The sequence below is a fragment of the Akebia trifoliata genome, chromosome 11 (genome assembly GCF_017979445.1).
Source record: "Akebia trifoliata isolate Shusen 1 chromosome 11, ASM1797944v1, whole genome shotgun sequence".
Taxonomy (NCBI): Eukaryota; Viridiplantae; Streptophyta; class Magnoliopsida; order Ranunculales; family Lardizabalaceae; genus Akebia; species Akebia trifoliata.
The window spans coordinates 35108023-35180111 of record NC_141385.1 but is presented as its reverse complement, the minus strand read 5'-3'; the positions used below and the strand labels follow the sequence as shown (position 1 = coordinate 35180111).

The window sequence follows — 72089 nt, the reverse complement described above, 5'->3', positions numbered from 1 at the left end:
GAAACCCGGGAAAACTTTCACCGAGTTCATTGCTCGATGGAGAGCTAAAACCGCTCAATTGTGGAACCGACCTCAAGAAAAGGAACAAGTCAAGATTATCTTTAGGAATCTCACTCCAAATTATGCCAAGTACTTAATGCCTTAGTACCTTCCCACTTTTCAATCCCTCATTGAGACTGGAAATCAAGTTGATGATGCCTACTCTTCGAGACTTTTTGGTAACCCGTCTGAGTCAAAACCCAAACATTTTAAACCTAATGTCAATTCCTTACAAGTGGCCAACACCTCCTTCGCACTATCTCCTCAAGATACTCAGCCTTCACAAGCTAAGCTTAGGAGACAATTTGCCAATCTTGGAATGTCCCTTAGTGTTGTTTATCAAAAATTGATGAAAAGGGGATTGTTGACACCTTTACAACCTAAGCCTTTACTTAATCCTCTTCCTCCAAATATGGATAATGGAAAATTCTATGAATTCCATTAGATGCCTGGTCATATTCTTGACAGGTGTATTACTCTCCGACATGCTATCCAAGACCTTATTGAGCAAGGAAAAGTTACCATACCCATTCCTACTACTCCCAATGTCAAGACTAATCCTTTGCCTACTTTTCAAAATCAACCCACTCCTACTCTGAACCTAATATCCATATCCAAATCCCAATCAGTTGATCCAGTTTCCTTCATTTACCCAATTGGTCTTAACAGTACATTCGCTCTATGCCAGAATGAGCTCAACTACCTTAAGGCAGTGACAGAACTAAAGAACAGAGAAATTATTGAAGCAACGGGTTATCCCGCATATGACAGGCTTTAATCGAAATATGAAGAGATAGTAAAAGCAGGCAAGTTAAAGTCATCCATCGGAGATAATCGAAGTGGCATAGACCCTAGAATTGTGTCCCTCCATTTAGAATGATGTCGTCTTTTTAAGTCTTCTTATTTTTTTTATAACTTCAGTTACATCAGTCTTTAAGTTCAGTTAGTCATCTTTATTTTTGGGCTTTAGTAAGGTTGTCAGTTTATGTTCTTTTTTATTCTAATAAATAAAGAAGCTTTTGATTATCATGTGTGCAATAATGATGTGAAAATAAAATCTAACATGAGAAATGACTTAAAGCTCACTAACCAAATTAGATAAATATTGGAATTAAAGAGTACACTCAAGAAGTGCAAATTGGTGATACGTTATCCTCAGGAGAACATGAAAGAATAATAAACTTACTTGAGAAATTCAACAATGTTCTTGCATGGTCTCATAAAGATATATGGATGGATCACACAAAAACATAGATTAAGACATAAAGTCAAGAGTGATTTCAAAGTCAAAGATTATCGGTAAAAAATGATATAGTTGAAATCATCGACAAAGACGCTAAGACCTACAAGTGGATCTACCATGTTTTTCACTCAAAAGAGGAGAGTTTTCATTTATAAAAGAATCAAAGATTTTCTCGAAGTTTTAGAAGAGTTGAATAGTCAAAAAACTTGATCATACTCGATTTCACAAAAGAAAACTGAAGAATATTCATTCTAAAAAAAAAAAAAACCTTACTCGACAGAGCAATCCAGATACCGAGTTCCTGGAACTTGGACCAAGTCAAGTAGCGATACACCAAAGGAGGCTTTCTTTGGTCGAACCATTTTCCTGTCTTACCAAGAAAAAATAACCTTCTTTAGCTCCTTGCAGCCTTTAAAAAAATCAATAGCCTCTTCTTTCTAAATCATACCAACCAACCTTGGGAGGGAAGTCTAGTATGAACTACGTTTTGACCTGATCCTAAAAGATAAAAGAAATATTTGGGCTACGTAGGCAACCTGAGAAGTTACTTCAAGCTCGGTCACGTAAAAAAATGTATTCTCTTAAGAAAAATATCATCCAAAAGGAAAATCCCATATGGAAAGGTTCAAAAGAAAAAAAATGCAAAACTAGGAACATTAGAAAAAGAAAAGAAAAACCCGTTAGGTTGAAAACCTGGAAAGGCAATCTAAGCAAAAATTAGGGCATTATCAAATGGGAGGAAAGGTCCCATCAAGAAGAAAAATTTAGAAGGAAGCTTATGCAGAAACTAGGAAATGCAGAACCATTCAAGCCACAACATTCGTCGAAAAAATCAGAAGTCATCTTGAACATTGTAAGATTTTCAAGAGCATGTTTACTTGTTCAAGTATTCGCTAGTGGAAGATATAGAATCATCAACCACTTTGAAGAGAAAGGTCTTCTATTATAATATTTATCAAGATTTTTTAAGTCCAACTCAAGTATTTTTAAAAAAAAATTCGAAAGAAAATGATCAATCCCTTATTGCATATATGATAATCTTAAGAATCTTAAATTTAAGGGAATATTAGGTCTTCTATCTATCATACATTAGAGTTCATATTCTTCAAGAGTAATCCACTCCATCAGTCTCATAGTCAAGTTCCAGTTAAAGCCAACCTTGAAACTAGGGTCATTTTTTTAAGAATAACTGTGATTCCAAAGTTTTTATTCTTGATCACATGATAAAAAAAAATCTTATTAAAGCTTAAAAGTCCGGCGAAGCCCAATGATAATTATGAATCCAAATGCATGATAAGCCAATAAAAACCCAATCTTTCAAACTTTGAACTCGACAATACTGAGTCTTTAACTAATTCGAGTTCGAGAAACGAGACTCCAATTTTTTTTTGAATCATAGAATGAATTAATAGGATTGTTTAAGTTCCTATAAATTTAAGCCCGAGAAACGTGACTTAATAAGTTCAAGTCTGAGAAACTAGACTCCAACTTTTTTTTGAATCATAGAATGAATTAATAGGATTGTGTAAGTTCCTATAAATCTAAGCCCGAGAAACTTGGCTTAGTAAGTTCGAGTCCGAGAAATGAAACTCCAACTTTTTTTAAATCATAGAATGAATTAATAGGATTGTTTAAGTTCCTATAAATCTGAGCCCGAGAAACGTGGCTTAGTGAGTTCGAGTCCGAGAAACGAGACTTCAACTTTTTTTTTGAATCATAGACTGAATTAATAGGATTATTTAAGTTCCTATATATCTAAGTCCGAGAAACGTGGCTTAGTAAGTTCGAGTCTAAGAAATGAGACTCGAATTTTTTTTGAATCATAGAATAAATTAATAGGATTGTTTAAGTTCCTATAAATCTAAGCCCGAGAAACGTGGCTTAGTAAGTTCGAGTCCGAGAAACGAGACTCCAACTTTTTTTTGAATCATAGAATGAATTAACATGATTGTTTAAGTTTCTGTAAACCTTAGCCCGAGAAGCGTGGCTCTAATAAGTTCGAGTCCGAGAAACAAGACTCCAACTTTTTTGAATTATAGAATGAATTAATAGGATTGTTTAAATTCCTTAGCCTAAGAAGTGTGGCTACAATAGGCTCGGGTCCGATAAACGAGACTCAAACTTTTTCGAACTCTAAAAAAGAATTTCAAATAGGATTTAACGAAGTTCCTACAATGTTATGAATCCAATTACCTTATTGTTCAACCTTGCCATAATTGCTTTCGTTGCATAAACACATTTCAATTTTGAATCATTATTGTCAGTGAGAGAAGATCTCTAGGATCTAACACATTTTATTCAGTAAGCATCATACCATTGCACACACGTGCACTTTTGCATTAGTCAAGGAGAATTTTCTAAAATTCGAGGATCTGACATCGTCAGTGAGAGTTTAAGCTTGAGGACCTGACAACTTTTAGTTCGAAGAGAGTTTTACGCTCAAGGATCCAAACGTCCCGACGAATTATTAAATCAGGCTGTAAAATGAACTATCACTAGTTTTGGCATTTGGATATCGTACTATGTACCAAAATAGATTTGCTATCTAGTTTGCTTCAACCCTCTGCTAAAGAGGGGCATCTGTAGACACCTTATTTTTGTACTCGCCTGATTAATCAACTCGTCAACCCGATTGCAACGGTTCCCAATGATGGATGATTATTCCAATATTTTATTTTGTTACTAGATATGTTTCAGAAATTCAGATGAGGTATCTCAAACTAACAAAACCTTAGAAATCATGCTACGCTAGGAAAATATAACTCCAAAAATATAGAAATTATCATCTTACAGATAAAAAGAAGCTTCACGGTAAAAATCACTAAAAAATGATCTAATTATCAAAATACCCCTAACATCAAAACATCCCTAGAGCTTACGTTTAGGAAAATCCTTTCAAATACATAAAACAATAAATCGAAACCAAATAAATTATTTCATCAATTTTCACAAAATTTGATAAAATTACGAACATGCCCCTCATAAGGTTCACGACCATTTCGTACAAAAAAAATTTCATAAATGACACAAACCAATATTCCCATTGAATTCCTTATGAAAAATCAATTTCAAAATATCTTAGAACGTCAAAAATCGACTTAAAACGCAAAATGTCATCTCCAAGGGCAAAATGATAATTTTACAATTTTAATAATTAAATTTTTTAAAATTAATAATTAAAACATTAATTAATGTAAAGTGAAATCCTAAGTAAATCTTAAAGTCAATCAAGTAAGACTAAAGTCAAGATCTTAAATTTAATCAAGTAAGACTAAAGTCATGATATTAAAGTCAATCAAGTAAGACTAAATTCAATCAAGTAAGACTAAAGTTAAAAAATTAAAGTCAATCAAGTAAGACTAAAGTCAAAATCTTAAACTCAATCAAATATGACTAAAGTCAAGATATTAATGTTAATCAAGTAAGATTAAAGTCAAGATCTTAAAGTCAATCAAGTAAGATTAAAGTCAAAATCTTAAAGTCAATAAAGTGAGACTAAAAGTCAAAACCTTAAAAAAATCCTAATTAAATAATAACTCTATTTAAAACAATCCTAATTAAATAATAATTCTATTTAAAACAATTGTAATTAAAATATAACTCTACGTAAAATAATTATAATTAAAATATAACTCTACCTAAAACAATTATAACTAAACACTAATTCTATCTAAACAAACACTTCAAAAAATCTATAAATAGGTGTCCTTACAACCTATTTTCGTATGAAAAAATAAATCATAAGAAAAACTGATCAAAAAGCTTCCCTAACCTCTCATAAACCCTAATTTTGAAGTCCTAACTCCTTACATAACATCCATACCTCAACTTTAGCTCAAAAAACACGTAAAAACCCTTCAAAAATACCTAGAAATCCATAAACAAAATTAGAAAAATTCAGAAGGAGGTACTTCACCTTGGAGGTCTGAAGTGAATCCAATGACAGAACGAAGCGAGGAGCACTGTACAATGAGCTGTTCTATCAGATCTGAGGGAACAAAATCGTTGCATTCGAAAAAGGTGACTATTTTTATTATTTATTATTAGTTAGGTCTTTTTAGCAATGTAGTTTATTTGAGAATTAGTAGAGACCGATGTTTGTCGGGTGGGATTGGTGCCTAACACCTTCCAACCCCGTAACGTGATCCCCGGACCAGTATTTTTCTTTCGTAGATTAGTATTATTTGTCTTTTAGAGTCAGTGTTCGGTTCCTAGACTGTAATAACTAGGTGGCAACTCACAAACCTCAAGAATCAAAAGCGGATCCGCGCACCCTACGGATTGATGGCGCTTTCAGTCTTGACTAGTTATGTGTTCACATTTACATGATGACTAATTGCTTTATCCACAGTTGAGGTGGAGTATATGGCAGTGATAGAGACTAAGAAAGGAAGTTATATCATTAAGGAGGTTTATTGAAGAACATGATTTTAAGCAAGTGAATACTTTGTTACATTGTGATAGCCAAAGTAAAATTCACATGGTTAAGAATTGGGTTTATAAATGCTATAACCAAATACATTGATGTTTAGTTTCATAAGATCAGTGAATGAGTATCTTTCAAAGAGATAAACTTTCAAAGATTCATACCAAGCAGAATGAAGTTGACATGTTAACTAAGTCGGTTCTTATAAAAAAGTTCAAGCATTACTTGGACTTAATCCATCCCACTTCTCATTGATTTTCTTCATGGTAAAACCTATTTGTAAAAGGGGATGAAAAGAGGTATCCATCGGATATACCTCATGGTGGCATGTACATATTTCTTTATGGTAGTTTGAGGAAATACAACCCAAGGTAGAGATTGTTGTGAGATGTCTAGTATTTTTATTTGGTTTGGATTTCAAGAGGCAATGAAATATCAAAGGGGACCTTTCTCGATGTTACTTTATTTTATGTTCGAGTAGGGTTTATTTATTTATTTTTGCTCTGTGAGGTTTTTTGCGACTGTGGACAAAGTGTTTGTAATCTTTATCATTGATAGTGGATTTGTCTCCCTATCCTCCATGGACGTAGACAATTTATCAAACCACGTAAATCTTGTGCGTTAGTTTCATTTATTTTTATCTTTACTCTTGTAATACTTCTGCACAACACATCATCATTGTGAGTGCATGATTTTTGATTTTCAAGATCACTTCTACGATGGTTAGGAGTAACCACCATTCATTTTTGTAAAATGGTGTGAATGGTTACCTGATGTATATTTTTAGAAAAAGTGTCATATTTGGTGTTTAGTGATTCTTGTATGGATAAGATATTGATCGACTTAAGATCGAGGTAAGTGATCCGATTAGAGAGAGGGGAAGGTGTTAGGCACCCCTTTCTCTCCATCAAATGATGGTAACCTCAAAGTGACTTGATCATTTTCGGATAAAACGAAATAAGATAAAAGTGTCGCATGTTTGACGACTTGCACCCTAAGAAGGAATTTACTTTCGACTTGGATTATAGGATCATCTCATTGAAGAAGATGATATCTATAAATATTTAGCCTTGAGAACAACATATGTTTTTGAAAAGTGTTGGCTAATGGTTATGGGTCTATTCTTATGGGTTGAGAATGACCCAAATACCAACTGCCTCAAAATGATTTGAAGGATTTAAAATAGTTTTGTTTTAAAAGTGATTACAACCCCTATACTTTCAATCGAATTGAAGTTCGATCTGCCGGAGATAGGGGAGGGGGAGCATCACATCGTAAAGTCTTTCAAAAAAAAAATTAAATAAGTGAGGGAAAAAAATAGAATAGGGATATGGAGAGGGGATAGAGAAAAAGAGGGGGGTATGTTGTCCTTTGACCCACCTTGAAGCCTTAACTTGTTTTTTTTTACCTTCCTTGTTCTTCTTCTTCTATGCCTTCTTGAGCCCTTAGTAGAATTAGAAGAATATTATTTTAAGATTAATATGAGAATATGAGAATGGAGTAGAAGAGAGTTAAGGGACTATTTCTTATTCTTAGACTTGGTATCATTTTTTGGAGATAAGAGAGGGTATTTATAGGTTTTGAAGGTTACTTTTGAGGGTAAAATTGGATGAAAAGAAAAAATAGTAGAGAATGGAGTTGGGATAAAGGTGTTTGTGGAATGGAGGTAAATGTATAGCTTTTTTGATTCAAATGAGTTGGATCTATCTCAACCCATTTGGGTTGAGTGTTTGATGGGGTGTTTGGTTGAAAGAATGAGATTGAGTGTTAATTGGGATGAGAAGGTGTGGTGTTTTATTAAAAGAATGGGTTGTGTAAGAGGTTAGTTGGTTAGATTTTGAGAGGATGAAGGAGATTGTAACAAGTGTAAAAAAGGTATGGAGATGGAGTGTTTGTGTGAGTTGATTGGAGGGAAGGGGTGTAAAGATGACTTGTGAAAATGGGTTGAGGGTGAATGATGAGGGGTGATGTGGGTTGGTGGTTGTGTTAAAGAAAGGTGATGAGTTAGATTTATGACATGGAGTGTGAGGGGTGTGGATTGTGATGTGGGTTGATAGTTGTGTTAGAGAAAAGTGGGGGGTTAGGTTGGGTAGAATGATTTTTGGGAAGTGAGTTGTGGTAATGACAAGTGTCCACTTGATGATCAAAGGTTGATTGGTTGATTTGGATAATGGGTTATGGATTAGGGATATGGATATGTATGTAGGCTTGAATAGAGGTAGGCTTTGACATGTTGGGATTTAGGATTTGAAAAGGTTTATGTTGTTGGATTTTGTTCATTTTAAGGTGGGGTTTAATGGGTTGAAAGGTAAGTGAATTTTAGGATTTGGGTTGTATGGGTTTAGGGTTAAACTAGGTTAGGTGAAGTGAAAATGATTTTTTAGGGAATTGAGGGTTTGTAGGCCTTAAACGGGTTTGGAGTATTTTTTATTTCAAGAGTGGAGTAGTGAAAGATAGGGAAGGTGGGGGTACGTCAAGTCTTGTTATGGGTCCTTTAGACCTTTAGGGGTCTAGGGATCCTTCAAATTGATTAAAATGCCATGTTTCGATGAATCAGGTTTTTTAGGCCTATTGGTGAATTATATTAGGGAAATCTAATTTTTTGAGTCCTTTCAAGTGGGGGGGAGGGGGCGTTCAAATTGGAATGTCTACAATTATCATCATCATCATCTTATTAAAGAGGTTGAAGATGGGTGATTTTGGTAATATCTGAGTTATGGGAATTGGGTTTTAATCTCTTTTACTCTATCTTTCTCTTCCATTATTCTCAACCTCATCGCATCTAAAATCATCCTCAATCCTCTCTTGCTCCCTTGAACTCTAAACTCTCTTTTTCTCTTTCTCTCTCTCAATCCCGCTCACCATCACAACTTTATCCCATTGTTGAAGAACATAAAAAGAAGGAGCGAAAGAGCTTCAATTTGTCTTAGTGAAATGAGGAACTTGGTTTGGTTGTCCAAGTTATACTTCATAAGTTTTTACCATCATCAAATGCTCTGTTTCTTTCTCTTCAAATAATATTATTGGCACTGCTCTAGAATGGTTTAACTCGACTCACTCCCTATTTTAGTTTTATTCAATCTGATTATCTCTATCTCTTTATCTTTTTGGTTATAAATCTATAGATTGGGGAAAACTATGGAAGTTAGCGGATGCAAGTCTCGTGCTTGAAGATATGGTTTTGTGTCGAGAACCAAGTTGTTTGGTGCTTTAGGAACTCAAGTTGGTGAAGTTGTTATCAACACATCTTTGATTAGTTCAGAGAATTTCACTTTTGTTGGCTCATATTTTTTCTATAACATATTGTGCTTTAGATAGCATTAATAGGAAAGGCAAAATCAAATTCTAGTTCTACCAATCACTTAGATTAAAAAAATCGAAACCAAGAGCTAGTGTGAGATTCTGGAGTATTTTGCACATTTTCTTGGCTACTCGAAAATTTCTCTAAGATTTTTGATAATTTTAGTATTTTTTTAATTATATTTTTAGATTTTTTGATTGACAACATGGTTAGGATTCTCCTCTCCCTTTATTTCTTCTCAGTGTAGATTAGTTCAAAAATTTATCTCCCACTCATATAATCCCCTTTTTAACATGAAAAATGATTTTTCGATTCGACTTTTATAATAGCTGGTTGATCATCCATCCATAGTGTTTGGAAAATTTTCAATTAAAATGTTTTCTGATGTGGTAGTAAAATCAAGGGATCACAAGGGACAATGTGACAGACAATCAAACTATTTCGGTTTGTAATTTCTCAACAAAGAGTGCCACATATGAACCAAGCTGGTACATTAGTTTAGGTAGTAAAGTTTGTAGGAGAGAAGTTGAATCCTGTCGGTATGCTTTATAAAAGTTATTGTTGTTGGAGTAGTTTAATTACTTGTCTTGGCATATGATTGGCCTTTGTTTCAATTGGACATGAAGAATATCTTTTTGAGAGAACTTAAAAAAAAATTACTTGAAGCAACACAATTAATTTATAGTGCTAAGAGAAAATTGGCTTAGTTTGATAGAATTGGATTCATGGGTTTTGTTCAAAATAGATGTAATCTCATTATATGTGCGCACGATATAAACTTAGCATTGAATGTAACAATGCAGCTGAAGCACTAATCAAACAAAGGACTTGTAAGTATCTAAGATGTGTAAATCCTTGAGGGGTTCTTTTCCATGTGTACCACCAAACACAAACAAATTGTACCCAAACATAATAGAAAAAAATTAGCACATGTATAGGTGGTCTTATAGATTGTTGAGTTTCAACACTAAAATATATATCTACTTGTATGAATTAACTAGGAAGGAGTTTTTAAAGTCTTAATTGTGAATAACTTTTTTCAAATTTAACAACCATTCATTCTCGTTTGGAATAATAATTTAAAGTCCAATTGATAATAAGAAAACTATTGTTTACTCTTTTCAACTGATCACACACTCTTAGATGCACTATTTAGATATATCAAGTCATTTAAGTTATTAACTAACACAAACTGTAAAACAAAATGCTTAGTAAATAATAACAAAGCAGTAAAAGAAAATCCGATTGTTAGAAGCTTCATCCTGGCTGAAATCATGGTGCTAGAGGGTTGTCGTCCACTTGATGTTCAACTGATAGTGAGATTGGAGTCCATAGTTAATTCACCACCTTCTATCTACACAAAAAATAGTATGTTTTAAATGAATAAGACAAAGGATACAAAGGAAAATTTACATTAAAATGAAGTATAAGACATACTTGAATCTCGGTGGTGGTTGTTCTTGTTGTATAACTGCATTAGTGAACTGACGTTGAATTTGACCCTCACAGGCAGTTGGTAGAACAAGACAACCACCTTACATATAAAACCATCTGAGTAAGCTATACACTAAATATGTATGTTAATAGATCTATACTATCAAACAATTACAAATAAGTGTTAGCAGATCATGGAGCACTGTAAGTCTCTTATTAGAAATCCTCTTTGTAGAAAATGATCAAATAAATAGGGGACACTACCTTACATATGTCATAAATTCACAACCTTGAAGTTCCATGTCTTTGTTACTTAATATTCAACCATCAAGAGATTTCAATTGCAACTAGTCTCAGCTTAGGGTTGGTTTTTGTGCTACAACATCAATTTATTCCTTTGTTTTGATACTAGTGAGAAGGTTCCAAACTGTCATAATTTTTTATCTTACCAACTTAACAAAGAACAGTTTTATTGGTGATGTGCACATGAAGCTTTATTAGAATCCTACCATAATCCAATGATATTTGAGCACTAAATGTTTAATCAATTAAAAAAATTTAGAAATATTGATGGAGCCTTCAATAACAATTCTCATCTATAGTAGGAAATAAAATCAATAGGCTTCTTATTATACTCAATGAAGGTCATCAAAGCATATAACTTTGATATTGATTTTCATAATGAAAATTAAAAGATAATATATTGGGTATTTTGAAGAACTCCCTAACTTTTGATTCCCTGGATTGTGCCTCTAGTTATGTCCCTATAGTTATACAATAACTTATTTATAAATACATGTCCTTGATTAACCACAAAAAAAAGAAAAGAAAGATTGATCAAATCTGAGTTGCGAATTACTTAGTTGAAAATTTAGATATGCAACCTACTTTACATAGAAGATTAATTATGAAGCATTAACGAATTCAAATAGAATATTTTGAAGTAACATGGTTAGAACTTTTATAAATTTTTAACAATGAAAATGAGACTATGGTCAAGAATGAAACTTACCTTTTATAGGTTCCCAAGAGGCTTGCTCAAGCTTCTTGAAGTGTCCAAATTGGGATCGGACCTGTAACTTTATGGTATGAGATGGAATCAATTGAGTTATTGTTAGTCTCAAGCATTGAGAAGTTAAACAAAAGGGAAATAAGAGAGTTTACTTTGAAACAAACTTACAGAGAAAAATATGTATGTATTTATAGCCAGTACAATAGAGTATGCTAGATAACTATCAATTTAAATATTGGACTTTCAGTGGTCTAGAATGTTACACAAAATTTAAGTTATTTTTCTAATTATTTAGGAAAATAAGATAGAAGATAAGATTCAAATAAACTATAACTATGGAAAATAAGAAAAAAGAATAACTTACACAAGTATTAACAACAAAGATAATAGATCAAATAAGGCACGTGTCAATTTGCATACCAAGATTTTCTTGATTTTGAATTTAATACCAAATTTCTCAAAAATTCGGTGGTCTTGAATGTAATGCCAAATCACTCAAAAAATTAATTAAATTTAGGAAAATCAGAAATAAGATTAGATTCAATTTATCTACAACCATATGAAAATTTTGAAAAAAAATTAATTAAACATGTATTATTAGGATTATAGGTTCAAATCTTGAAATACATGATTCTTCTTAATATTTTCTGGCCAACCTAGCACCGCCTGTCACGCCATGAAATGCAAATATGAATCCTAAGGATTCATCAGCCAGAATCTCGAGGTGTGAGATAAACACACACACAACCTGGTAGAACAATCATAGACAATAATACTTATGAAATGAAAATATACGTAGTAGAAATGAATATCTGATAAACTAACAGAAATCAGAGTAAGACAAAAATTAATCATCATCAATCAACTATATAAATTTCATAATCCATAAACAAACCATGTGATAACAATCTCCCAAATACAACTTCTCAAAATACATCAAGTCCTACAGTATGAATTGGAACACAACCACTAAACTACTAAGGTAATCCTCAAGCTGATGGAGGTTGTAAATCCTTCATATACTCTTTAAAGGGGACCTCCTCAAGCGACTCCTCACATGTGGCCTCCTTAACAAGTGAATAATCTAAAATATAAGATAGGGTGAGTAACTGGAGAATGTTACTCAGTAGAATGAAAGTCATTCTAACAACGAGTCATACATGCACGAGTAATCAACTAAACAATTAAATAATGTTGGTTTTCATAATGTAACATACGATAAATGTCTAAGCATAATCAAGAAATAATTGATATAAACTTCAATCAATCATTTTTGTCATTAAAAATAATTCATACTACTTTTAAATTGTAAATCATCTATTAACATCACAAAAGAAAGGAAAGGTACATAATACAAATATGGCAATGTTGTTGATAAGAGAGTAGATGAACACGTTGATATTATCGTGTCGCCTATGACAATTTGATATGCCAAACTTCAAATCCGATATGGAATCCCATCATTATAATATGATTGTGTGGCCAGTCTAGCATGCTACGATTTGGGTGACCATTTATCTGATTGAGATTGGTCGTTGACCAAGAACCTAATATCGAGTTTAACTAACGGTGAGGTCAACTATTTGACGACTACAAACTAAAAGTGATAACTAACTAGCTTAGGAGACCCCTTGCATTGAAGCCTATTAAGAGGCAATGCATGTGAACCCCGACTACCTCTATACTATATAGAGATCGCTTTTACACACAAAATTCCTCAAGAAAGAAGTAGGAGAAATTCTCGGATCTCAAAATCTATAATATGTTCTAATTTATCCTATACTATCGGAGAACATATAACATCTAGTGTTATCCTAGATTGACTATACTTTCGGATATATAGCAACACGTCACTCTTTATAGGTTTTCTATAACATTGTTTTGGTAAACAAAAATAATTTTATTTTGTATACAATATATCATTCTTTCAATTGAAAATACAATTAAGATTTAGTAGTATTCTCCATTGACATTTATCTGTTACTCCACCCATCCATCTATCATATCTCACGTGATCATGGGAACATAAGATATACATCCATCTATTTATCTATTATGTCTTACGTGGCATGGCTACTTCATAAGACTGGAGGGACTATCCCATCAATAAGTCGAGAATATATGTTCTCTCTGTCAATTTATAAATCATCGATCAATCTCTATCATCTTAAGTATTTATCAAAGTACTTTATCTTTTAAACTCATTTGAGATTTATAGAGCATCAATCAATTCCATTCGATAGTTTTGGTTGAGAAGAAAACTCGAAAAAATACAATAAAGCCATAAGTCGTAAAAGTTGGGAAAACTGTGAACATTTAACTAAGTGTTGAAAAAAGTGATTTTTCAAAAAATTTTAAATTGAAAATGATTTTATGTATATGGAAGCCCTCGATAACATAAAAAATTCTATGTAATTTTTATATCGTCATTAAAAGGAATGATAAAGATATAAAATTTTGAAAATCGGGTAAAAATTACCATAATTTATATTTTATTATTGAAACAAAAAATCAAATTTTGATGTGTTAAGATTTGGATTTTAAAACCATTCCCAAAGTTTTCAAAGGGGGGGGGGGGAGGGTAAAATCATAATTTCATTAAAGAAATTAATGTAAATAGAAAATAAAAAATTAAAGAGGATATTTACTTAAATATTTTTAATAAAAATAAGGTTGAAAAACCAGTTGCTCAAATAGTGTTGATGGTGGCAAAAAGTTATTTTTGGCTGTGCTATCGGTAGAATGGCAGTTGGTAGGAGTTGGTGTCACTGACGGTATGTTTGGCAGTGCCACCGTTAGACACGAATCAAAAATTGATTTTTTTCAAAATGTATCCGATTTAAACTTAAATTTGATCTCAATTTTCACAATATACAATCTAAACTATAGATTTACAAGAAATCCTAACAAATTGATATAATCAAATCATGAATTTGAAAAATACATCATATGAAATGGATAACAATTATGATTCAATTTTTTGAAAATGCAAGAAATTAATGAAATAATCAATAATTAGAAAAACAACAATAATATAAAAAATCAAATGAATTTTTCAATACATAACTAACGGTGCGATCAAATTTATCTAATTATGTCTCTAAGTTTATTTTTTACCTATTGGGTAAAAGTTGACATAGAACTCGAGGATTCGATAATTTTTTCGTTTGACTCCTGATTAAAATGTGTTTATAGACTAAAGTGTATTTTTTTGATCCTTTGAAATCTATTGGTAAAGTGAGTACTGCTGATCGATGTAATGTAAGTTTTAAAATGTTTAATTACTAAGCCCTGGCTATATGTACCATTTAATCGTAGTTTTTTCTGTAAAACTTTACATATTTTAATATGATTCAGTATGTTTATTCGTTCATGTTAGGAGAGGTTATTGGTAGAAATTATTTACTTTCCTACTGGGTAACCATTGTTACTCACCCTTTCCTTCTTCATTTTTTTAGTTTTCGATTCGGTGCTTGGCGAAGCAGAGGTAAGACACGAGTGAGGACTATCTGATAGGTCAGATAGACGATCAGAGTCCATTACTTGGTGAGTATTGGGCCTATACCCCTCTAGTGGTGTTAGTTTGTCTAGGTTGTATTATGGATTTTGTACTGAGAGTTAAGAATTTTGTTAGAGTGAGAAATTTCTATATAATCCTGTATATAAATTTCTTCTTCCGCGCTCTAATCTATCGTACGTTATTAAATGTATATAGGCTTCCGATAGTATTATATTTTGTTTGTATATATGCAGAATTGTATGTAATTTTTCAGGTGCAGGTTGAACGCCTTGAAATACTAACATAAACAGAGGAGATCATGTCGAAATTTCAATGTGCCACCTAGTGCCTCGAGATTTGACATGGGATTTTGTATTAGCGTTTGGCGAGGCGCCACATTCCCATATAAATTAAAATGTATGTAAATTTTCTTGACTTGTGGGGTAAGCAAGGGGATCGAACCCAAGAGAAAGGGGTAGAATTAATCTAAGATAATGAAATCGAATTTAACCAAAACTATTAAAACTATTTTTTATATTTTTGAAGTTATTAAAAGAAAATAAAAGTTGTTGGAAAGTTAAATTAATAGAAATTAAATTAAATTAAAAAAAAAATTATGAAGGGAAATACTATTCAAAATGGACCCACCTAAGCAAATTATTATGCCAAAATCTAATTTCTAACCTCTTTGATAAGTCAATCATAATGACTTGGTGTTAGCTCCATAGTTTGAAAGATTTAATAAGATAAAATTAGATTTAAAAAACATAAAAATAGAATTCTTTTACTTTCTAATATATGAATCTCTTACTGATAAATATCTAGATTAAGCAAGCTACATTTTGGTCTAATCTAAAAATGAAGCATCTAAGTTAAGCATAAAAGGTGTAAAAATTTATCTCTAACTTTAATCCATAAGAATAGACAAAATTTGAAGAGAACTAATAACCATTAAAGGAAATTAAGTGGTAAAGAAACTAAATATAGTAAAGTAATCTTACTCTAAGCTGCTCCACTCACCATTGGAGAAAGATTAGCCTAAGGTCATTATAAGTTATAAAGAAAGACAGATGAAGAAAAACAAGTCTTCTTTCATTAGACAAAGGTAATTACAATCTCTTCTCACTCTTTCACTTACAAGAATTACAGACATTAATGGAAAACCTAAGCTAAAAATTGAAAATACAAAAGAAAAAAATCAAGGGCCTTAGGTTAATAGAAGAGAGGTAATAAGCCAAAAGGGACCCTTTCTCAATTGGAAAAGGGACTATTTATAAAAATTTTAGGTTCTAAAGAGATCCATTCTTAGTCGTCTTTACTATTGGGTATAATATCATATGCATTACATACTCGAGCAATTTTAGGGCGTTCCAATGGAGGTCTACCGCATCGCAGTTGGCTTGAAAGCATTGGTCTCAAAATTTTGCTAAGATGCTTGTTTGGTCCTTTAGAGGGAAATACAATATCTAATTTCTGATTTCGAGACTCAATTTGATTGTTTGATTTTCGATCTATACCGTGAACACATGTAATTAGGTTTTTCTAACAAATGCAATTATTTATATACAATTAAGTTTAATTAGCATACAAGAACCATGTAAGGTGATATTTCAAGGTTTAACATGATTATTAACTTAATATGGAGAAATAAGGATAAAAACCAAGATAAATGTCTAGGAAAAGTGCGAATAAATAAATATTTTGAGACACTAATCAAGAATAGCTCGTGAGATCTGGAAATTTCTTATCCTTCCTAAGAAATATTTTTATGTATAGGTGGTCTTTGTATAATGTAGAGATAGACTGAGATTCACATGTATTGCCTCTTGATAAGTTTAGCTGTGGGTAGTTCACTTCTAGGCTAGTTGGTAATCACTTTTAGTCTGTAGTTGTCAAACTAATAACCTACGTAATTAGTCTAAGTATTTGGATCTTGGTTACCGGTCGATTTTAAACTAGATAAATAATCACCCAAGAGTGCTCAGAGTGATCGACCACAAAATCAAATGCTAATCATGGAATTTTATATCGTGAGGAGTTTAGAATATTGATAGTCCATGCCGAGGCTGTAGTATCGACATATTCCTCAACTCTTTTATCTATTACATCGTCGTATTCTTATTATATATTTTTCTTTTGTGATGATAGATAAACGTTTTACTTAAAAGGTATGATAGATTATCTTTATTATAAATTGATAAATTGATGACTATTATAATTGTTTACTTTTTTGTTTAGACATTATCCGAATGTTATGTTATTTTAAAACTGAAATTATTTCAACTGTTTAGTTTGATTATACATGCATCTATGACTAGTTCTTAGAATGGTGTTTATTTTACTAAGTAACTCCCCTGTTACTCACCTTACCATTCATCCTTTTAGAATTTTCAATTGTTGAAGAGCTTGTTTACGAATAGTCATATGAGAAGGTCCTTGAGGAGTAACTTGTTGATTTTTTGCCGTTGTCGTTGGTCTAAGGATTGTCATAGGAAGTTAGTGGTTGTTATAATTATATATGAAAGATATGTATTAGTTTGGGGATTTTGTAATTTAATATATTTATGAGAATGAGGATTTTGAATCATGACGATTTTTTATGATAGTTTCTATTTACTAAGATTTTTGGATGTTAGTCATTTTTTCATTGTGTTATATTTGTTTAAACAAGAATTTATTATCTTTTGTTATGCATAGAATGAGTAATTTGTTTATCATTCTTAGAGATTCTAATAGAAGAATCCTCGGGATTTGTGTTGGGATTTTGAGGCATGACAACATTCAATTATTTTTTCTAAGCAGAGATGGTATGAATGAATAATAAGCTACAACAGGGATTGCCCCTATTTTAAAAGGCAAATTACATACCATATCACATACAAAAGGCTTTATATAAGTACATTTCATACTTGGACATATCACATGCAGAAGACTGTGTTATGGTAATTTGGATATTACATGTATAAAGTCTTTTGGAATTAGTAAATAATAGATGTTTACCATAAGCATTATCAACTTTTGCAATTCTTATACAATTGCATTCATTCTAGACAACATCAGATCATTTGCTCTAGAAACTAAAGCTTCACATCTACAATTCAATAGAGTTAATGAAATGTGGAAGCTATTTTTATCGCATGTCCACAATGAATTTGTTGAACTCACAAGGAATTTTTTTCTATTAATTAGAGAACCATAATGTTTGTAATAAGTTTAGTCAAAAGGAAGAAAATAGTAACCATTACTATCTCATTAGCTTCTCTCAAACTCTCAAAGAAGAAAATTTGTGACCAACAAAAAGGGTCATAACCAATAAACCATAGGAAACTATTGTTTGCTCCTCTCAAGCGACCCAACGGTCAGAAGCTTTATCATTGCTAGCATCACGGTGCTGGAGGGTTGTCGTCCACCTGATATTCAGCGATGCTAAAATCAGGGTCCACCACCTTGCTCCTACACACCAAAATATGAAGTTTTAAATGAGTAAGACCAATTCGTGACAATAGAAATACAATGGCGATTGTGAAAATTGTTGTTTTCACGGTCCACCAATTGAGCATAGATATTTTTAAACCTTTTAACGAGGTATGCTTTCATTTTGTAGGACATTTTTATAAAGTTTGACATATGTTTAACTTGATGTCATTTTGATTGTAATTATTGTTGGCCATCGTCATTCTTACAAACTTATATAGTATTTTGAAGTGAGTATCATTTTCTTATTTAAATGTTTGGTAACTTTGATTTAGTAGATTTCTATTGAGTTAAACATGCCCAATAATTAATTTAATAATTAAACTTGAACTAGAATGAATATAAACATAGTTTTCCAGTTGTCAAATATTCCCCTTAAAACAAGAAGCATTTTAGTCTTCTATTTACTAGCTAATACTTGGATATATAAATCTTGTAATTTTAGGGGTACGTCACTACATACTTTATAATTTCTTCTTATAACTTAAATCATTTCTTATTTAGTTAAAAAGAAGAGTAATGTACATAAATAAAAATAATCCATCTACATGTGCTATTTCTATTGATATTGATTTTACTAGATTAGATCATACCCAAAATGTGAACCAACCTTTCTATCAACTATTGATGATAAGTACAATTAATTGAAAAGGATAATTATCAGGTTACCATCTCTGGGCAAGACATGTGTTTGTACAACTTAAGTAATTTGTGGATTGATGTATTTTCAAGGAAGTAAAAAAATAAAATAATTGGGGTATGACAGGCAAACTGATCATTTAGTTCAGAAATATAATATTTGCACACTAGATTGTCTATGAATAACAATAATGCTCAAAAAAAAAAAAAAAAAAAAACAAAACAAAGAGATGAGATTGTTATAACATAGAGAGTGACGAGATGCAATCTTGTTATACAAAATCCAAACTTAATCCAAAATATGTAAATTTTATGAATGAATCCTATAATATAATTCAAAGACATTTCAGTACATGATTAGTTGCAGTTATAGATTTGCATGTTTAATCAATTCCAAAATGTAGAAATATTGATGGAGCATTCAGTAACAATTCTCATAAGACAATATGGCCAATTGTGTTCCTATTCTACTCAGTGAAGATCATCCAAGGCATATAACTCTCATATTGATATCCCTAGGAAAATTAAAAGAAATTATATTAGGGATTTGAAAGAATTCCCTAACTTTAGATTCCCTAGATTGTACTTATGGCTTTGCCCCTATAGTTATACACTAATTTATTTATAAATACCTATTCTTTCTTAATCACAAAAAAAGAAAAACAAGTTTAAGCTGATAACAGTTGCGAATTATTTAGCTGAGAATTTAGATATATAACCTACTTTATGTAGAAGATTAAGCATGAAACCTTAATGGATTCAAATTGATAATCTTTCAATACAATCGATGAAACATTTACAAATTTTTAACAATGAAAATTAGAACATGATCAAGAGAGAAGCTTACATTTTAAAGATTCAAGCTTCTTTGCGTGTGGCCAAGTTGGGATCGGACCTGTGACTTTATGGTGCGAGATGGAACCGATTGAGTTATAGGGGCAAACATTGAGAAGTAAAACAAAAGGAAAAGAAGAGGGTTTACTCTACAACAAACTTAGATAGAAAAATATGAAAAATATGTATGTATTTATAGTCAATACAATAGAGGATCTGAAACAACTGTCAATTTTAATATTGGGCTTCCAATGGTATTAAATTTAACGTTAAATCTTGAAAAAAAATTAAATTGATTTTCTAAATATTTAAGGAAATACATTAAAAGACTTGATTCAATTAATCTGCAACTCCATAAAATATTTGGAAAAAAAATAAATTATACATGTATAAACAATAAAGATAACATAGAAAATATGATAGTTGTCAATTTTGCATACCAAGATTTTAGTGATTTTGAATTTAACGCCAAATCTCTCAAAATTCGGTAATCTTGAATGTAATGCCAAATCTCTTAAAAATTAATTGGTTTTTAATATAATGCCAAATCTATCAAAAAACAAAATTGATTTTCAAATATTAGGAAAACCAGATATAAGACTAGATTCAATTAATCTTCTCACCAAGAAAATTTTGGATAAAACTTAATTAAACCTCTATTATTTGAGATCCTAGGTTCGAATCTTAAAATATGTTAACTTCTCTATTTTATCAGGCCAGCCCAACATGGTCTAATTCGATATTTAGACGGTTTAGGTTCGGGATAGGATTTTGAGGCTTTATGAGAGCATGGCCCTTTAAAGCCCAAACCAAATTCTTCTTGGCTTAGTCCGACCTAGTGATAGTCGTAATAGTTATACTAAAATTGAATCGTATTCTAGTAACATAAAATTTAAACAATAACATAATAAGATTATAGTTGACTTTTCTAGGCTATTATTCTAACAAATGGAGCTAATTTGTCTATGTGTATTATTAGATTTATTAAAATTATCTACGAAAAGAAGATGTATCTTGATTTAATGTGAAAAATAAAAAAGTTGCTAAAATTTTAAAAATATATATATTATTTGTGAAGAACACAAATGTTTGAGAAACTTTTAATGCTTTTCTGTGTAAGTCAGTAATCTTGATTTTAGTGATTTGGTAGATATAAAATAGGGTAGGCTACCAAATATTCTAGTAAATAATCTTATTTACTAGAATAGCCCACATACCAAACTATTTACAAAGTTGATAAAACATTATTTTGGTAAATAAGTTGTTGGTTAAAGGCATAGTTAGCAATGCAGTGTATGACTAAAAATCATTACGGGATTAATTCGAGTACAATTCAGGATATATATTTTATAGTTCGTTTAAAAATTCGATAAAAATTTTGATAAATGGCAAAAATGCAATAAAATAATTGTTCGGGTATTTTTTTTATCGGTAAGCTGGGGCTATGAGGGGCCCACCCCTATATCCTAATTTCTCATATAGGCAGAATAAATCCTTTCAAAAGTACATGTAAGATCTTTTACAAGAAGAGCACGGAGCTCAGAGGCAATACTAATTGAATCAAGAGATGCAGTAAAAGTTTTAAAACCTATACCTTCCTTAGCTAAGAAATCCGCACAAGCATTAGATTCCTTGTAGTCCCATTCAAAAATCGCTCCCAGTGTAGCCTTGAAGCTTTATTACTCTTAAGCCCTCTAAAATATCTTCCAATTCAATTGAGCCAATTTCAAAATAATTACCCAAATAATCTCCGGGAATAAAACCAAAATCTCCACTGGAATTCGTTAAAGCTCCATCTATGTTTATATCTTGAGGTAACCTATTGAGGGTGCGATTCATCTCACTAATTTTCTGATTTTTCTCTTCAACTGAGCGTTCCAATTCCTTTATAAAAATGTGCGAACATCATCAGAAATTTTATTGACAATAAATTCAACAATAAACAAATTATCATCATAGAGATGCTAATTTCGTTTCCTCCAGATATAATAGATTGTCGCACAAACTGCTATCGATAGCATTTGATTTAAAATTAAGTAATTGATAAATATAATCAGAATATGGTTAGCTTCATCTATCAATGAAGCAGGTTCACGAACAATACCAAATCTCGCAAGGATGGATTTTTAGACCTTCTTACTGAAGGGATATCCAAGTATTAAATGGGAATTTAACCACAAGCACTACAATACAGGATGCACCGAGAGACCAATTTAAAACCTCTTTTATTTAGATTCTTGATAGTGAGAAGCGAAGTTCTGAAAGCTAACCAAGCTATAACTGAATGAAGAGGGATCCTTATCTTGGAATTTCATTGTGAGTGCTTCTCACGAAATTCCATGCACTTCTATAAGACAATTTTCCTAATTCAATTTTTTTTGCTGAATGAGTAGCATGTATAAAAGCGTAAAAAAAATAGGAGCAGAGCCCTTAAGTTACAACTTTAACTTCTGGAAGACCCATTTTGTCAAACCCTCTCTGAGGACATGACCTAACACATCACTTCACGGCTAACTTTGCCAAAGAAATGCACATGATCCATTTACGGAGAAATTTAAAATCTGAAGTAAAGTAACAAATCCTCAAAGAGTATACCAAAATCATCAAAAAGCAGCCTATATATAAACCATGAACTACTTTGAACAATTTATTTACAAAAAATGCAGGATAAACCAAAGTCCAAAACTAAGAACAACCCCACACAAACACTTTATACATACATATTTACAATAGTAGACCCATTCTTAATACTCCACTATAATCCACAACTTGGTGGTCATAGCCACCGATCCATCCTCTTGTGGTTCCATAGAAGAGAAGCATACATAACCTACTACCATCTCATCAAGTGACAATGACTCGAAGCATCTACTACAAAACTCTTCCAACGTATCTATCTACATCAACATCTTGACTTCACTTTTGATTAAGAAGAATCTCAAATCTTGTAATTTAGGAGTAGAATTGGTGAGTGATAGGTATGTTACCCAATAGAATAAGAACATAATAATGATTGTAGGATGATCGAGTAATCATACAAAAATCATAACTTACAGGCTCAATATCAAAATAGATTCACGTATATGTGGGAAATCTCTTCATATTATGATGTGGTTTATCAATTAATTAGAGTAATTATATATTAATTACACAACTTACCATAATTGGTTATATAATTCATCAAAAAAATTTATCCTGACCATCTAACACTAAATGCTCTAAATACTAAAATATTCTTAAAATTCCACTAAACTCACGTCACTTATTTCTTCCCAGCTTCCATTGTTACATCCAGTAGTTAGTAATCAATTTCCCTGGGTCAATTATCTAGGTTTCTAGCTTCCGATACCCTCAAAACATAAACTTTATTCCACATCTCATCAACAAAAAGTAAAACACGTCCTCTACATTGGCATTATAGTGTCAATAAGTATGGTGTTGTATACCGATAAGTACTATCGATTTCATAACTAAATTTCGCCTCAGTCGAGAATTCGAAGTTTCCTTATAAGGGATTGCAATATTATTGCCTCATTCTACGGTTGGCCTAACGACAAGTGGTTCGTCCCTTTCCCGACTTAGGTTGACCATTGACTAGGGTCTCACAATAACGATGACCTTCTTTACAGAGGTCAACCAGTCTACTACTATAAGGCTAACTTGTTAAATCTAAAGTAACACTACCTTATACGCCCATTGTCCTTTCTCAATATAACCCAAAAATAAATAACACACCCCGGGTACCCTTGACCCAATAATAAATGAACGAGCACTCCTTAGCCCAAATGTAAATAACACCAGATACTCCTAACCCAAAAGTAAATGAACACTAGGCATTTTCTCACCTAAAGTCAATGATTTCAAGTACTATTTGATCTTAACTAACTCATCTAGTATTACTTTCATCGTAGGAATTATTTCCTATAGTAATATGACTTACATGATCATTTCATTTCTTAAAATGGATTAACACATTCTCTCAAATACACAAACACCTTAACCTTCTTTCTAACTAACTTTTGACATTTTACTAAATTTCTAATTTGTAACTATGATAAGTCATTAAATTCGAGTTCAAGATTTATTTTTCCATTATAATGTATTCATCAAATTCCTTACATTGAACTCAAGTTCCTATTCACATTATCAATCTAGGCTATACACATACTTACTTTGTTATAGAGAACTTATTAATTTTTTCAAAATAATTTCAAGAATACACCAATATAATATATTACTTTTATACGTAAAAAAATGATCATTCATAGTTAATATTAATAACACAAACATAATTGAAAAGACTTGATTTTAAATTCCATTGAAGAACAAATTTTTATTCTAAATTGATCTTACGTGATCCGTGGATCCATACAGGCCCCACAATATGAAAAAATGTCATTTTTCTCTATGTGCCACCTATGGTGGTAGTGACTTGATTTCTAGGATAAGACTGCAAAAATGACTTATAGTGGGTAGGGGTGCCACCGTGGTTCCCAATGTGCAGTCATAGACTTGCATAGTGAGTTGCTATTTTTTGAAGCGTTGGTTTGTGTCCACCATATTCACATTGTTATCATTTTTTGTCTATTACTTTTGGCTAAGATGGCGATAGTAGAACACTCGTACACAATTCTACTTGAAAAAGAAATAGCCACATTTACCAAACAAAATTATGAGTTCGCGAACACGGTCATACAATTACAATTATATCGTTGGAAAATATTTTAAATTATGTATAATAGGAAACATATATTTTTGTGTACTAATTATAAACTAGAATAGTAACAGTGTATTCATCGAATAATTCATGAGGAAAAAGGATTCTACATTCGTGATTTATTCTCCTTTCTCTCTCTTTAGTTGTCACGTCTTGAAGACTCCTCACCACCACAAAATTAAACTAACTCAAACACTCAAAAAAAATAAATGCCATGAAGTAAACCAAGGAATAAAATCTAATTCTATGGTCACAACTTAGAATGACTAATGAGAGACTTTGTTGTGCAAGGATGATGTTTAGAGCGTGAAGATATAATTGAATTATAGCTAGGATGGTAAGATATAAGGGATCTCTATAAAAGTTATTTTCCTGAAGTTTCTAGTAAAGTGCAAGTGTGAACAACCTACTGGAAATTTTTACTGAGTAAAGAAGTTGATTTTGCTTCCAAAGGTGGTTCTTATAGCGGCACGTTACCTCCTAACCATTATTAAACCACTTTCTAACAAACACTAGCTTGTTGTTGTTTAACACATGGCATGGACTAAGGGAAAAGTCAACATATGTCATGCATAGTTTACACCTGAGACACCTCATGGTTACGTGTCAATTACCACCAATGAGTCATCTTGACAAACGATTAAACCTAATTAATCTCAATTTATAATTTAACGTCATTTACTTATGTATAATTATAGTTGAAAGTTTAATTACTTAAGAAACGGGATTGTGGGGTCCACCACATGTCAAATTCAAATCAAATTTTAGTCTTTGACTCATACAATTATTCAGAGGAAATTTGCGAACTTTTTCTGGACTATTTTTTTTCGAATTATCGTCGAATGGATATGCTACTTCAAGTATTTTTCTGAGATCTATCCAATGATACATTTGTACCTTTTGAAAATTTATTTCTTTTATTTTCTTGTTCTTTGATGCTTTCACAACTACCTCTGATTCTCCTTTAATTTCCTGAGTTCATTTTCTTTGACGAATCCTCAGACACTTAAATACTTGTACAGTTTAATTAGTCATAAACTTCCAAATCCTCTGACCTCATGTGCCTTTTCAGAAAGTTTCCTCGAGATACATAGTGTTTCAAAGGGGTTGTAACAATCTCCCGTCCTAAAAGAAAATTTTGTCCTCGAATTTCAATTTTTTTTTTATTTTATGTTTTCATTTATTTTTATTACTTATTCTCTTCTTCTCTTCATTTTCTCTTCTCCATTTGTTGTCTTTGTGGTCCCCCTCACTTTCAAACTTATACAAACTCCTACCATGATGTTCATTGCACTCATTTTCTTTCTATAAGCCTTAATCATACATTTGTTTTTCATGGCTAAATGTAAGAATCTGAGTAGAGCGACTCAATCTCGCCATCCAACTCTTGCTTCAACATCACGGGCCCCTCCCCTAATCCTCTTCTCTTCGAAAAATGAGCATTATAATCAAGAAGAAGAGACGAGTCTCGATGACCAAGGTTGAACTCTAGTTCAAGTATTAAATGCTTATGTCAAATGGAACATTCCATTTGAGGTTATGTGTGATGTTTTGGATTATGTAATAGGCATTATTTTGGGTCAACGAATCGATAAACATTATTATGTTATCTAATATGCTAGTAAAACCCTCAATGATACTCAGCTTAATTAGTTTACAACAGAGAAGGAAATGCTAGTAGTGGTCTATGCCATTGATAAATTTCACCTTTAGTTAATAGGATCGAAAATCGTGGTCTACACAAATCATGCTGCATTGAAGTACCTTATATCAAAGAAGGATGCTAAAGCAAGGTTAATCCGTCGGATTCTGTTCTTACAAGAGTTTGATCTCGAGATTCGAGACAAAAAGGGTGTAGAAAATATCGTAGCTGATTTCCTATCTTGGATTATCATTGACTCATTTGAGGAATCCTTACCCATTTCTGACAATCCATGGTATGCTGACATTGTCAACTACCTAGTTACAGGTCAATTGCCAGTCTCAATGACTAGGCAAGAAAAACATTGTATCTTTTCGAAAATCAAATGGTATTTATAGGATGAATAATACTTATTCAAGTAATTTCCTGACTAGATCATTAAACGTTATGTTTCAACCTATGAGCAAGCCAATATCTTAGAGTTTTGTCATAATCATGCCTGCGGAAGGCACTTCAGTTAGAAGAAAGCTGTTGTAAAAATCTTACAGTACAGTTTCTTCTAGCCTTCCATTTTCTGTGATGCCCATGAGTTTAGCAAATCTTGTAATCGATGTCAGAAATTAGGAAAATTTTCAAAATGAAATGAAATATCTCAGAATCCTATCCTAACCATCGAGACTTTTGACATTTGGATATAGATTTTATGAGACCCTTTCCTATTTCTCAAGATTATCAGTATATCATCGTTGTCATTGATTATGTATCCAAATGAGTAGAAGTTGTAGCGTATAAAATGAATGATCACAAGGTAGTGATCAACTTTATCAAGGAGATCATCTTTGTAAGATTTGGCACTCCACAAGCTATCATAAGTGATGGTGGCTCATATTTTTTCAATAAAATCTTTACAACATTGATGAGAAAATATCTCATAACTCATAAAATTGAAACATCTTACAATCCACAAACATGTGGACAGGTAGAGATTTCTAACAGAAAAATTAGTCTTTCTTCACAGCAAGACTGGTCTTTAAGATTAAATGGTTCATTATGGGCATACTGAACCATTTTCAAAATACTAATAAGGATGTCTCCCTACCGATTAGTTTTTGACAAAACCAATCATCTCCCTGAAGAACTTGAGCATCAAGCATATTGGCCGATCAAGCACTTCAACTTTGATCTCCATAAAGTTAGTGAAAATCACAAATTACAACCTGATGAATTAGAAGAGATCAGAAATGACTCTTATGATTATGCTAAATACTCCAAAAAGCTTACAAAATTTTATCACAATAAGCACATTCTTCGACGAAATTTTGAGCCTAGTCAAGTAGTTTTACTGTACAATAACAAACTCCTCATTTTTCAAAGGAAATTCAAATCTTGTTGTACTGGCCCTTTTATTATCAAAATAGTCTACCAATATGGTGTTGTTGAAGTCCTTAATCCTAAGGGCGGATCTACTTTCAAAGTGAATGGCCAATGTCTTAAAATGTATCGCAAGTATGTACCAATAGAGGAAGTTCTTCTCCTTGATGAATTGATTTATCCGGGTTAACAAAGTTTTTCGTCTGGCTAAAGATGTTAAACTTAGCGTTCCTATGAGGAAACCTATTCCTTTTTGTTTTTTTAGTAGTTTTGGATGAGTACTGTAGTTTTCACTTTAGTTAAGCCTAAAACTTGACCATTTCCTTCATTGAGAATAGTTATCAATTCGGAACCAAAGTGGTAGATTCTAAAAGAAGAACCACAACTAGTCTCATATGTTTGGGATTGCACAATACTTAGTAGAAAGGAATGGTCTACTTGTCGATAGGTTTCCCCCTTGCTGGCCCTCTTCAAATAGTCACCAACAAATCGGGATGGCATATCCGATGCACCCAAACTCTACGTGTTAAAAAGTGACGAGCTGATCCCTTATCACATTAAGTAATACTTATAACTACCTTCCCATCCAAAATCTTAGGTAAATAATTTTTCTTTTCTTTTAATTTTTAGGATTCTTTTAAGCAAATTAGGATTTAATTAATTAGTGTTTCTTTCATTTTAGGATTGTTATCTTAGAAATTTAGGATTTTCTTTTGTCTCAAGGATAATTTGGGAGTTTCCCATCAAACCTAATCGAAATAAGTAGTCCTAATCTCTGACTCTTCTTCTCCATCTCTATCTCTATTTCCAAATTCGTCTAATATCATAGCCATCAAGAATACATTTTACAAATCTTTTTCCTCAGTCGTGTCTGTGCAAATTAGAAGTGATCAACACAGTCAGCATCAAATTGCAACTAGCTCGTAGTCATTACGTCATCAAATCCCACATATTTACAACATTGCATTCACTATTCACTGTGTCGCAATTTTCTGATCACCAATCAACATCAGATTTTCAATAGTTGATCGTACTGATTATAGTGGTATCCATGTCTTTTTCAAAACGAACAATTTTTTTAGGAGTCTAATTTTGGCCATTACTTTTAAAGCATCAACGGATTATGGTTTCACGAGACTATCATCGAACAAGGATGAAAATATTTACTCTAAATCGGTTTTGAAGTCTATTGCAAGGAATTAGTGAGAAAATTTTACACTTCCATTCTTTTAGGCAATCTCGTCATTCCTTTGTTTACCATCGAGTTCCATGGCATCATGATTGATATTGATTTTAAAGATATCAATGCGATCTTAAGAATTGTAAGAGTCGAGGATAGAACTTGCCAAACTCATTATCCATTTAAATTCTTCGTCACATGATTGGGTCTCAATTTGCAACGCATTAGCAAAAGGAGTGTAGGATTACTATTAAAGAACTTTCGAGCTAATCAATATCTTTGTTGTCGATAGGTGGCATCAAACATCTTAGGAATACAAAAAATACTTTTCTCTTTGCAAAGTACATATATATCATGCATGTAATCCAAACTAGGGATCCTATTTTTTACGTGTCCCGTTTATCTTAGAGACTTTAATCGATGCTTGTGTCAAGCCCAAGAAGAGGCGCTTGTTGGTTTTCCCATACTTAATCTTTCAGATTCTTGAGAGGCGTATGGGAGTAGTAATGGCAGTTCTAGCACTCCAGGACAAGATGATCCAGCATTCAGAATTCAATGGTGCACTATCTTTCGCAGAGTATGCCTAGGTTTGTGGCAGCCGATACCAGAGCACTTTAAAGAGCGTAGGAGTCCTCATGACTATGAGTACCCAGGACTAGAGTTTGAAGAGACCGGAGTGAGCAAAGCTAAATCGTTTAGCCTTATGTTTTAGAACACATCATTCTTGGATGATGTCAAACCACATCTCTATCAGAAAGTATTTACAAAAAATTTCAAGGGGATGGGTAAGTTGTATAAAGGGTAGAAGGCCTTGGAATGACGACTCGATATAGCTGAAGAGTACGAGAGTTTGAGATAGCCACTGCTAGAGGCAGAACTCCTAATGTAACACCCCAAATTTTTAATTCGTATCTCGAGGAAAATAAATAGTAGAATTTTAAAAAAATCTTGAAAGTGGGACTTAGGGTAAAACTGTGGGACCTTGTTTTGATCATTTTTAATAGAATCTGACCTCACCATTAGATTCAAAATGATCGAAAAACATAGTTTAGCCTGTAAGCACGCTCAAATGCTAGTCCGAATATAAAAGTTGCAAAATCCTCGATTATCGGGTCGGACCAGGCTAAAACAGTGACTTTTTATTAAAATAATAATTTGTAAAATTCGATCATATCATTGGATTTATAACGAAAAATTATTCAACATGAACTATTTATTTGTCATTTTTTGATATCAGAAAATTGAATTATCGTCAAAAACGAAAACGACATCAAGTTTAGGGGTCAACTCAGGCCAAAAATGTAATTTTTTAATAGAGACATAATTTGTAGAAATTGACTGTACCATTAGATTCAGAACGAAAAATTAGGCGAAATAGAGTATTCATTTGTCAGTTTTGGAGTCCGGATGGCCAAGTTATCGTCGGTTGAAACAATAGGCGAAATACCAAATTCGTCCCACATTTTATTTAAATAATATTTTTAATTTTTTTTTCTCTCATCTTCCCCAACGCGTCCAAACAGCCGAGACTTATATAAAACGAAAAAAAAAATCGTTTTTCTTCCGATCTTCCATCTCAGATCCCTCGCAAACGGTCCACTTTCGACGATCGCCGCAGAAGAGAAAAAGATCTGCAGCCTCAACATCTACAAAACCCACCCAACCTTTCTTCGTTTCACTTTCTATTTCACCCGATATCGTCAAAAATCAGCAGTATTTGGATACAAAAATTTCGAAACTTTGACCTCGGATTTCGTCCGTTTCGAGGTCAAACCGTCTTCCGACGCAGAAGGGAGAAACGTCCGCAGCCTCATTCTCTACATAACCCAACCAAATTCCTTCCGTTTTCTCGTCTTTTTCACCCCGTATAGTCAAAAATCAGCCGTATTTTTATACGGAAATTTCGTAACTTGAACCTCGATTTTCATCGATTTCGGGGTCAAACCGTCTTTCATCGTAGAAGGGAGAAGAGACGAGCACATCGAGATCTTCGAAATCACCAAGTCAATTTCAAAAATCAGCCACTTCGAAGTTCGGTCCGTCTCGATTTCCTCACCGATCGCCTCGATTTCCGCACACACGCTTTGATCCTTTCGCCTAGACATTGTAAGGAACTCTCAATTTCTATTAGTAATAGTAGGTTGTGAAAATTGCATTTAGGATTTTATTGAAAAAAATTTGAATGTATTTCCGAAATGTAGAATTCTTTTGTCATTTCAAAAATTCACGCCAAAAAATTGCATGATTGATATGTTTAATTGTATTTTTAACAAATTATACGTGGGTAAGGTATTTTAATGGGTTATTTCCATAAATTGGGTCTTGTGCACTGCTCGAACCCCGTTTTGATATAAATTTTTTTTTCTTTTTCAATATTATTGATAAAAATAAATTCTTTAGTTGGAAAATGTGATTTAATATTCAATGAACTCATATTGAGTTGATGAATATCAGAAAATGGATGTTTTATTGAAGAGATTGAAAATTGTAAAAATCGGAAAGAGGGAAAAAGGGTATGAAACGGTAAAATGTCAGAGTCACACCCGAAGGGTGATGTCTGCATTTTACGTTGTTGTGTTGTGTGCAGGTTGGTGAACAGATATCCAGGGATAATATTGTTGGTTGCATGTTTATTTAAATTTCTGTTAGCGCGAGGCGCTGTTTATGTTTCCGTTATGTTATTTATTTTAGGCCGGGTGGCCACACTTGCATGGTAGGAAACTGAATATCTATTCTCAACCTTGTATTGTTAATTTCTCTTTTATTTTCAAATGAAAATAATATACATATGTAGCTATTTTGTGAGCTGTTAAAGAGTTTGTAAATGCTTGAAGGGATAGTGCGTCATATCATCCGGAGTGGTGTACTATCCTGGGATGTACGGTAGGGACCACCAAGCTCATACGTGGTATGGGACGCGTATGAGAGTGGAGTCACAACTGGAATCCGGGTTTATTCCTCTCTATCTTTACCAGTGAACTTGTAATGTAAAGGTGGTCGTATACGAAAAGTTTGTATATTTGGGAATCACATGTACGCCTGATAGGCATAGACGAAGATGATTGGTCAGTGATCACTAACAATCTATAGTAATCGAACGTTCTGACACATCGAAAAGAGACCCATTGCTTACGGTCACGTCAAACGGCCAGCCTGAGCAGGATAAATGGTCAACCAAGCGTGGTAAACAGCGACCAGCCACAAAATCAGGAACTAAAAGTCAGAGAAGAATTGTAACATCATGTCCCGACTGGGAGCGATCCAGTCGTGAATCCCAACTCTCTAATTCCAATATTCCACCATTGTGTATTATGTATCTGTTGCTTATTTTGATATATAAAATGAAATGCATGTTTAATGTTTCCATTTGATCAATTAGATTTGTATAAAAATAGAATGTTATAGTGAGTAATGTTGATTGATGTAATGTCAGTTTTAAAATGTTTAGTTGCTCATCCCTGGCTATATGTACCAGTTAATCGTAGTTTATTCTGTAAAATTTTGTTTATTTTAAAATGATTCAGTATGTTTATTCGTTCATGTTAGGAGAAGTTATTGGCAGAAATTGTTGCTTCCTTACTGGGTAACCATTGTTACTCACCCTTTCCTTCTCCATTTTTTAGTCTCAGATTCAGAGCTTGGCGAGATAGGTATAGAACACGAGTAAAGATCATCTGGTCGGTTAGATAGACAACCAGAGTTCGTCACCTGGTGAGTATTGGGGCTACACCCCCTAGTGGGTCGATTTGTCTAGGAGTATTATAGATTTGTATTGAGCGTTAGGACTCCTGTTAGAGTGAGAAATTTTTGTATAATCTCGTAAATTTCTTCTTCCGCACTCTGATATACCGTATATTATTTGATGTATATAGGCTTCCGCTCGTATTCTATTTTGTTTGTTTATATGCAGGATTGTATGTCGTCTATCAGGTGCAGGTTGAATGCCTTGAATGCTAACATAAACAGAGGAGACCATGCCGAAATTTCGAGGTGCCACCTACTACCTCGAGATCTGACATGGGGAATTGTGTTAGCGTTCGGCGGGGCGCCACACCTAAGGATTAGACGTTTCATTAAATGTTTTATTAGGAGTTTATTTATTAGTATTTTCTTTGTTAGTAGTTGTTTTGTTTATCTGAATGCTGTACTATCCGTGTTTTGTTTCAAAAATAGTTTCTTTTTGGCAGTATTTTTCAGCTATCCAATCTACTTCATTTCCTTTTCTCAATTTTAGTTTGCATGTGTATGTGCATACTAAATTATTGAGGACAATATTATGATTAAGTTTGGGGTATAGGGTTGGATTTCCACATATTTTCTATTCAAAAATTATAAAAAATATGAAAAATATTTAATGAAAGGGTAGAAAGGTGATTTGACCCTAATGTGTCTCAACAAACCAAGGTTAGATGGAGTAATCTCCCTAAATAGGGACCAAAGGTGACTTTTGATCAAGATTAACGTGGCAAGGAAGATTACCAAAAGGCTTAGATGAAAGAGAATTATGAATCTTAGGATATGGATACTTAGGAAATTAAAAAGGGATTAGATGAGGGAAAATCCAAATCTGGAGGGTGGATGAGGTCATTTTCTAGGAAGAATCTCGTACACACATGGGTTCTCCAACTACCCAACAAACTTAGCCATATGCATGGAATGGCCACAACAAGTTTGCCTTGGTTGTGTGTGAGGAAGGGTCAATGCAAATTTTGCATTGGATTTATGTGAGGAAGGGCAAGTGCAAATTACACTTGTGCACTATGAAAGGAAAGGTCAAAACAATAATTGGCATGACCATATGTTGCCAAACAACCAGGTATGTCTATGCTTGGCCGTTTGGAATTTATGGCCAGGAAAAAAAATGAATTTTTAATAATCTTGGTTAATCATCTTTGGTGGGTTTACGTGGGTCTCACTTTTTGATCGAAATTCTCTTGATTTGATTATCAATGCTAGATTCAAATGAGCTCTCGAGCTTGTTCAATCAAATTGGGGTGTCTACACCAATAATATATCCATGTTCTTGCATAATGCTTCCCATGGTCTTACTATTCTCTTATTATACGTGTACAACATTATTATATATCACCGGTGCCAAGATAAATTTTATCACCAAGCTAATTGCTCAATTCAATGATCAGTTTGACGTTAAAGATTTAGGGCCTTTACACTATTTTCTTGGGATTGAAGTACATCGTCATTGAGATCGCATGGACCTTTGCAAAAAAAAATATGATCTTGACTTGTTCAAAAATGTCAATTTACTTGAAGCCAAGCCTTGTTCATCACCCATTTCAGCTGGTTCAAAACTCTCTCATGATGATGGGGATGCCATTGTCGATGTCACCACCTATAGTAGTTTTGTGGGTGCCCTCACTACAAAATCGTGGGGTTTTAGCGACAACATTTTAGCGGCGGCCAAAATTCCCGTCGCTAAAACTCGTGCTTTTTTTACTTCCTTATCTATAGAATCAATTCTCCGTGAAAAATCAATTCTTCGTGAAAAATTTTCCAAAATCCTTCGTGCGAAAATTTCCCAAAATTCTTCGATTTGAATGTCTCTCTCTGCTCTCTGTGCATCGCACGATAATTCTATTCAAACGACTCTCTCTGCTCTCTCTGCATCTTTTTCTCTACTCTCTATGTAGGGTTTTCAAATCTAATGGCAAAAATTTGTTAGAAGAGGTATCGTCTCTCTCTCTCTGTATGTATGTATCTGCTCATTCGATTTGATGAAATGGTTTAAACAAAATGGGCGGAAATCATCTCACTCTCTCTACTATCTTCTCCTCTCCTCTCCAACTAGGGTTCTAGGGTTTTCAATATTAATGGCAGAAATCAATCTACTCTTTGGTGAGTTTATGAAACATTTCTTTCACTATTGAATCCTTATAAGTTCAGCTTGACATTATTTATGCTGAAAAGGATTTATAACTCTAATATGTACTTTCCTTTTTGTCAAACAGTTAATGATGTTTAATAAATTGGTTGATGGGCTGTTTCATTCTGATCTTTAAGTATATATTTGTCTTTGAATATGTATATTTGAAGGGTTGATTGTTAGGAAGAGAATTGATCATGTTGCCTACGGCACAGTTTAGGGGGTAAATTCCTACTTCAGGACACTCAGAAATGATTTTCGGAATCAAATTATTGTTTGGTTGTTTTGGCTTTGGATTTCCATAGAAGCAGAATCAAATAACCAAAAGGTCCATAAGAACTGTTTTTCATCAAATGCCTCACAGCTGAAGATATGTTTGCTACATGTGCCCTCCATTATGAATGTCCAATTGATGGGCCATGTCTGTTCATGAAGCATATACAAGATCCTCACATATATTACTGATGATTACAAAATTTAAAGTGTTCTTTTAATTGTGATTTTTTCAACTCTTTAATCTGTTCTTAGCAATATGATCATGTCTTTTTACACTTGTTATGGAGGCACTAACTGCTTGAAATCAACATTCCAACTATTCCTTTTCTGTATGAATGTTTGCCAATTACGTAGGTTTGGTTGATGTTAAGAGTGGAGAGTCATCAAATCACATTTCTAAATATTGATCAGGTCACGATTAGGAGAATAACTTTGATAAGCTATTGTTCTTTGCAAAAAAAAGAGAGGAGAGGCTCAGAGTCATCAAACTACATTTTTATTCATTATAGTTTAGAAAACTAAATCTGTTCACATTTCTATCCCTTTTACATGTGTCATGCTGCTTCCCTAACTCCATTCTTTATCTTTTTCAAATTTGGAAAATCAAATCTCTTGGTTGAAAGAAAAGATTTTGGAATCTGGAAAGAAATGATCATTAGAACTTTTGAAAGGCAAAAAGCACTTGATACAACTCATGGGTTACATACTTGTTTAGCTTTTCTTTCGATTGTAGGTAGGTCTCCCAACCTCCTTCCTTGGTAAATTCAAAAATGCACAAACTAATTCACAATATACGTTGCTGCAACAGGTATGTATATTGAGTCATGTATTGGTCTAGGTATAAGGAGTGTTACGTACCTATAACACACGTGGCAGTCATGTACCTATGTATCTGTGTTCATTGTAATCGTTTATTTTTCAAAATTATTATATCGGGCTTGACCTACTTTTTAGGTCTAGTATGCTTGGTCTAAACTTGTGATGTTCCCTTCTGAAAATAGGTAAAAGAATTACCAAGTGCAAAGCGCGCGTAGAGTGTTCCCTAGTACGAGCAAGCTAGCATGTCTTGTAAGTGTATGTGTTGTGTTGTCTATTAATGAGTGTATGCTTAGCTTGTAGGCATTATTAACATTGAGGTTAGAAGAATTAAGTGTCTTTGACATAGTAAATGCTCTGGCCAAATGAAGCCTTGAAACAATGCCCCAATAACCATTGGAAGACTACTCATATGTCAAAGAAGGAAAATATGCCCACATTTGCTTCTCCATGATGCAATGAATGAGAATATGATCCATTGATTCCCCATCCTTTTTGCAAAGGAAACTCTAACTCATCATGCATACACTTATTGTGATTTAATCATTTGATGAAGCACTGTCGTGATAGTTGAACAATGTTGTTAGGATGAGATGTTGAATCATCTCAAGAGGGCTCAAAATATGGGATGCTGATTGGTTTGGGATGAATCAAGTAAAAAAAATCAAGGTAATGCAGAAAAGTTACATTAGAGAATACTAGGTTTGGCTACTTTCACTAACATACACAATTGTGTAATATAAACAACACATTGATGAATAGAGTCGGATCATCAAGAACATTAAGTAAAAGATCTTGGGAGCTATAAGACTAGAAATAAATTTTTAGCGATGAAACATGTTCATTGCTAAATGAGAAATGTAATTGTTAACCACAGCAGAAATCAAAGATCTATTCTCGTTGCAAGTGAGTTTTTGGAACTTCTGTAAGAGAAGAGATTGCAAATGCAACTCCATTCGTAAGCTATAAGCCATCTACAACCACAATTAAGTTCACTCATAAGGTTCATGGGTACCGTACCCCAAAAGAGTGATACCAAACATTCTTGGTTTTCGAGTACCATGCAGAAACACTCGGCATGAAATTCAAAACAAAATGAGAATCCATATGCATGGTTAAGTTAAAGAATCAATCCAGCTTTAGATAGATTACATTTTCAGAAGTATCAGCAGTGACATGATAGAAGAGGAAGAAAACAAAGGAAGTTACCTTCAACAAGATCATGAATTTGGTTCTTTTTGGCATGCATTCTCCTTCCCAAGTGATGATGTGGTCAGATGGTGAGCAAGGGTATGTGTTGGATCTTATGGCAATCTTCTCCTTCATTCTCTTTGAGCCTCTCTTTGAATTCTTCCGGCATATTTTACAATTCCAATCCACGAAGGGTCATGATGCTTCGCAACCCTTCAGGAAGCATCTTCAATTTTAGGAATCCATCTATAAATAAGAATCCTAGACTTAGCATTCCTCCATCGTGGACCATCCACTCCTCTAATTCAGGCAAATCACGAACTTCCATGACTTTGAGTTTATGAAACATTCCTACTGAGCAGATCATTCGGAGGAGGGGCAGGTACATTTTATATTTGAAATTTATACATATTGAGTTATGAAAAGTTGCAAACAAATTATAATGTACTCTATATCTCATATATTTAATTTCTCATAAATTATTTAATGTACAGTCTCAAAGTCATAGAAATAAGGCAAATCGTGCTCAACAGACAATGACCTATACAATTGGGATGAAGAATATAGTTTGTATTAGATATGATGAGGTATATATATATATATTTTTATTATGTTTTCTATCAATTCCGTGCCCAATTATTTATATTATAAACTACTCTTGTTATCATTGTCTTAATGTGATGCACATAGAAATTAAAGAGTTCAACGAATACTGAGCCAAGTCGAGCAATCTTATTTCTCATGACACACAAGCCCAATGATTTGGCCATGACGGAGAAGGTTGTAAGTTTAATTGTAGATAATTTTCATCAAGTATTAACCAATTATGTTAATATCTGAATTTGAAGATACTAAGAAATTTTAAAATATTTTGCAAGATAAGATAAAAGAACTTTTGAGTTTATTATCAGAAGGCTCTCAAGATATTACAAGTCGAAATGATGTATTATCTCAGGTTTTAGGTCTTGATAAACATGGTCGTGTTCGTGGTGTCGGCCTGATACCCACTCCTAGCAAATTATTTGCATCATATTCCGAAAATTCCTCTAACGATTCTGCTGAGGTACATAGGTTGAAGAAGAAACTAGAGTCTTTGGAGCAACAACAGATTGTAAGAGATGCTGAGGTGGAGAAACTCAAGGAATTAATCATTACTCTAATGAGAAAGGCAAATTCTTATTGATAATAGAATATGTTGTGTTTTAAAATATTTTATTAATAAATAAATATTTATTGATATGACTAATTTGATTAATATATATGAATTGTAGGTTGATAAGGAACACAATCAACCCGACAATGATCAGTGTCCACAACAACCACCATGATAGATAGTTTTTGTTTTTTGAGTGATAAACATGGATTTATAAGCATTGACTCTTAATTCAATCGACTTATTATTTTGTTATACTTGTCTCTTAACTAATTTGATTTACTAAGCAATTGCGTTTAATTGACAGGTTGTATAAAAATAGGTATTTAATTACAAATAATTTTAAAATAAAAGAAAAAAAAAAAAAAAAAAAAATCTTATTAGCTATTGCCATTACGGCCACTATAGGCATTCAAACTTGTATTTCTAGCTATGGTAAAAAATTAATTAGGGGTGGTTTTTCACCACCACCATAGGTCTCAATGTATATTTTTAGCGACGGTAATACACTATTAGCAGCGGTTTCTATAGCGGCGGTTTCTATAGCGACGGTAATACAATTAGCGGCGGTTTTTGACTGTCACTGTAGGACTCACTCATATCTATAGCGGCAGTTTTTGACCGCCACTATAGGGCTCCATATGGCCTTTAGCTACACCACCTATAGTGGCGTTACACGTGGCCATCACTATTAATAATAGTGGCGGTTTTTGACCCCCGCTAAAAACCTAAAATCTTGTAGTGCATCCAATACCTTACAATAAAAAGACCGGACAAGACATATGTTGTGAATCAAGTCTGCCAATTCATACATCAACCATGCCATCCACATCTCATTGCTGTCAAACACATTTTGCATTACCTTAAAGAGACACCACACTTTGGCCTTCATCTCACAAAATCAAAGAATGGCCCAAAGGAAACAAGCAAACAAGGATTCGATTTTCTAGATAATACACTAATTAGGAAAGCGAAAACACCAAAGATCAATGAAGTTGAAAACTTGACAACACTGATTTTATTAGCTCAACGTAACCGACATATGATAAGAATTACGACTTTCATCCTTCCAATCTCTTGTGACTACGCTCAGTCTATAAGAGGATGTCAGGCAAAGATATAAGGGCGGCCCTGGATATTTGACCGGAAGGGAAACTTCATCAAATTCAATAGACACAAAGATATCATCTTTACTCGAGCACAATGAACCAATAAATGCCTTGCTCTTCTCACTACTCACTTTAAGCCCCAAAAGCATATAAAACTCATCTAACACTCCCCTAATTCCTCGGGCCAATCTAGATGAATTCTTGGAAAAAAGTAGAATGTCATCTACAAAAGTTAGATGAGATAAAGTAGGCACTCACTAGTAGGATGCTGATCACTCTTCTCCCAACCTCCCTATCCATAAAACACGAGAAAACTTACATAGCAATAGTGAAAAGATAGGGAGATACATAAAGTGGGTCCCCTTCACGAATACCATAGGAACTAGAGAAATATCTGTAACAAGATCCATCGATGATAACCAAGTACCTAGGGGAGGTTACTCATTGAAAAATTTTGTCTCTAACAAAACAATGAGTGGGAAATGGAGAAAATATTAGAGATTTTGAGTAATACCTTGTAAGTTTTTATTTCACAAATTATTTATTTAGTAGAAATATATTTTATTTAGTCGCCTTCTTTTTCTTAGTATGGTTGGGCCATATGATATCTTGATCATACTTGGGAATTTTTAAGCTTCCAATATTGTACCAAACTCAACATCTTTTAATTCAACTATGAGAAATAATAAACCTTCCCGCAGAAATTGGTACCTACATGATCATATGGACAACCCAGACAGTTAGTTCAAGATAAATAATGCATCTTTTAAGTCAAATATTTTATTTTTTCTAAGCAAGCAAATAAATATACTGATATATAAAATAAAATTAATGTGCAAACTACCGGGGTGCACCCCAAAAGATACAAACGACAATCTGCAAGAGATTCGTAGAAATTAAACACTTGAAAATTCCAGCTGACAAACATAATAAGGCCAAATAATTTCTTCAAAAATCAAGGTGATGATTCATAAGAATATCTCTAAAACAAATATGCATCACCCAGAAGACACCATGTGAAAAGGGGGAAAACTCAACGCTACTCTATTAAACACTTGTGAAAAGAATTTTCTAATCTTCAAGGATAAATGTTCTATACCCCAAAAGCTTTCGAGAACCCTTAATGATGATTTATGTTGTAATTATTCTCGTTCGCTTTTAATAAAAAATGGGGGATCCTTTCAACCCCAGCTTACCAATACAAAAAAGGGAATTGGGGGGGTGCTAAATTTGACGGACCATGACATCGAATTTATCCCTTTTTTTACATAGTGAGAAGAGAAAGATAATTTTGGAAGATGGTGCCAAATTACTAATGAAAGCATGGCAAAAATGTCTCCTTTCTTTCTTTAATCTCCTTTTCGGTGTGTAATATTTAAAACTTCTTTAGGGAGAGAGAAAAGGAAACCAAATGGCCCATCTTTTGTTAAGAAACCACAAGATTACCATCTCCATCTAAATGGATGACCACTCCTACCCAAAATTTCCTAATGCATGTATTATACTGCCTTTGGAAATGATCTAGTACTAAAGGACAAAAATAAGAAGAAAAATAAATAGTAAAGAGATCTTCTATTATATCCATCATTAGTTACCATGGGCCAAGGTTATCTCAATCCTCTTCTCCACTGTAAGAAAAAGGAAAAGAAAACATAGAAACAAGACAACTTCTCTTATTAAACCATTTGGATTTCTAACTTAGATTTTTGGGTTGATGAGTTTGGTTTCACCTCATCAACCCCCATATCTATTTCTTCTACATTGTATGTTGAGTGAACACCATATAATACATAGAACAAGGTTACCACACAAGCCCATACACCAAACCTTTGGAAAGACCTCATTTTGAGGGTAGTCATAAGGAAGATATTGAGGAAGATAGAGGATGCAGCCGGCCATGGCATCAACGGCACCGACCAATCAGATGAACGATGAATGCAAGGGACCATGTAATGGAATAAGGCAGTGACGGTGATCGAGGCCCCTCCAAATAAGGCTAGACTCCACCATTGTTCCTTGAGCTTCCATGATAGGGAGAAGCCAATTGAGCTTGATGACAGGATCAAAAGGAAGAGTAGAGTTGGGAGAGGGTGATAGCTGCCGATGACCACATATCTCCGGTATATAAGTGCATTGGCCACCAGGTAGAACACTAGGAGTGTGCCAATGGAGATCATCTCTAGCACTATGTTGAGGTCTGTGAAGAGTGAAATTGATGCTGTGCAGATACCTACACCAAAGGAGGAGATGAAAAGACTCATGGATCCCTTTTTTTCCCCTCTCATTCTTTAATGCAGGTGAGCCTGAGAATACAATCTATTTGACAGCTTACGGTTTGAAAAATATCCTTTTTGAAAATTATGGTGTTCTTAGTAACTCAAAAAAATAAATTAAAAAACAAAAAAGATAAAAATAAACAAAAACTAAAATAAAGGAGGAGAACAAGAGAGTAAGAATGAAAGGAAAAATGGGTCAGATTAAGATTTATGAATGTTATGATGAAGGATGAATGTTATATATCAGATTAAAGGGTCATGAACTTGCTAAAAATGGCATATCAGTGACTCTGGTAGAATGAACCAGGCTACATTCTTCTGAATGAAATAATGATATTAATTATAATAACAAAAACAATAACAAGAGGAAAAATGCAATTAGGAGTTTCTAAAGGTTACTCAGTATCCTATTCATTTAACATACTTTTTTGGAAGTTTTTAGGACCATTTTTCTTGATTTCTCATTGATGTGTTCGTTTCCTTGATTAATATGTTGTGGGTTCATGGAGAAATTCTCACCCAAGAAGATAGTCGCATTAATTGGGGTGCCTGTAGAAGGGTGCACCTTTGATAACCAAGACGGTACAAGCCGGGCCCTTCCAATAACACACAGATACCTGGCTTGGCCTAGCATGGCAACAAGAAGAGAAGCCATAATTCCCAAGCTCGCACCAGTCCCAACTACATTGCTCGCCCATGTCCATCCTGCCATCTTTTGGAAAGCCATAGAGAATGATGCTGATTCCGATATCTACAAAGAGGCTTTTTTAGATGGTGTCCAAAAATAACTTTTGCTAAACACATCTTAAACGTGAAGTTCATCAGGAATAAAATGTCCTATGATCTATTTTTAAATGAGTGAATGAAATGGATTTGGATTACCAACCTCATTGTAAGGAAGCATTACGCACAAAGACAAGGCCATCAGGCAATAGATCACGGAGACAATGAGAACAGACCCTATGATGCCCACCGGAAGATTCTTCGATGGGTTCTTGATCTCTTCTGCCATGGTTGACACAGAGTCATAGCCAATATAGCTGAAATAAACTATAGATGATCCTTCAAGAACACCTCTAAGACCAAATGGTGCTAATCCCTTTGGCTTTATCAAGTTCTTGGCACTCCCATTGTAGAAACCAGCCATTATAACGAACCCAAAGAAGACAACATGACAGACTGTCATAACAAGGTTCAATGTAGAGCTCTCCTTAGTACTGCAATCCCAAAAAAGAAACACCCATCACTTCACAACGTTAACCCATTAATCAAATATATCACTAAGTGGATTGAAGATTAAACAAAAAACCCCACTTAATCACTTACCCATGTTCAAACTAGAACTTAAAGAACCAAAAATGAGAGAAATAATACCAATAAAAGAAAAAAAAACAGGGAAAAAATTCAATTGAGAAAGGTAGTAAAGGGATCAAACCTACGGCACAGACAGAGAGTGAGAAGAAGTACAAGAGCAACAGCTGGAAAATCCAACCTATTATAACCCTCTGCTAATCCACTCACTTCAACTCTCCATGAATTCGGATTTATCCCTAATGTACAGCATATATACTCCGTAAAACTTCTCGCAACTGCCGCGTTCGATAACACATACTCCATTAGTATATTAGCTCCAGCAAAATAACCCACAAACTCACCTGCACATATTTAAAAACATAGAGAAAATAAAACTGATAGAGAAGGTCCAATAAAGATACGCATGTACTATAAGAATTCTTGTATGAAATGTCATACCAAAGGTTACTCTCAAATAACTAAAGGCACCACCTGCAACAGGAATCTCAACGGAGAATTCGGTGTAACATAAAGAAGAAAGAAGAGCTGATATTCCGGCAATGATGTAAGAAATGAAGATGGCAGAGCCGGAGATGTTGAGGGTAACTGGACCTGTTGTCACAAAAACTCCAACACCCAGCATTCCTCCAACTCCAAGGGCTATCAAGTCATACCAATTGAGCTTTCTCTTCATGTCTGCACCTGACCTTAGTCTTACTTGATTGAGCTCTTCGTCTGGTGTCCATGTAGCAAACATTCTTTTTCTAAGCCTATGCGGAGTTTGAGAAAGAGATTGAAGATAAGAAGACATGATGTTGTGAGATGGAGATGGAAGGGTTGCCATGTTTGTGATTCAAATGGGCTCATGGGTTGTAATTTAAATAGAGTTTTGGGGAGATGATAAAAAGATTGTAAGATTGCTAAGGCATCTTTAGATTTCCTAGAGACTGTCCAATTGCCCTTATTTTTTCTTTTAATTTGCTATTTTATCCTTGTATTCTTTACAAGGCATCTCTCTCTCTCTCTCTCTCTCGTGGGCATGCGCACCTTATGTGTTTCTGTGTTCTTTGCGTGTTTGCCCGGATTTTTTAACGAGTAATAAAAAAAGATTATATTGCCACACCTTTTTATTCACCAATCATAAAATTAAAGGAATTCGAAGTGGTGGGGATAACCTTTTGGTTTGTCATCGCACCCATTCCTTTTGTCTCAAGCGTTATTTCTCTGAAACTGGAATAAGAGAGAGAGAAAAGGAGTAAGATGGAGAGAGAGAGAGAGAACATGAGTGACCAAAATTCAAAACCCATGAAGTGAAAACCAATGATGAGAAATTAAACACTTTTCTTACTAACTTACTAAGATTTGAAATCTTACTAAGGGTCCTTTTAACTCAAATGCATTGTCACATTGGCAATCCAACACCCCAGCCCTCTAGATTTCATGAAAAAACTCAGATCCAAAATCAAATAAAAAAATTAGGCTTGATCCAAAGTTTTGAGAATGGGCGACTACTGAACTTTCAAATATAAAATTAAACTTGAATGATGAAAAATAATTTTATTTTGAAATTTTATTACTCAAAGTTCATAGAATTTAGTCCTCTAAAACCCTGAGCCATCATGTTTTTGGATGCTACAAGCTGAGGTCAACAACCCTTCTCTCTCTCTCTCTCTCTCTTTTTCCGGTTGTAATATTTTCGAATGTACAAGTAAAAGTTTGATCTAAATTTATCTAAATTGCTACAGTAAAAAACCCTCACGTAGAATCCAAATGAAATTTTAATATCTTACATGCTTTTGATTTAGGGTAATTAATTAATTAAAACACTGTTAATTCATTAAGTAATTTTATCATTGTATTACCAAACGAATTTGTGTTGAAAAAGACTATTGCAAAAGTTATTCTCAATTAAGTGTTTTCAAAGAAATAACTGAAAAATTGCAAAAGTAATACCAAACACAGCCCAATAGAGATTTATATCCTTTTTTGGTATAGCTAATGCAATTAGTGCTAATCTCATTCGAGGATATGATTTTCTTTTTCTTTCTTTGTTGAGGTAGAATTTATACTTTCATATCCTGTTCTAGCCATATTTAGAGTAATTTCTTTTCTCACAAGTTTATGATTTTGTCCATGTTTGATTTAAATCTTGGTTTTGGGTTCAGCCAATTTTGGAATCCAATTTTTTTTTGCATGTGTGTGTATGCCTCTAAAATTACGTAAATTTTTTTTTTTTGTTTGTTGTTAAGCAGGCAAAGAATTTTATTAAAAAGAGAAAGAAGAGGTACAAGAGTCCTTAAAATTTTTCTAATAGAAGGAAGACCAATCATGTTTATATACTAGAGTTCGCCAATGCCTATAGCACGGACATTCTCTTTGCAAATTAAAAAGGGTTAAAAAGAAAAATAATAAAATTAGAAGGGTGCTATTAAAAATTCTATACAGTTAAAAAGGTAATAGAAGAAAAACATTAGTTAGAGGGGTATTATTGAAAACCTGAAGAGAAGGGGGAGGAGAGGAAAGACAATAACGTTTAAGTGGTGAAAAGATGGAGCCCACATACACAATGTGAAAAAAGCCCAAATTTGATGGCTTTGGGACGTCAAATTTCATAAAATTTTACGGATCAAGAGATCGAATTGGCATCGAAATTTTTATTGTCAAATTTTTTTTTTTGACGAACCGAAACTATCAAATTAATAAAGGATGAGAGAAATTCGACAACTCTAAGCCATCAAATCTAGGAACATCAAGAATTTCGACGGTCCTAGACCATCAAAATTCAGTTTCTAAATTTTGTGGGCCTTGGCCCATCAATTTTTCTGTAGAATTTTTCAATTTTCACGTAATGATAAGAGGGACGGATGAGACGTTTATCCCCAAAAGTCGGGCCAACAATTTTGTTTTATTACACATTTAGGGCTATGATCAAGATCCAACATTTTATCAAACATTTTATCCAACATGTTTTGTATATTGGGGTGAGAAGTTTTGGAATGGGCTGATTTTTTTTAGAATGATCTCTATGGTGGGGAGATCGTCCTCACCAAAAATCAGCTCACTCAATTTTCTAACACTATCAAAACTGATTTACAAAAAATTTATAACTTTCCTTGTTAAGGAAAACAAAACGCTAGTTATTTAATTGGTTGATTATAACGAAAGGTCGTTGTGGCGATATAAGCAATTTATTTGATGAGAGCCATTCCAGCACAATCTCGCACCTTAAGCCTTACTCGCACGCTTGATTAGAGAGCAATCCACTCTGGGGGTGTCTCACCAATTTGAATAGCTTTCGGATGTGACAGACTCCAATGAAGTGTGGCCATGAGGCTTAAGGCGTGAAAGCTAACATTCATAGTACAAAGAAAAAGTATACGTTGGAAATATGCTTAGAGGAGGAACCACCATGAAAAAGAACTTTAACCTAAAGTTTTAGGTCTCTCTTATGTACTTCCATTAAAAAAGAAAAGACATCACAAGCATTCCACACTTTTTTAAAATCAGCTTAGATTTCTCTCTCCACTTGTTAAACTTGACATAATTTGAAGATATTATGCTAGTCAACATTCCTTTTTTCTTTTTCTCTCTTCTTTTGGCATGTATGTATTCATTCATATTTCTTGGGTTTTCTTGGAAGAATCCAATGGAAGATAGATTTGAAAATGGTGCCAGTCACTACTATTCCTTTTTCCTTTTTCCTTTTTCTCTTTTCTTCCTATGTTTTGTTGTGCATGTATTTCATTCATTTTGTTAGTTTCTTCTTTTTTTGGTGAATTTGCAACTTCATGTTACTCTCTCAAAAGTTGGGGTCATGGAGTGTGATACGTTTTGACAACATAAGAATCATCATTTATTTTCTTAGGTTTATTATTATTATTATTACTATTATTATTTTAATGTCAGTTTGAAAGCTTAGATCAATTGCTCCATCAAATTAATGGAAACTTCCAGACTTCTAAAGGGAGTTGAAGGAAACCTTTAGATTCTTTCCAATGTGAAGCAAAGACAAGATTTTCTGAGTTACAATTCATAGTAGGAAACTCAAATATGATAAAATAATGTACTTTGCAAACATAAATTAGGGCCTGTTTAGAAATTTTGTTCTTAAGAGAATTTTCTCTTTGTTTTCTAATTGCTTGGTATTCTTTGTGAATCCATAGGCTCTTAATACCCAACTGTTCAGTATTCTTCGGAGAATCAAAGAATCAGTTGGAAGATTGTACTTCACCCTACATCATCTAGGCAGTGCCGTCAACAAAGGTTGAACGGGGGAGGGTAATATTTAGTGATTATCTATCCTTAACACATTTGTAGACTACACTTGATACTCAGTTTTTAGCTTCAACCTTACTTGAAAATAGACGGAGGAGAAGCTAAAATCCTTTCTTGCTTTAGCATGGTTTTAAAACTCGGTTTCAAGTCTCGTCTCGTCTCGTCTAGGCCCAATACCAAGTCGTCTCGGACGAGTTTTCCGATACATTTGAAACGTCTCTTGAGACAAATCAAAATGTTGAACGCAAGTCTAAATCTCGGTCAAAAAATGACTTTGTGAGTTGGTCTCACTCAGCTTCGATACCGAGTTAACTCGGTCGATATGTCTTGGTCTGGGACGAGTTTTAAGACCATGTGCTTTAGTCAATAATAAAAGTCATCCCCACCACCACTTATAACTTTTTCTGCCTTGGTGGTATATGGTAACAATCTTACCAAAGACCGTGATCGAATACTAATTTTACTTTAAAAGAAATAGCTACCAAATACCACTCTAATGCAGATAAAAACTACCACCTAAAACATGAAATTATCTCACCATCATCATATTCATATGTACTTCATCTTACTGAAGATCCCATCTCAAGTAAAAGGTGTCAGGACTTTGACACAATTTGGAGTTAGGCTGAGAATAGTGTTAGCAACTGAGCTCTGAACTTACCCATCAAAAAAAAAAAAAAAAATTTGAAGTGATTGCAATAGTACTTCATCATTCATTCCTTATTCACCTATATATGGATTGGCAAGCACTTGCCTTGTAAAGTCAACTTTTTATTTTCCCAAGGAATGATGACCTAGAAAATGAACCAAAAATTGTTTTTGGTTGAAATTCCATTCACCGTGTTTGATTACCTATGTTCAGAATAAAATCATTTTCTCAAAAACCACCAGTCTTTGTCAAGGTAGTAGGATATTTGTTGAATCAAAGTCTTCTCTGTTACTTTCTCAAGACTACCTTTCCCTTAAAGCTAAAAACTAACTCTCATTTTGACATTTTTCTTACATTATCTTGGAAAATATGTTTTTTTTATACTTACATTTTTATTTGAGAAACTGATTTCGCAAAAAAAAAAAAAAAAAAATTGATAATCATGCAAGTCATTTAATCTTCTTTCAACCTACCTTGGGGCGCATAGAAGCTCACCATCAAGAAATATATATGATGAACTTGTGGTCCCTCCTTTTCATATACACTACATATAGGCCACTGGATCAATCCAAGCCGTTTGATTGACCGATTGGACAAACCTTAAACAGCCTGAAAATCAGATTGAATATCAATTGAGTGTGAACTGGTTATCGAACATTAAACTTTCATACTTAATAATCTGAGTTTAAGTTATAAACGAGCCTAAGATATATTGATGAACTGGTCCATTTGATTCTTATTTATCAAGAATCAAATAGGATGGCAGATGCACTTGCTAATGAATCTCTTTAAGCATCTTGAATTTAAATCAATATCGCTTTGTAAAATCATAGCACCTTATAATGCATTTTGTTGGAATATTGATCTTGAAACGTGCAAGATGCAATCGTTAGACTTGAGGATCTCACAAGGATTTTCTAAGAAGAAAACAGTGTAAATGATCCAAATAGATCATCTCATATTTATAAGTATCAAAGGGTTTCCCATGTTTTCCAAGAGGTATGAACTTTGGGGTGTCAATAGCATTAATGGGTGTGAACCCATTGACCCAACCAATGCATCTCCTTGGCTTCGAAACCGAAGGTGTTGTAACACTGTTTATGTAGAGTCCCACTTCACGTCTTTGGCAAAGAAGCTAATGGTTGGAATAATAGATAACTAGTTAGATAGTTATCCTATAAGTGGGGAGTAACTTAATAAGTTACTTTCTAGCAATACTTGTCTTATTGAGGGGATTGCGTCACTACCCTTCCGCATGCGCTCGGGCTAACATGCCAATGCCTCTTCCAAACACTTTAAGGTAAGTTGGTTCACATTCTGTAAGTTCTACGAGGATTCTTCCCCTGAGCTTCACTCGTTCATGGATTTAAATGGTTTCGGTGCCTTCATGCATATCCCAACCTTTCATGTTGGGGTAGTATGATCTTTGGTACCAGTTTTGGTGGCTTGAGTCGTGTCGTCGAAGGATTATCAGGGAAAGTTGGTGTCAGTGTCTCCATTCAATTTTACTGGCCTTTTTGGAGGTACTTTCTCCACACTTTTCTCTAATTTTGGTCATTATTTGCCTTCTTTGTATAGCCTACCTTATATGTTTGTCTTCTTCTTACAGTTCTTTGCACATCAATATTTCCCATTTTACCTCCCTTAGCCAATATCGAAAGATGATGTGTTCCCAATAGTTGTTAAATTTGTTGTTAGACCAAAGAAGACTTAGAGAGGTAGGAGCCTATCTGCCAGGGCTCATATCGATCGATGTTTCCAATGCAATGTAAGTCATCTTCAGTGTATTGTTCAATGCTTTTATTTTTTCATATTGTCTTTCTTATCTCTTTTGTATTCCATTTTTAGATTATAAACTCTCGCATCCTAGCCTTTCATCACTTTGTGGTTTACGATTCGAACTTTGCCAATGCTTGCCGAATGGACACTCAGAGGATTATTTTTTCATGTTTCGTAGACGATTTGTTGTATGTCTATTATTGCAGCGAGAGTCAGGCTTTCCAAAACTATGGTGAGCCTCATATTCCCTGAGATCCGTCGGCAAAGACAAGACTTTCTGTTGATGAGGGTGCTCCCTCAACTTTTTCTGACGGAGTTCACGAAGACAGTCTCTTGCAACCTGAGAACTACGACAAGTAGTTCCAAGAGGTCTTTATAAATTGCGTCTCCCTCCAATTGGGATTATTCAGGGGGTTCAGGAGCTCGGTGGGGTCTATGATCAGGAGCACGATGTTGAGGGTACTGTTCCTTACTTTTACATTTTACATTTTATTCTGTTTTTGGTAATTTTTTGTGTTTCCATCCTTATTTTGCTATATCAACCCTTATTTGCAGATTGTTGAAAATGCACGCTTGAGAGATAAGGTGGAACAATAGGATTCGGAGAGAGCTATCCATCTGATCCATATTGAAGTGCTTGAGCTGGAAGCTATTGCACGCGACATGGTATAACTCGTCCTTTGTCCCTTTCTATTTTTTCTTTTCTCTTTTAATCATTTATTTTGTCCATAGGCTGCTCGATGCTCTTATGATGGGAGGAACTGTATTAGCCTAGTCCTGCATCACATAGTACATATAGCCAAGCCATTTTTAATATTAACCTTACCTTTGTGATGTGCAGGCTTAACTTTACACTAGCCTTACCTCAAGTAAGGCCTGGCATAATCCTTCTGGTCATACCTAGGGCAAATTCAATTCAATTAAGCAGTTAGAGAGTCCATGTGTGCACGAGATTCTCCACAGGAAATGACTCTTTAAACCCTTCTCTTAATAACTTATTTTCCAAGAAAACCCTCACTAATTCCCTTTCTACCCATGCTTTAAATTTTTAAATCTCCCCCACCAAAGATCTTTTGGTAATCTTCTTATTCTCTTAAACTTGACCAAAGGTCTTGCTAACTCAAGAATAATTAATTCTTCCTCTAACCTTGGGTTGTTGAGACTCATCAAAGGCAAATACATCTTCTACCCTCCTAACCATTCCAAAGATCAAATGGATTCTATGTAAATTGACCACTTTCCAAATCTTATGACCATCTTATCCAACTTTAAGAAGTCTCTAGAATTTATGCCCAATGACCTTTGTATCCCTAGTTTGTTAGAGAACTAACCTAAGGAAGTAACCAAAGAGGACAAAAAGCGTCCACCTAATTACATGTCATTTGACTTAAATCTCTCATAATTTACCCAAATCATAATGTCTAGAACCATTTTACATTTTACTAAGAATTCTTTAGAAATTCTACAAGAGATTAAAGACCATCAAGACCAAGGTTAGAAGGTGTAATTGATGTTTTTCATAAAGATTTTTCCTAGAATATTTGGAAAACAATATTTTAGGACAAGTTTACCTCTAAGGGTCTTCCAAAATCCTATAAATAGGAGACCCTCCCAAGGCAAATGGATAAGCTCATTAGGTGATTCAAAATTCTATCGAAATCTCTCCCAAGCCTTTCTAAGTCTTCGTATTCTCTCAAAATCTCTATCAAAATCTCTAGAAATCAAATCCAAGAAGAATAAAAAGAAGACCAAGGTGGGGTTAAACCCTCCATCATCCCCCTTCTAATCCCCCTATTCTCATCTCCCCATTTTTTTTACTTTTAGTGTTATTTTATTACGTGCTTACCTTAGGTTTTTAATATTGTAGATCTCTTAATTCTTAGTTAGAGGCTTGGAGGTAGAGAGTGATCCCTCTTAGAGGTGATCTACCCCCAATAAGTCGTCAATAAGCTTTTTGAGAGCACTGGAATAAGTTGTCTTTGATTTCTTTACTTATCCAATTTAAATTCATAATGAATTATCTTTACTTTTTTTGTTTTTCTTACACTAAGTTTCCTAAAATAATGGGTTTTTTTTTTCTTTATTTGATGGCAATAGAGCGAGAAAGTAAATCCTCTTAGGAGGTAATCTTCTTTTGTTAAGTCCATCCCATACATACACATCCCCACACACACCACATTTTACTTTACAAAAGGGTTAAGATTACCTCACCAAACTCTCTAAACCAACAAAAAATAGTCACAAAAATTATACAAATTATGCATGAAGGTCACTAGTGTTTCCAATGTTGGTATCCCCATGAAAACCTCCTAAAAACTAAACCAATAAAAAGTTACTCCCAAGTAAGTACATTATCTTTCTTTAAAGTCTAAAGACTCAAAATGGTGGAATCCAAATGGATTCCCAACAAAATCTTTGGCTCACAAAAAAATTCAGCAAGCACCTATTTCTAGTAGTGGCTTGCTCATTATCTTAATTTGCCAATTTTTCAAATAAAATTATACTCAATTTTTTCTAATTATCTCTACAACTTTCTCTATCTTCAAAAATTCAAAAATTTAGTTTTAATGCTTATTTTATGGTCATATTAGTAACCATCTTAGAATGGAAGGGATAAGGTGCCTAACACCTTCATTGTCTCTCAACTAAATTCCAATACTTAGAACTCTAGATAGACCTTAGCCTATCATTTTGGATATGAAGGTCACTACAAGCCAAGGAAAATCGATTTTGAAAATATTTTATGGTTACACCTTAATTGAATGGTGGCGATCCCAAAACCCAAATGGATGAGCTCAAACCTCCCCCAAGGTTTCAAAGCCCCCATATCTACAGCGTAGTGACTCTAAAATATAAGTAAATAAGCTCAAACCTCCTAAAGATTTCGAAGCCTACATATTTACATCCGCATTCAAGGATTTTAAGATCCATACCTTAAATACTACGACGACTTCAACCAAAGCACATCATCACCATGTAATGACCTGCGTCGAATTTTAAATTAAATACTTTTTTTTTCAGTATCTTAAAAATTATTTTCTTTGATTTACCTTGTAGACATGAGAATGTTTAACTTTTGAACCTCGATGCTACGTTGTTTGGAGTCGCCACCATTCTTTTTTGTAAATGGGTGTGAATGGGCATCCGAATCGATTCTTTCGAAAACCATTTTTTTATGGCATTGTAGTGACTCTCAATCATGGAAAAGGTATGGTCTACCTAAAATCTAAATAAGGGGATTCGGTTATAGAATGGGGAAGGTGTTAAGCACCCCATTCTCTCCACCTAAGGTGGTTACCTTTAGATTTGGCCATTTTTTGGAAAAGATTAAAATAACAATTAGAATGCATGAGATGCATGAAGTGGGTGGGTACACATAGTGTGTATGTACCTCTTTAGAAGAGGATTTGATGTTGGTGTTGACATAAGAAATATCTTATGGAAGAAGACATTCTATGGAGTCAACACACTTTTGCATGAGTTGAAATGTTGGTTTATGATTTTAGAGAAGTTCCATGAAAGGAGTTCTCTTAGATCTATAACCTTAATGCATGCATGTTTAGCTAGAAACTTAGTGTTTTAACCCCATCAAGAGAGTTACACATTTCTTCATCATAGCCAACATGTGTGATGTGTGTGCATAGTGTACATTATGATGCATGATATGAGAATGGGTTTAAAAGGGCTTCAACCTCCATCCTTTCGACCAAACCGCCTCAAGCATTCCATGCCCAAGGTTGATGTTCAATCTACTCGGGATGAAGGAGGGTTCTCCATTACATCCTAAAGGCTTCTAAAAATAAAAAAATGAGAAGGATAGAAGAAGAAGATGCAACTTAAAAGATAATTAAATAACTATTGTCCCACCTTGTCCCTTTTGGAAGTCTTGAAATAACTTGAGCTTGTGTAATGGACTTGAGAGTTGAAGGATGTGGTTGAGGGTTGAGGGATGAAAGATGAGTAGAGAATTTGGTAGAGTTTTAGGTTGAGAGATGGGGGCTTGAGAGCATGAGTTGTTCTTAGAAAATGAGGGTATTTATAGAGTTTTTGGAGAACTTTTGGGGATAAAGTGGTCCAACCCTAAAAATAAAGAAAATGGACATGAGATTTAGGTTGTTTCTTTTTGGATTTTCCATTTGTATGAGGGTAAAGATGACATTTGTGAAGAAACCCTAAAAGCATGCTTTGATCCTTGGTTTTTTGGTAAATAGAGGTGAGAGAACAAAAGTACTTTTGGGAGGATGAATGGGGGAGTGACATGTGTAAAGGTGGAGTGGTAGGTAAAAAGTAGATCTTGGTTTATTTGTAAATAACTTATAAAGCAAGGGTGGAAGTGTAGTTTTGAAATGGACCAATGGGAAAATAAAAGCACATTTGGGAGGGTGAATAGGAGAATGACATGTGTAAAGATGAAGTGGTAAGTGAAAAGTAGATCTTGGTTCATTTGTAAATAACAAATAAAGCAAGGGTAGAAGTATAATTTTGAAATGGACCAATGGGAGAACTCCATGTATGTACTTGAAGATTCCCACCTTTTGAGGGCATAATGGGAAGTTCTCTCACCTTTATAGATTATTACCAAAGACCAACTAACCTTTTTGGTTTGACTAAACTTTTTGAGAAGGGCATTCTTGAGTTTTCACAAAAGAAAGGTTGACTCTCCAATTAGATGATGCATTGGGTGTTGGAGGCTTATGAGGTATCAACGTGTGTCATCTTATGAAGGGGTGAGAGAATGGACTTGGTATTGGGCTTGGGTATGGACTTGGTGTTGGGTTTGGATATGGACTTGGGTTTGGGCTTAGGATGGACTTGGTTTTGGGTTAGGGATGTGGACTTGGGTTTGGGCTTAAGATGGACTTGGTTTTGGGTTAGGACATGGACTTGGATTTGGGTTTGGGATATGGAATTGGATTTGGGTTTGGGTGATGAGCATAGGTTTAGGTGGATTAGGGACAAGGTATGGGCATGCGATGATATGAGATGATGTATATATGTATGAAAATGACGCAAAATAGCAATGTGGGTCCGTCGAAGAACTTGAGTTCTAAATCGAAATTAATTCGAGAAAATTTGAATTTTCCTATGGGTTCGTGCAAATTGGGGTGTCTACATACCTTATCGATGACTTTTTATAATATAATAAGTATCTTTGAAAATATCTAGTGACTTATCACAATGCCTTTTTAAAAATGGATTTTTACACTTATGAACATTGCAATATATTTTGACATCCTTACTTGTGCTTCCATCTTTTCTCTAACCAATTAACTTGTCCATTTTCAGATAGAATGGTATTTCATCATTTACATCAAGCATCCCTAAAGTCCTTCTGATTATATACCATTTTCTTTAAGTAAAACAATAATATGCATTTCTTAATCTCATGTCGTTACATGTCCTCTAAACTCTTCTAGAGGCAACCCTTTAGTTATAGGGTTAGTTACCATTTCTTTAGTGTGAATATAGTCGACTTTCACTTCACCCTTATCCACTATAGCCTGTATATAATGATAATATATATCAATGTATTTTGTTTTTGAGCTATTGGCTCTACTTTTTATTAAAGAGATAGTAGACATATTATCACAAAACATATTGATTGGCCTACAAATTATGCCTAACTTAAGGTTTTTCACAAAACAACTAATCCATACAACATTGCTAACAGTTGTACTACAGACTATGTATTCAGCTTCCACTGTAGATTTTGTTATACACCCTTGTTTTTCACTTAGCCAATAAACAAAAGTTCCACCGAACATGAATACATGATTACTTGTGAATTTTTCACTATTCATATCTCCAGTCAAATTGGAGTCTATGTATCTTACAATCTCTAGATCTCCTAAACCATAAGTTAGTTTCAGATCTAATGTACCTTTCACATATCTGAATATCCTTTTAACTACTTGCCAATGCATCTTACCAAGATTAGATTTGTAACGACTTACAAGTCCTACTATATGATAAAATATCAGGTCTTGTACTTGTCATTACATACATAAGACTTCCCACAGATTGGGGATACGTAACATTCTACATTTCTTGTAATTCACTTTCTGTGTTTGGGCACATAGACATATTTAGTGTTATATCTTTACACATAGGTATGCCTAAAGGCTTGCAGTTTTTCATATTGAATTTCTCAAGCACTTTCAACAAATATCTTTCTTAATCAAAAAAAAATAATTTTCCCTTTTTATTTCTAGAAATTTTTATTCCAAGTATATATATGGCTTTACCCATATCTATGATTTCAAATTTGGATTCTAGATATTCTTTTATAGATTTTAGCATATTTAGGCAATTCGATGCTAATAATATATCAACTACAGAAAGAGATAAAATAGAAATTTATCCTGACTTTTCCAGATATATAGATAGTTATCTAAGGGAATAACTAGATATCTCATATTTAAGATAGCTTGGTGAAATTTTAAATATCATTGCCTAGATGATTGTTTAAGTTCATATAACAACATTTTTAACTTATTAATTTTGTTTTCATTTCTTTTAAACTAAAACCCTTCAGGTTGGTCCACGTAGATGTCTTCTTTTAATTCTCCATTGAAAAAAGTTGTTTTGACATCTAATTGATGTATCTCTAAGTCTAGGCATGCTACTATGACCATGAGAATCCATATAGATGTAAATTTCACTATTGGGGAATATGCATCTATAAAGTATACACCGGGTTGTTGATTATATCCTTTTGTTACTAAACGGACTTTATATTTATCTAGGGTACCATCTGCTTTAATTTTCTTTTTGTGGATCCATTTACAACCAGTGGCTTTCATGTTGGTAAATAGATCTATAAGTTCCCAGACTTTATTCTTTTGTATTGAAGGCAATTGATCTTTTATTACTTCAAGCCATTGTTTTGAATCATTCAGATTCATTGCTTCTCGAAAATCTTTTGGATTATCTTCTAATCCTAATACATTTTCATCTACCTAAAAAGCGTAATTATTTTTAAATATTAGCGATGGTTCCCTTGGTCTTTTATTTCTTCCATTATTTTCTAGATTCTTTGGAGAAATATTCTTTATATTACTCCTACTATTTTTATGATTATTAGGTTGTGAATCTAAGGTTTTACCATTTCTCCTACTATTCTTAATCTGAGAATAAAAAATATTTAGACCATTGATCATTCGGGGCTGATTCTTGTTTATTTAAGAGTTCTATTTGATCTAATGGAGTAATAAGATCAATAATTTCTAAGAAAGTTACATTTCTATTTTCTATTAATCATCTATCTTTATGGAAAAATCTATAATCATTTCCATTTTCAACATACCTTATAAATTTACATTTCCAAGTTTTAGGACCCAACTTGTCTCTAAGTGACTTAGGAATTTAACATGAGTTTTTCACCCCCATATCTTAAGGTTTGATAAATCAGGTTTTGAACTTGTTCAATATTCATATGAAGTTAGTGATTTTGACTTTATTAATGATGTTGGCCACTGTGAAGAGAGCTTTTCCCCAAAAAATACAAGTCAAATTAGCATGTGCCATCATTAATTTGATCATATCTAACAAAGTACGATTACGCCATTCTAATATTTTATTTTGCTGTGGTGTATAAGATATTATATACAAATGTTTTATATAATTTTTTGTGTAGAAATTGTCAAAAACTTCATATTCACCACCTCTATCACTAATCAAAATTTTCATTTGCCTACCCAGTTGAAGTTCAACTTCAATTTTGAACTCTTTGAATTTTTCAAGGTCTTTAGACTTGTGCTTTAACAAATATATATGACCATATCTTGAATGGTCATCAGTAAAGCTAATGAAATATTTCATATTTCTATAAGTTTTTATTCTTAAAGGTCCACAAATATCAGAATGAATAATATCTAACAAAACCTTAGATTTTCAATGCTTTTCAAACGGTTTCCTAGTCATTTTACCTATAATGCATGGCTCACAATTCTGAAAATCTATTGGATTAAGATTGGGTACTAGCCCTATATTACTCATACGGTACATCTTATCTTTATTGATGTGTCTTAATCTTAAGTGACAAAGATAATCATTATTCTAACTATTATTAGAAACAAGAGAGTAATCTAAAACTACAATTGTATGCATATGTTTAATTAGATACAAATTTTCCAATAACTCTCCTTTAATAATTTGGAAACCATTTTTCTTCACAATTACACCACCTGACATAAATTGAATTTATAAACATTTCTTGTCCAGTACAGCAATTGAGAAAAGGTTTCTACGAATACTGGGTGCAAATAACACATCATTAAGAGAAATCTCTACTCCCCCAATATTTATTTTACATGTACCCTTAACCAACACATCACAATATGTGTTATTACCCATGAAAATGTGATGTTCTGCCAGAGTGATTGCTTTTATGTTGACAAAATATTCATTGTTGCTTGCAATGTGCCTTGTAGCCCCTGAGTCAATGTACCATTTTGTTGTATTTGACTTTGCCAACATTGTTTTAAAAACAGTCGTGGAGACATCCATTGTATCTTGTGCTTTGAACAATCTTTCTTAAAATGATCAATCTCTTTGCAAATAAAACAAGCACCTTTCTTTTTGGATTTTGAATTTCTTCGTATTATTCCACTTTTTATATTTCAAGTTTTTTAACTAGTGATATTTCTTTGGAATATGATAGGTGTTTTACTGAGATCCTTCTGCAATCAAGAGTTTGTCATTTTTCTTATGATCAAATTTTCTTCTTTTTTCGTTCTCATTTAATTGCTAAAAGTGTTGGAAGTAATCATTCTTAGAATTTGACCTCCACAAGAAAGTGAAGTTACTACCTAAGAAGGTGGGAGACTGTTCATGGTAGTTGTAACTTGCATCTGGCCCGATAGTGGATGCCCAATATTGAAAAGTACTTTCACAATTAGTTCCATTTTATGAACATGATTCGTAATTTCTTCCGCTTCAATCATATGTATCCTATTAAATTGATCCAATAATAACTGGATATGAGTATTTGATATAGAACCATATTTTTCTTGAAGTGCATCCAAAATATCCCATGTTGTTTCATAATCCTCATATAGAGGAATTATACTGTCTACCATACTAATTAAGATAGTTGCCCTTGCTAGGGCATTATCCTCTTCCCATTTCTTAATTCTGGGTTGAGGTCCATCTGGTTTGAGATCAGTGATTGTGTAATATGTCTTCTCATGAATCAAGGCATAACAAATTTTTCATTTTCAAATACAAAAATTAGTGTCATCCATTTTATCTATTTTATAATGGTCATTGGAATGTTTTTCAAATATTTTTTAAAATAGATTATATAAAATATCACAATAGATATTATAATTATTATTGTTAAATAATAAATTAAAATAAAATAACGAACATACAATTTTTGTTATTTATCCCGAATAAGTTTGACTTGAAACTTATTCAAACGTCTGCTATGCAGTTGTAAACTAGGTTGAATTTTTAGAATCTGTTGGCGAAAATTCTCGAAAAATTGTTTCAATTCTTTACTTTAAAATCTTCTCCGCAATTGTAATGGGAGTCCTCCTGGTAGTCTTTGTGAAGTACTTATCTCAATCAAGGTTCTACCCGGAATACTAAATTGAATTTCTTGAATTCCAGTGTGATTATTGTAATACCTCAAATTTTTATATTTTGAATAAATATACTGACCTAGATAAATATCAAAGGTCTGGAGTTCAGCACAAGTGCAAAAATTTTGATATTCTAATCCATCTAGAATTTTAAATTGACAAGAAAATCGAAAATTGGAAGGTGTTGGTTTAACAAAGTTAAAATTCGTTTTATTTGGCAATCCAAATAACAATGAATTTGAACCAACACTTGAATCTAGAAAATTATCTGAATTTCTATTTATTAAACACAAAGATGAGATGTAAAGAAGAGACGAAGAGAACTTCTACTTTCCTTCAAATAAAATCAACATCACTCTGATACCATTACTGGAATATTGATCTTGAAACGCGTGAGATGTGGTCATTAGACTCCAGAAGTAAATGATCCAAATAGATCATTTCAAATATTTATAAGTATCAAATGGTTTCCAACGTTTTCCAAGAGATGCGAACTTTGGGGTGTCAATAGCGTTAAAGGGTGTGAAACCATTGACCGAACCAATGCATTTATTTGGCTTCGAAACCGAACGGTCAAGGTGTTGTAACACTGTTCGTGTAGAATCCCGACTCACGTCTCTTACAAAGAAGGAAACGGTTGGAATAATAGATAACTACTTAGATAGGTATCGTATAAGTGGAGAGTAATTTAATAAGTTACTCCCTATGAATATCCGTATCCTACGGTGATGTGTGCGCCAACCCATCATTTTTATCACCTTTGTGTCTCCACTTGTGTCATTCCAACATTTTCCTACTTCTTTATCTCTTTCAGTGGAAACTATCTGAAATTTTAAGTTGGAAAATGCTGGAATGACATATGATATTTACTGCGATTCTCACAAGTCTGACGTGGGATGTGCACATAATCATGTGTTTTCTCATGATACAATTAAAATCATTTATGGTTATGTATGCATATCCATGTCAATCACAGTAAATCCTATGTCACCCCAACACGACTTTTAAGTTATACCATGAGTTTACTTCTTTAATTAGCCCCAATAAATACCAATAAATAAAATAGCACTTCTATTTATTAAGGGAAATGTTCAGCACCCAACATTTTGCCCAACAATTTGCCCTACATGTTTTGTCTTACATGAGTTAGAAGTTTTGGAATAAATTGATTTTTGGTGATCTCAATGGTGACGAGATCATCCTCACCAAAAATTAGCCCATTCCAAAACTTCTAACCCCATGTTTACAAGTTGAAAAATCGTGGACCGTCCATTTTTTGTGATGGGGTTAGAAGTTTTGGAATGAGCTGATTTTGATGAGGATGATTTCCTTGTCATAGAGATCATCCTTATCAAAAATCAGCCTATTCCAAAACTTCTAACCCATGTAAGTCAAAACATGTTGGGCAAATTATTGGGCAAAATGTTGGGTGCCGAACGGGACCCATTTATTAAACACCAACTTTTATTTATCGAACACAGTTCCTCTTTCTCTCTCTCTCACTCTCTCTCTCTCTGGGTTTTTTATTTTTTTTTTATTTTTTATTAACTCTTCTTTTCTCATCTCTCACAATATATCTCTCCCAATTATTTCTTTTTCTCTCTCCAAAATTTTTATAATCTATCATACAATTACAAACCTATCTAAAATAGCAAGTAAAGCCAAAACATAACCCTAATCTTCCCTCCTCTCTCACCCTCACCAAATTCATCAAATACCTATTCCTTTTCAGGTCTTCATTTTTTCCAAACAAAGCCAAAAACAAACCTTTAATCAACATTTTTGTTGTTTACCATAGATTTGTAATTGAGGAATTAGAAGAACACAACCATTCTCTTATCTCTACTTTCTCTGATTTGAGGAAGAATAGTAAAGGATGGCTGGCTGAGACTGTGTACTTTAGGCATTGGGATCTCTCTTATTAAAATTTAGGGGAAATTTCCAAAAAACTGGAGAAAAATTGAAATTCCCCCCAAAACAGTATACCATTCATATTAATTCCGAAAACAATAAATTATCGTTTTCAAAATTAAAACATTTCAAGTAAAGTGGAAAAAACTGTCCTACTTTAAAAAACAACAATATTTTGTCCACTTTATTATTAGTAAAGGTTCAAAAATTTTCACTTTCCCCACTTAAACTAAAATGTTATAATTCCCAAAATGATAATTTATTATTTTCGAAATTAATATGAATAGTCTACTATTTTGAAAAAAAAATAATAATTTTCAGTGGATGCTTTTGGTAAAACAACCTAAGTTTAACATGGTTTTATTTTTTAAGAGAAAAAGAAAGGAGTGTCCTGTTAAAAATTAAAAATAGGTATATCCACAACTTTGCAATCTATATAAATTTAATATGGGGGTGATATAAAAAAATTGGTATGAAAATATAAATTGTTTAAATAAGTTCCTCCAATTTGTATTATTATTGGGTATGATTGAATTGATTGTACATAGGTACCACACATGGATTAGAAATCTTTTGAGGATGGTGTCTATCCTATCTTACAAAGCCTTAATCACCTCAAACGAAGATTTTCCCAAGTCATTCCAAGATTGGATTAGACCCAAAATCTGATTTTATAACTTAAGTTCAAGATTGAGGAATTAAAATCAGATATCTTAGTGGGTCAATTTCAAATGAACAATTTTCAACATGCCTGATAGTGACCTAATTTGATAATATATACATTGTTATGTCAAATCGTTTTTTATTGGATGTAGTTCTAATCCAATTATTATCAGAGTATAAGTAGGATTAGACTTCCAGAATAGGAGGTCACGTTCTCATTCAGCCTATCACAAGATGCATTAGAATAAGATATATTGTAATTCACTAAATCATCCTATCTGAAAATGAGGATGAAGATTTGGATAGAATATGACTAGATTAAACTAGATTTCTTTGGATAAAGTTTGTTTCTATTTTGGATTATTCCATATATTTCACATTATATATATATATATGGCTAATGTTCAAGAGCCAACTACATGACGGAAGTGTTTTGTCCTACATTGTTAGATGTTTGAGAATGGATTGATTTTTGGTGAAGATGATCTATATGGTGAGGAAATATCCTCACAAAAAATCAACCCATTGCAAAACATATAAACTCATTTTGCTCTATGGTGGGGAGATCATCCTCACAAAAATTCAACTCATCTAAAACTTCTAACCCCATTTTGGTTGTTGAATGAGTTTTGAACCCACATATATGGGACAGGTTCGCCAACCAACTATATGGCCAATGATATGGTCAACGCATTTTGAAAATATGGGTTAGAAGTTTAGGAATGGGATGAGTTTTATGAGGATTATTTTATATTGAGGAGATCATTCTTATCAAAAATAAGTTCATTCTAAAACTTCTAACCCTATCAAAAGTGATTTACGAAAGATGGATGGTCCACGAGTCTTCAAGTTGTAAATTGGGGTTAGAAGTTTCATAATGGGCTGATTTTTTGTGATGAATATCATAGAAATGATCCACTCAAAAAGTTAGTCTATTCTTAATCTTCTAACCCACATAGGACAAAACACATTGGCTATATTGTTGGCCATATAGTTGGTAAGCGAACTTGACTATAAAAGACAATAAGGGATTAGAATTATATTTTTCCCTATCCAAATATAATGATCTATGATCTCTTAAATCAGATCATGTCATGTCGACTTAGAAATTCATTTTTTCAATGCTCGTATGAATTTTGTACTCTCGGAAGGACCCAAATGAGACCAGGATCTTCTCCTGGATATGTCTATCTTAGATCTTTTCCTATTGGAATGAAGGCTTGGTCTGACTAAAATACATCCCATTCGTCCATCTCTTTAGAAAAGGAAATTCTCACACTCTCACTCTGTATTTCCTCCAACTTTTGATCCCACGTCGAATCTGATTTGGCTTCCTTCTCCATTATCTCTAGAATAAAAGATTTTTTTCCTTCAATTTGCAAGACTCCTTGGAATGGAATTTCCTCCATGTTATGTAGGATGGCAAAATTATTTTTGACATTTTGAGAGAACGAAGAAATTTACTTATTTTTTCATGTATATAAATAACCCTATCAGGGTTCATTATAATTCAAGCAAGTGAATCAATCCTTATACTTTATGATATTAGAGCCACAGTTCTAAGGTTGATCTTGGTAAGCCACTTGCTTGTGAGGGTGCATCCGTTGTCGCCTAACCTATTGTTTTTAGCATTTTATTTTCTTCAATAAAAATCCTATCTTTCACTAGACCTCTACAAACCACCCTAATTCATACAATACTTATGCCTCGCAATCTCCACTTTTTCGTCCTCCAATGATAGCTTTTTTTAGCCACACGATCCTACTTTGTCTTAGTCGACAATTTTGGTTTTTAAGCATTTTATTTTTTCCAATTGTAGTTATAATCCATATTTTGGAGATTCATTTGCTTTGTTTTATCTATCAAAATTTGTATTGCAGGGGTACACCCTTGAATATTGGAATATCTTTATTTTTATTCTTTTAATATTTTTTATCAAGTATATATATAATATATATATATATGAAAATGTTCGGCACCCTTCTATTTACCCTATGTTTTGTCCTACGTGTTTTGTCCTACATGGGTTAGAAATTTTAGAATAGGCTAATTTTTGGTTAGGATGATCTCTACAGTGAGAAGATCATCCTCACCAAAAATCAACCTATTCTGAAACTTCTAACCCATGTTTACAAGTTGAAAAATCGTGAACCATCAATATTTTGTAAATCATTTTCGATGGGGTTAGAAGTTTTAGAATGGGCTGATTTTTGGTGAGGATGATCTCCTCACCAAAAGTCAGCCCATTCCAAAACTTTTAACCCATGTAAGACAAAATGCAAGGTAAATAGTAAGGTATCGAACATGCCCCACATATATATATATATATATATATATATATATATATATATATATATATATATATATATATCGGACCCAATCCAATAAGGACTCAATCCAATAAACTACCAATAAATTGGGCCTGGTCCGACTCTCATTAGATCTGGTCAATCCAATCCATTTGTTATTACATTAAGGGTATGTTTGATTGCACATGGAAAATAGGGTGGAAAATCAATTTCCATGGAAAATGACAATTTTCAAGTGTTTGATTGCACATGGAAATGGAAATTCATTTTCCACCCCATTCAAAAAGTCCACTAAATCATGGATTTCACTTTCCCACCCATATGGGTGGGAAAATGAAATCCACTCATATTTTCCATCATCAATTCTTCCCTACCACCACCACCACTACCACCACCACCACCACCACCACCATTACACTATCCTCGCTGTCGTCGTTGGCTCCGTCTCCGACCACCTTCTCTCTCTCTCTTCTTCTTCTCCTTCTTTTCCATCCCTTACCTCCTCATCCACCACCACCACCACCACGTTCTCCCTCCATCTTCCTCACTTACCTCCATCGTCGCCGCTGCCACCGTCGCCATCACCGCAGCCATCGTCGTCGTCGCCGCCACCACCTTCATTGCCACCGTTACCACATCCTCCCCCCTCCCTCTTCCTCGTCATCTTCTTCTTCCTCTCCCCCTCCTCTCATCTTCTTCCTCCTTCTCCTTTTCTTCTTTTTTCTCATATTTTTTCCATGATTTTATCCAAGTGAAATCAAACAATGGAATTTGATTTTCCAACCCTACCTATTTTCCACAACTAATTTTCCATGGATTTCAAATTCCATGGAAAGTGACTTTCCATGCAATCAAACATACCCTAAAGGGAAATGATTGTCAACCAGGAAAAAAAAACTCACACTTTTTCTCCTTCATGGGTTAGAAGTTTCAGAATAGTCTAATTTTTGGTGAGGATGATATCCTCACCTTAGAGATCATCCTCACTAAAAATCACAACTATTCTAAAACTTCCAATCCCATCAAAAGTGGTTCACAAAAAAATGAATGGTCCATGATTCTTCAATTTGTAAACTAGGGTCAGAAGTTTCATAATGGACTGATTTTTTGTGAGAATCATGATTTTTAAACTCGTCTAAGATTGAGATGTATGACCCGAGTTAACTTGGTATCGGAGTCCAACGAGACCAACTCACCAAGTGTTATGAGATGACCGCGTATCGTGAGATAAGCGAGTCATCTCGGACGATATTTTCAATTATCTCGGGCGATACGAACGAGACAACGCAATAATGATTTAACTCGCGAATTAAACGAGACGTATCAGACAAGATTTTCAAAATCTCCTCCAAGTTAATCGATACAAACGAGTTAAAACCTCAACCCTCTATTCTTTCACTCCCAAATTGATTTTTTATATATATATATATATATATATATATATTTTTTTTTTTTTTTTTTTTTTTCATTTTTTAATAGGAATCATTTCTGAATTTTTTCAGATTTTTTAAATGGTTAAAAACTATTGTCTCCATGTTGAACAAGACAACTCAAACAAGATGAGACATATCCTATGAGTCAACTGGGTATCAAAGCTGAACGAGACGAGACCTAATACCGAATTTATAAACCATGGTGAGAATGAACTGATTTTTTGGTCCTCACAAAAAATCAATCCATTCTGAAACTTCTAACTCATATAAGAAAAAAGGTGTAGGTATTTTAAGGGTCTATTGATCCTACCCCTACATAAAATATAGTAACTTACAACTAGCCCAAGGAATCTCTTTTTTGAAACTTTTTCCTATAAGGATATAAAAAGGAAGGAATCAGTTTTAGCAGTTAACAGTTAGATGATATCATTTGAACTAAAACACAAGTGGATGGTGGTGGTGTACCATCATCACCATGCGAGCTTATCTTGACTCTCTTTTTCCACTTCTTAGTATCAAATCAAAAAAAGGCACCCCCCTTTTGGTGCGAATCAAATCCAAAAAATTTAGCAGCCATAGAAGAAAAGAAGAAATCTCAAAACCCGGCCAGCGTCACCATTACCATCACCCACCCAAATTCATCATAACTCTTTCCTATTATTAAAAAAGAAAGCATAAATTATCCAAGAATATAAGGTTGGGATTGAGTGGTCCATAAGATTCCCCACGTGTCATGCTTGGAACCATCCACATGTCATCATGGGAGTCACTGATACCTTGCTTCCATGGGTCTACTTGTTTCAATGCCCACTTGGATTACAACACTTTGGGTGAAGGAGACGTCCATGAAGAAGGCCACATGGAAAAGTGTCTTGAGGTATCGAATTGCTAATCATGACTTCAAAATAAAATCATAACAATCAGAGAACTTGGAGGTTTTTTTCAATGAAAATCCAAATACTAATGAGAAAAAGTAGAAACTAATGAGGATCAATATTGTGGTCATTACATATATGATACCAAATATAGTTGGAATAACCATATTAATATTTGCGTTATTAACAGTTCTCTTTCTTTAGACAATAATATTGATAGTTACATTTCAAAAGGTAATTATTCTTTTCCTTCTTATGGTTCATTTGCATAATTCCATTGGATAACGTGTTATATTGCACTCATGGGTCGGCAAAAAATAAAGAAAAAGATTCACTAATAATAACTCCGATAGTAATTAGCGTCATCCAACCACATACACACATATACAATATTAATGCAACTTGCTAAGGAAGATGATGATTGCCACCTCTCAGCCGAACCCTAGAGCCCATTGACATTGCACCAACTTGCAAAGTACTTACTTATCCTCCGAAATTTTAAAAAGCAAAGGCTATTTTTCTGTTCTCTTAGCGTATTGGAGGATTGTGAGGGGGGAAGGGGGGTGGTCTATTTATTGCTTAAAACTAACAAGAACTAAATTTTTGGTACCATCAACATATAATTAACGAAACATACATATATATTTACATAATTAAATTAATAGAGAGTGGAACTTTGTAATGCCTCAGATTTTATTATGTGTATCTTGAGGAAATTCAAGATTAAACAAATAGGAAAATTTTCTTGGATTCGATTCTGACAAATCTAACTACACCATTAGATTTGCATCGAAAAAATAAATTGAAATAGACTATAAAATTATAAAAATCGGAATTAGGACATAGAGTTTTTAATTAAGATAAAATAATTATGTTAATGACTGTCACGTCCCTCTTGGGACATTATAAATACTAATCCCACGAAAATTTAATAATTTTTTTAATCCTCACATTCTTCTCTTCTAAAATAAAACCCTAGAGAAACCCTAGTCTCCCTCCATCATCCACCTAGGTTATCATCTACATAGAGTTTCCGTTGGACTTTTGCATAGAAGAGAAAATCGTTCGGTTTGTCGCAAGTTTCAAAGGGAATGAAGAAGTAACATTTTTGATCATATCAGAGAGGGAACTTTCGACACAACTCAAACTCCCACGTTCCTCGTGAATTTTCTTGGTGTAGATCTGAAGTAGGAAACTCCTAAATCTTCCTCATAGTCGTAGATTTCGATCCATCTTAGTTTTTGACCCAAAATCTAATATTTAAAAAAAAAATAGGAAAAATAAATATTTTTTTTTAAAATCACGTTTTGAATGTATCTTTGGATGCCTTGGAGATGAATCTATGTTTTAAAAATGATTTTTGAAAGTTTGATCGAAGAAAAATCTATTTCAAAGTAAAAAAATTGTGTTTTTGGAAAAACTTTTGTGCTATGGACAAGTGCTGAAGGACGGTGCCACTGACTGAAAACTCTTCTACCACCACTAGAATTGCCCAAAATTGATGCCACAGATAAAAAAAATTTATACTATCGACGTAACTCTGTTTTTTTACCATTTTTAATCATTTTCTTCAAAATAATTTTTAGTATTCAAAATTATTTAAAACTTTATAGTTGTCTCTTTCAAATATTATACAAGATTTGATTGAAATTGAGAAAAGTAAAATAGTTTAAATATTGAAATTCGAAAGGATCGCATTATAAATTCGAAAGGATCTCATTGTAAATGCGATGTCCTTGATTTTGTTAAATGAGAGTGTAGAATCTCATTGGTTGTATATGGTGGCAAGTAGATATCCGAGGGTTAAATTTTATATTTTGTTATTGCGAGACAATGGTTGCATATTTATTTATGATTTTATTATCGTAAGACGATGTGTAATGTCTTATTTTCACAGGTTGGACTATTGCATGTTAAGAAATTGTATATCTATTCCACACACTTGTAACGTTATTTTATATTTTTGTATACGTAACTATTTTGGGATCCGTTAAAGAGTCAGTGAATGCCTATAATGATAATCCATCATATCATGTACAAAGTGACATACTATCATAGGATGAATAGTTGCGATGGTAAACTCATATGTATTATACGATACATATGGGAGTAGCATCACAACTAAGATTTGAGAGATTCTTCTCTATCTTTACCAATGAACTATGTGATGTAACGATAGTTTGTGGAAGTGTAGAAATATATTCAAGAATCATATATTTGTTTGATAGACATAGATGAAGATGACTAGTCAATGATCATTAACAATTTAAAATAGTTGAATGTATTGACATTTCATGAAATGACATGTATCTTATCGTCACAATCAAATGTCAACCTGAGCCAGATAAATGGTCACCCAATTATAATAAGTGCAGTGACCGACCATAGAATCAAGAACTAATGATGGGGTTCTATGCTAGTGATGTTTGAAAAATTCTGATCCTGACTGGAAAGGTATGTAGTTGTGATTCTCAATGCTCTTGTCAACTATACTACCACTATTTGTATTTAAATTATTAAACATACTTTATTTTATTAATCGAGAATTTATCTTATAAACTATTTTAAATAATATTGTGTTTATATTTTTAGCCAGTTTTACATTATGTTAAGAAATATTTCATATATAGTTGAAAGATGATATTATTATTTTATCACTATATTAACTTATTTATACTATTATAATTTTTTAGTAATGTTTTTAATGCCTTGAATTCTAGTATGAAATCATGGGAATTCCTATTGAAATTTAGGGGTGCTACAAACTTTGATATTTAATGTTATTGGTAGTTAAATAACACTCATGGAGTAGTAGAAAGTAGAAGTAGTTTTTTTAGTTGACTATCTTAAGAGAACTATCCATTCAAAATTTCATTGACCTCATTCCTCACCTTATTGGATCGGTACCAAATCAACCCTTATCCGATCCAAACCCAATCCATTGACAACCCTAGTGGATCGGGCTTGGACTAAGGTTTTATTTGTTAAGTCGGACCCGAGTCGACATTTAGATGGGTTGGGTTAGCGCCTGATTTTTTAGCATAAAAAGTCCTGGCCCATTTAAAGTCCGACCCAACCCAGTCCATTAATAGTCCTAATTTATTTACTAGAAAACTCAGGTGAGTCAGCTCGATGTTCGGGATTAAAGATTTTTGCTTGGGATTGTAAATCCCACCAACATAGGTGGGAGTTGTAAGTCCTTTAAAAATGGGAGTTAGGACTTTCTTGGAGTTGCAACTGCGTGAAATTGGTGAACCAAACAATCAATTAGAATTCTAAGGTGGGAGTTGTAACTCCAACTCCCTCCAACTCTCTTTTCCAAACACGTTCTTAATATCTTTAGGGCCGAACGGAATGAATAAGGATAATCCTCAAAAATGAAGTATATACCTTTTAAATTTTCTTAGTCACCAAAATAACCTGAACTTTCATTGATATATTTAACTATTCCATTCCTAATTTGACTCTAAACACATAATCTGGATTCTAAAATTTGAGAGTGAGAGAGAGAGAGAGAACAGTATAAACTTTCTCAACCAAACAATGTGCTCTTTGTCTACTGGAAAACTTTCTTCTAGACTTTTGTTTACTCCTTGATATTAAGCATAAAAGTTGCTGCCTAAAATAAAAAATGCTGATTGTGCAAATAACCCATCAAATGCACCCACTTATTAAGTTATTGAAATGGATGAATCATAGCAACCCAATCTTCTCCTTAATTTCCATTTACAAATATCATAGCTTCTTCATAGACTAAGCCGCCTATAAGGGTGGAAAGATCCCCCCCTTTCCATGACTAACATGGATATATCTAGTTAGGCCCCATATGAAATAAGGCCAAACACATTATGGAACCAAGCCGAACTGTGGTTGAGACAATGAGACACCCCTCACATGGCACTCATGGTAGAATTAATTAATGCATATAATATGGCGATGGAAAAGGACTGTATTTGTTAAGAAATGATGCATAAGTCATAACCCATTCATTTATTTTAAGCAAAAGCCATGATTCTAGGGCCATGATTCATGGGAAGGAATGGATGAAAAGTAGAAAGCTAAAGGCCCCATACAACCATATATACAAAATTCACTTTTTTTTTTATTCTTTTTCTTTATATAGTTGAATCATGAATGGTTCAAATGAGTATAGAGATCATAGGTCTGCTTAGCCTTTTGTGGATAGATATCTTTATAAAGGTAAATTTAGGTAAGTAAGAAAGTAGAGTTGGCCCCAAGCATTTACAACTGAAGTGCACCCACCACAAAAATATATAAATAAATGATAAAAAAAAGAAAAAGAATGCCAATGTTGTATTAGCTTATGATGATCATTACAACCCATTAATTAGCATATGAAACCAAGAAAAATGACTTCGGAAAAGCAGTACTTTGATGGCAGTTCAAGGCCCAGTTATCAAACAAGACAAAAATAACACTTACCAAATAGAAAATAGGATCTTAAAGATCCTTTCTCCTTCTGAATTGCTTGTTGATTCATTAAATTAAAGGTACAATTTCAAGAAATTAACTATATATAATGAGTAGAGCTGGTCTGCCATCATAGAAAAGAAATCTACTAATGCTATTAATAAAATGAAAACCGCCACATTGATAAAGTAGTAATGCCATGTCTCAGGCTCTACTATATCTAATAATCTCTTCCTGAACTGAGCATCATCTCCAATGGAAAACCATTGATTTCCGTTTTACATGATAAATATGTCACCAGTATAATGCAAGGGATGATAATTATGGCACGCATCGTATCAAGTTGCACTCATCTAGTTTTAGAATTGCAAATTGGAAGCATCCTAAAAAGTAGCACGAAGAAGCCAATAGTTACTCTATAACTTTATTTGATATCTAGTTTTAGACTTACTTGTGTAGCGTACCCTTGCCTTTGAATGGGCCTTCGGGATATATCAAATGGGTGCTTACAACTCGTTTATCTAATAGAGGGATAAGGTACTCTATTCCTTTGGCAAGGAATAGAGGGCCGTGTAGGAGATTTATCGGATCTCCCACTCTCCTCTAGATTTGTATGGTTGAAGATGATATGATCCTTAAATTGCGTGTTGATTTTTCACTTTTTTCGATCTTCTTCTCTGACTAGACTTTATCTTCCTGTCGTCTACTCCGTCGATCTCACCTAAAAAGAAATCGGTGTAGTGTCGACAAAGGGGCCTCCAATGATCAAGTTAGAACTTAAGAAAAATGCAAAGCAAGGAGAAGAAATTTAGAGGCAGATTAGTGTTGTGTGTTTTGACTAACCTTGACTTGGGAGAAGTCTCCCTATTTATAGATTTTTGAATCTAATCCAATGATGTCTATCATTGATGACCCATGATGTCATTATAACTCATTTTCTCCTATCATAATGGTTTTAAAGTACCACTATCTAAGCTTATAATGGCCTTAAAACTCCACTTTCTTGGATTACATAGCTGGCTAGAGAAAAGGCTTTGACTCTATAGCCAATTTAACTCAGTGGTTATTCAACTTCTCGAGTTGAGTCGATCATGTTATGAACCAGAGGTTTGTTCTACCATTACTTTCACTCTTCCCTTTGATGTTACTTGGGTAGCTACTAGTTATAGTGTTTGATAGAGAGTTTATCTCTCCTAAAAGTATTGATCCTTATACTGTGCTATGGGGTTAAGTCCTTGAGGAGGACGAATCATTTAATGGGACAATGTATGAAGAAGTTGGTCCTTATGAGGTTGAACTACTTAATGATAGTGATTGAAGGGATCGATTCTTAAGGGAGGCCGAACCTCCTTATTACTTAGTAATAGTAAG

General features: G+C 33.5%; 1 protein-coding gene across 1 annotated transcript; it reads right to left on the bottom strand.

Annotated features, from left to right (window-relative positions):
* Positions 1-40822: 40822 nt before the first annotated feature.
* On the bottom strand, positions 40823-43803 carry LOC147391379 (cationic amino acid transporter 6, chloroplastic-like). Its single transcript, XM_086457225.1, has 5 exons — positions 43266-43803; positions 42949-43168; positions 42400-42730; positions 42033-42264; positions 40823-41467 (listed from the first exon to the last, which is right to left on the bottom strand). The coding sequence occupies exons 1-5, from the start codon at positions 43648-43650 to the stop codon at positions 40914-40916; spliced, it is 1722 nt and encodes a 573-aa protein (XP_086313351.1). The 5' UTR covers positions 43651-43803; the 3' UTR covers positions 40823-40913.
* Between the last annotated feature and the right edge of the window lie 28286 nt (positions 43804-72089).

Coding starts and splice junctions, on each gene's coding strand:
- LOC147391379 (XM_086457225.1), bottom strand. CDS start 43,650: ATGGCAACCCTTCCATCTCCATCTCACAACATCATGTCTTCTTATCTT. Junction 43,169..43,265: donor TTATTTGAGAGTAACCTTTG/GTATGACATTTC, acceptor AAATATGTGCAG/GTGAGTTTGTGGGTTATTTT. Junction 42,265..42,399: donor TAATGCTTCCTTACAATGAG/GTTGGTAATCCA, acceptor GCCTCTTTGTAG/ATATCGGAATCAGCATCATT.